The 71,427-nt window shown below is 43.6% G+C and overlaps 2 protein-coding genes, 2 long non-coding RNA genes and 2 other non-coding genes across 8 annotated transcripts in view; 2 read left to right on the top strand and 4 right to left on the bottom strand.

The window, feature by feature from the left end:
- LOC135519924 (P2R1A-PPP2R2A-interacting phosphatase regulator 1-like) overlaps window positions 1-6,010 on the bottom strand; it is an 11,701-nt gene extending 5,691 nt beyond the window's left edge. The window contains exons 1-9 of one of the 2 annotated variants that reach the window (XM_064945143.1): window positions 5,805-6,010; window positions 5,047-5,300; window positions 4,542-4,620; window positions 4,372-4,425; window positions 3,527-3,570; window positions 3,254-3,332; window positions 728-829; window positions 526-611; window positions 337-401 (exon numbers count right to left, since the gene is read on the bottom strand). In XM_064945143.1, coding sequence (XP_064801215.1) covers window positions 337-401; window positions 526-611; window positions 728-829; window positions 3,254-3,332; window positions 3,527-3,570; window positions 4,372-4,425; window positions 4,542-4,620; window positions 5,047-5,156 — 619 coding nt within the window. In that variant the 5' untranslated portion in view covers window positions 5,157-5,300; window positions 5,805-6,010. The remainder of the gene's footprint in view (window positions 1-336; window positions 402-525; window positions 612-727; window positions 830-3,253; window positions 3,333-3,526; window positions 3,571-4,371; window positions 4,426-4,541; window positions 4,621-5,046; window positions 5,301-5,804) is intronic. The other variant, XM_064945144.1, reaches the window with a different exon arrangement.
- Window positions 6,011-7,624: 1,614 nt separating this feature from the next.
- Window positions 7,625-11,451, bottom strand: LOC135521206 (uncharacterized). Its single transcript, XR_010452508.1, has 3 exons — window positions 10,501-11,451; window positions 10,106-10,261; window positions 7,625-10,009 (listed from the first exon to the last, which is right to left on the bottom strand). It is a non-coding gene; the product is annotated as an uncharacterized LOC135521206 (long non-coding RNA).
- Window positions 11,452-18,565: 7,114 nt separating this feature from the next.
- On the top strand, window positions 18,566-30,687 carry LOC135519923 (ER membrane protein complex subunit 5-like). Of its 2 annotated transcripts, XM_064945142.1 has the most exons (5): window positions 18,591-18,622; window positions 18,724-18,888; window positions 23,621-23,673; window positions 23,807-23,910; window positions 25,635-30,687. In XM_064945142.1, exons 2-5 carry the CDS (start codon window positions 18,810-18,812, stop codon window positions 25,789-25,791), a joined length of 393 nt encoding a protein of 130 aa, XP_064801214.1. In that variant the 5' UTR covers window positions 18,591-18,622; window positions 18,724-18,809; the 3' UTR covers window positions 25,792-30,687. The 2 variants fall into 2 exon arrangements, with proteins under 2 accessions (XP_064801213.1, XP_064801214.1); XM_064945141.1 differs by having other exon boundaries at window positions 18,566-18,888.
- A 3,422-nt stretch (window positions 30,688-34,109) lies between these two features.
- trnas-gcu (transfer RNA serine (anticodon GCU)) lies at window positions 34,110-34,191 on the bottom strand. The gene has a single exon. It is a non-coding gene; the product is annotated as a tRNA-Ser (tRNA).
- A 1,533-nt stretch (window positions 34,192-35,724) lies between these two features.
- On the bottom strand, window positions 35,725-35,807 carry trnas-gcu (transfer RNA serine (anticodon GCU)). Its single transcript has one exon. It is a non-coding gene; the product is annotated as a tRNA-Ser (tRNA).
- Window positions 35,808-45,066: 9,259 nt separating this feature from the next.
- Window positions 45,067-47,078, top strand: LOC135521205 (uncharacterized). Its single transcript, XR_010452507.1, has 8 exons — window positions 45,067-45,690; window positions 45,797-45,849; window positions 45,933-46,013; window positions 46,137-46,282; window positions 46,372-46,452; window positions 46,574-46,720; window positions 46,838-46,887; window positions 47,008-47,078. It is a non-coding gene; the product is annotated as an uncharacterized LOC135521205 (long non-coding RNA).
- The last annotated feature ends 24,349 nt before the right edge of the window (window positions 47,079-71,427 follow it).

The following is a 71,427-nucleotide window of genomic DNA, read 5'->3' as shown; positions in this document are numbered from 1 at the left end:
GATTTTACAGCGTTACAGTTCATATAAGGAAAATTGGTCAATTTAGCTTTTTAAAATGATAAACTTGGATTAGCTAACAACGTGCCATTGGAACACAGGAGTGATGGTTGCTGATAATGGTCCTCTGTACACCTATGTAGATATTCCATAAAATCAGCCATTTCTAGCTACAATAGTAATTCACAACATGAACAATGTCTACACTGTATTTGTGATCAATGATGTTATTTTAATGGACAAAAAAAAAAGCTTTTCTTTCAAAAACAAGGTCATTTCTAAGTGACTCAACTTTTGAACGGTAGTGTATATCTATATAAAAAAATAATACAGACCCACCTTTACGTTTGATGGGCCCCAGGATGCTGGGCCTGATGCAGTTAATGGGGCTTTGGCTACGCCGGCTAGAGAAAAGAGAAAACCGACAAAGCAACATTTATAGCAGTTACCAACTAAGCATTCTGATCATCAGTTGTAGGACTATGAATGGGAGTTGTCAGTGATCAGAGCTTCCCTTAGAGCACTCACCTGAAGCGTCGCGTTGGGCTAGGTATAGGGCTGGGGGATAGGCCATTGCTGCTCACCAGAATTTGCAATGAAGGGGAGAAGCACTGCTGCTCATTGGAGGAAGGAAATATATAATTATGAGCCAGGACTCTGCCAGAAAAACATTTGTGGTCCTAACTGCCAGGCATCCATACAAATTACAGTGGCTGCACAATGCACATACCTTCTTCCCTATCCCTCTTGTAGGGGATGGTGCTGGGGACACAGGCACAAAGTCGACGCGCTTTGGGGACGACGAAGCAGATTTCTCAAAGTCATTGTCACTCTATGGGGATTAGCACAAGCAAAACTGTAATCAGCATTAATCAAACTATTGTACCACCATTCATTCAATTGTAAAGTGGTGGTGAGCATACAAATCATACCAATGAGGTGTTTATTGCTAATATACTACTGAATAACTGTTATTTTAATATATAATTTATTTATTCAGGCGAGACAAACATAAACCATACTTTCTTCTCTCTATTCCCACCCACCCCATCAAGAGGTAGGCAGGCCAACGACCAATTTTCATTCATCAGTTCATAATGTGGCATATTGTTTTGATTATAGTTACCCCAATATTTCTATGTCATTAATTATATTCTCAGATCATTGTGTATCTAAGAACATGGATAACTAAGTAGCCCCACCTGCTGACAACTGCAGGAATGGAACCCATACCCAGTCAGAGTCAGTGCCCTTAAGGGATACTTCAGGAGTATGGCAATGAGACCCTTTATCTACTTACCAAGAGCCAGATGAACTCAATATATAATTTTTATGTCTGTGTCCCATATGAAGGAAGTTAAGAGGTAGTTTCACTAGCCAATGCTAACTACTGTTAGTGCAATGACTCGAAGTCTATGGGTATCTGTTAGCATGGTTGCGTTTAGATTTTTGTACAATATAAATACATTTATCAGAGCCTCCTGGGATGAGGAAATTGTTGGATTCTTCTGTGCTCCTGTAAACGTAGGGGTTAGGGCAGGGGTTTTCAAACGTTCCTTGCCCAGGGACGCCCGCACAGTCAAACCGGCGACCCCCCATCATATGTTAAGAAAAAAAATGAATCTACGTAATCAACATTTTAAAATAGATTTGGTAGACAGTTTCATTGTTTTAACTTCCTCTTGCCATTGAACTGTGGGGAAGTGAGAAAATATAAATACTAATTTTCTCCATATTAAAGGGATAGTTTGAGATTTTCTCAAAGAAGCCATTTATGCTAACTGTTCCTGTAAATGTCAAGTCATTGCACTAATACTAGTTAGCATTGGCTTGTAAAACTACCTCCAACTTCCTTCATCTGGGATGCAGAAACATAAAAACGGTATCCACAATGGTATTCTGTTGCAGCTGGCAATATAAAATACTTACCATAAAATCCCCCAAAACATTAAAAATAAAAACAATTATAAAACTGACCCCCTTAAGTACTTTGGGGCCACGGACTGCAGTTTGAAAATCCCTGGTATAAGGTTGTCTAAGGTGAAAGCTATGATCCTTTATTGATGTCACCTGTTAAATCCACTTCAATCAGTGTAGATGGAAGAGACAGGTTAAAAGGAGAATTTTTCAGCCTTCGAGACAATTAAGACATGGATTGTGTATGTGTGCTATTCAAAGGGTGAAAGGGCAAGATAAAATATTTGAAGTGCAACACTGCTGGGTTTTTCACACTCATCAGTGTCCCATGTGTAACAAGAATGGTCCACCACCCAAAGGACATCCAGCTAACTTGAATACTGTGGGAAGCATTGGAGTCAACATTGGCCAGCATCCCTGTGGAAAACTTTCAACGGCTTTTAGAGTCCATGCCCCAACGAATTGAGGCTCTTCTGAGGGCAACTCAATATTACGACGGTGTTCCTAATGTTTTGAACACTCTGTGTATATGCAGCGGCTCAGATTTTCTCCAGAGTCACTTGAAATGGAGCATCTTATTTTGTGGTAAAACTTATTCAGCTCATACTGTACTTGCCTCGAATAATCTTACTTATTGTGGTCCTATCTCTAGAGTGAGAAAAGCTTAGTTCCAATGTCTTAATATCGTTCACCAGGTTAAAAAATAAATAATCACCAATTATCAATTCTGGTATAAGTACCATGATGGGTCAAAAATATTAATAATAAATAAAGTATTCACATATCATTCAGCCTTAATTCATTGGCACAGATTTGGGGCAAAGGGCTGGATCTGTCAACGTCTGTCTGAAATCTGATTAAAGTCACCGCCAGGTATTATAGGGGCGTCACCACATCCCAGTAGTGTTTGTACTATTGCATGAAAGAACTCAGGATAGTCTGCATTTGGAGCATAAATATTGCACAATGTAACCGACACAAACTGTCCCCTCACCACAGCTGTACCCCTGATTCTGTTCTTGAGACTGGTGGCCCAGTATGGGCCACACTCCCTACAAGAGAGACAGGCTGTCACTGGCCGAAGGACACAAAATGCAATGTGGAGGCAGGCCATCAAACCAAATACAAACTGAAAAACTCTACCCCAAATAGCACCCCAATCTTTAGTTAGTGCAATACCTTAGTTTTGGGGTGATGGCTTGGTCATCTAACATACTAATGCACTGCCCAATTGCATGAATGCTGAAGTGGTAAGACAACTAAATATTGGAGTGCGTAAGCCTAGTATATTTTTTTTTTTTTTGGGGGGGGGGGAATTCAAATTCAGATTTATTGTTACCATGGGAGCATCATCATTTCTCACCAGACTCAGACTCTCCTCCCAGGACTGACTCATCTGCATGGCTGCTTGAACCTCCCTGTGATGATAACACAGACATCAATGAATATGCTTTTTTCCTAAAAGGGTTGATCCAATGATACTCAACCACGGTTATTGACATAGTATACCATCACAAGACGAGTGAGCGGTTAATAAATAAAATGCTTTCAAAGGCCAATAAACTGAATTTCATCATGCACCAACTTGTCCCAATCCATACACGTCTCTTACCGTTCATGGGCTGTCTCCCTGTTCATCACATCCACCCCTTCCTCCTGTAGTACCAAAAACAAGAAGCAAACTAACTAATTACAAGATACCTAATGTAAAACATACAGAGCCCGTAAAACATATATATGTTAAGAACTTTAGTGAAAGAGCAGTTTGAAAGATATGGCAAATAGAAATCAAACCAGATGGACATCAGAAAGAGATGGGTGAGGTTGATGGGTGAGGTCAACAGGAGTAAAAACAAATAAAATAGAACTATTGTAAAATAAACTGTCCATAAAATGTATATAGTATGAATAAGCTGGAAATAAAGGCCTAAGCGTTGTTGTTCACTAGTTTACTCCAATTGGGGGAGGGGTGATAGGGTTGGAGGGTAATAAAGGGAAATTAATATTTTTAAAGAGAGATCGATATGCATGTTCATCACATGTATATATAATGTTTTTTTGCAAATATAATGGGGTATTGGAAGTGAAGCAGACCATTACATTTATGGAAGCTACAATCTATCTGCAATATTGAAGCTGATCTAATCCCCCCACCCAGAAATAAACAAGAAGCATAGACATTCAGTTGGTGAGTGATATTACAGTATCTCACCTATGGATCAAACGGGCTGACAGTCAAGAGTGAATGTTGTTGGAGAGTACTACCAATTGGTCTGCTCTGGGAAACCGTGAGCTCTGTGTACTATATCGGAAATAGGGTGCCATTTGAGAGGCAGTCTATGGCTCTGGCACGTCTGCCAGTCACTGACACACCCTATGGATGAAGGCCTGAAATGCAAAGCAGCTAAAATCATCGCTTGGTTCCATGACAAGTGTGTGCACTGCAGTGGTACTTACCCGCTTGATCTGATGAAGCCTTGTGCTGGGGACACGAATGGGCGATGAAGGGACCTGCATGTGTGTGTGTGAAGGTGAGCAAGATGAATTAAATGAATCCCCCAGTCTATAAGATATTTCTTAGTAAGAGTAGTATGCATACTATTTTGATTATACTCCAATTTCCATACCATATTAGGGCGGTTGACAACAGTGGTGCTGTTTCTCCTGCTGCGTAGAATCTCTCTGTGGAAAACCTGGGAATTGTCACTAAAAATGGACAGAAAGATTAACACCACCACTTTGGAGTCTCAAATGGCACCCTATTCCCAATATAGTACACTTCTTTTCACCAGGTCACATTAATCTACTACTATGCTCTGAATGTCAGCATTATCCTACCAACAGCCTGATCTTGAGAAACTGGTGGCCTTGTTAACGCCGTCGATGGTCTGCTGTGGCATTACTTAATTGTACACACTCCTGACATCAGAGAAGGTGTGTAATTATTACAGACCCCCCCCCCCCATTAGCTACTGCAGAGGTCCAGCGAAATGAAGGCACTTCAAAAAAAATATATATACACTTCATGCAGTTTGACTAGATCAACATCTCAAGTCAGAAATACTGTGAGGAGCAGTGACCAAATTGACATTTAAAGTGATACAAGTGAGGTGAAAGACATTTTCTGAAAACCTTAGGCCATTAATCATTGGGGCGCTGTTGGATCGTCTCAGGTGTCCGTCGCTCTGAACAAGTGTTGATGGGATTACGAGGTCCAATTCCATCTTCTCTTGTTTGCTCATCCTGGTGTCCTTTCGTTTAGCTGGCTCGAGATGTCTTCAGAAACGCCTGCAACGTTCCAGGCCACCAGTATGTGAACCTACATGGTGATGCAAAGCAACGTTCTACGTAGGTAACGTTAGCTACTCCAATGCTGATTGATGGATCTGAAAAATATCGACATGTATAAAGTTAGTTTATATTGGCCCAAGTTCCAGCAAGTGACGCTCTTGAAGATTCTTTCTTGGTTATTTGTCTAAACCGACGTAGTTTTTTCTAATAGGCTAGCAAATCACAGCTCACTAAAGCCCTGGCCTGTGCTAGTTAGCCTAGCCACACAGGCACAATGCCTAGTCGCTAGCTAGCTACTTGCTAATTAAACTAGCTAGCAAGCGAGCTAACGTTACTGGTCTCGAGCAAGAAAGTGATGCGTAGTCAACTGTTAGGAAGACCAGTGCCTAATTAAAACATGTCGACAATTGAAATCACCAATCCAACAGAACGGTGTACTTTGTATAACGTAGTGTTAGCTTTTAGTATAGCAAAATATTATTAGTTCGCTACTAACTATTACGCGAGTTAGCTCGAATATTATGATTTCAAGCCAGCTGGCTAACGCCGTTATATCAAATATTGATGAAGTTGCTATGCTTGCTTGAAAGTTTCATTACCATGTTCAGACGATCATCAACCTACATAACTTGTACAGTTTTCCCTCAGCCATATATCGAGCATTTCCCTTCTTCACTATACGTTAACTCCGAGTAAAATGAATTCGTGTAGGTCGCTGAACTCAATGATCAATTGTGTTTATTAATCTGCTTCTGGATCCGTCGAAAAATCTCCAATACCAAACTTCCCGCCCCTTTTGATGCTTGCAGGGTGACCGACAGCAGACGGATCCAATTAAATTGCCTCAATTTGCCGGTGTACCCGTTTGAAAGGCAGACAAGTGGCCAATGGTTGCAGCGGTTGTGAGCTATTTCCTGGTGGCGTCATACAGTCAAAATGTCGGTCAACTTGATGCTGCTGCGAGGTAAAAGAGCTGAAGAAGGTCTGGAGGTGTTGCCATAAATAACACTTTCAAGATCAGTTGGTCGAAAATATGTTTGGTCAACGCTGAATCAATTTGGTATTTCATTCCCAACAATGTGTTTAATAAATTGGGAGGTCCTCAATTTTTACTGAAATGTAATTATATTCCTGAAAGATTACCCGCTAAATTGGCATATTGTAAACTGTGTTTTATGTGTTAGGCTATTAGTTGGTTGTGTTGTATTTACCAGTACCCAGTGTTCGTGGGGTCTGACATGCCAATCAAATTGCTATCTGCCGGGCATCCTGGTGGTTGGCAGAGTTGCGTGGAGGGGGGTTGGGCAGGCGGATAGAGCATTGGAAGTTAAGACCAGGTTTAGCCATTGTTCTCTCTCTTACATCTGACCTTCACAAGAGAAGGTCACGGTTGTTTTATAGGGTATCCTTCATTTATTTGGCGTGGGCTACGGCCAAACAGTAGCATGTGTGAAGTTGGGTTAATAAACCGTAAATTCGTAAACGCAAGCCTCTGTCTGGATAATTGTTCCTTTATGATCTAGTCAGGTCATTACAATATGAACAATTAACGTTGAATGAGTTTCCAATACCTTTTGAGTTTATTTCTGTGATCAAAGCCATTCCAAGTGGTCTAACACGATTGAAAACTTTTTCTGGACATGCTTATTCCTGACATTGTCTGTAAAAAAAGCTTGGTTAATGCCTTACGAATCTGTATACCAAACCAATTTAAGGAAGTGCACTTAAATATATCCATGTAATTATATGTTGTCCAAATTTGTGGCTTTTGATATCTGCATTTTCTGTGACAAAGGTAAAAATCTGACTCAATGTTAATTTGTGATAGAATTTTGGAAAAACCTTGCTGAATATTTACCATTTAACACTACCCATGTTTTTGATATGAAGGATATACGTTACTATTGCAATGATAACAAGACCACTGAAATTATTCATTTTTCTTCTTGTTGCCAAATACTTCATACACAAACACAAATTCCAGAATGCTATACCCAAATTAAATATTTTTGATTGATTTTAATCTTCTTAAGACGTTATTTCAGAGTGAATACAATTGCACTAGAATTTGTATTATTATTTATATATATTTTTTGTATGTAGTATTCTTGTTTTATACCTGTGTTTTGTTATACATGTTTGATGTAGCAATGTAGGGGCGGCAGGTAGCCTAATGGTTAGAGCGTTGGGCCAGTAACTGAAAGTTTGCTGGATTGAATGACAAGTCAAAAATCTGTCGTTCTTCCTCTGAACAAGGCAGGGGCAGAATGGTAGGCTGTCATTGTAAATAAGAATTTCTTCTTTACTGACTTGCCTAGTTATATGAAAATTGTAAGTCGTTGATAATTTTTTATTATGTATAAAAACAATGTAAATGCTGCTGCTAGGGAAAACTTTGGCCGGTGGTAAAAGGGAAGAGAGCATCTTTCAGCGGTTCTGGAAAGAAGCTTGATTGCCAGTACGTCAAGTGAATATTATGAGAGTACTGAATGTTTTGAAAACAGGTATATAGTATGGGGCCAATTTCACACAATATGTATTGAATTTCAAATAAAATAAATTGTAAACAAGAAAAAGTTGAAAATGTAAACAGGATATTTTCAAAAACAGTGAAATAATGGATGTTGAAATCAAAACCAAACAATTGAAAGCAAAATGTATAGAATTGTTTTTTGCCATCGTAAGGTTGCTCATCAACTGAGGATTTTATTTAAACTAGGCAAGTCAATTAATAACAAATTCTTATTTACAATGACGGCAAACCAAAAGGCCTACTGCGGGGACGGGGCCTGGGATTAATTTTTTTTTAATGCAATATAGATATAGGACAAAACACACAACAAGAGAGACACCTAAGACAACATAACAAGGCAGCAACACAATATGGTAGCAGCACAAAAACATGATACAAACTTTCACTGTAAAAACAATTTAAGTGCCCCTTTTACTTAAAACATTTTTTGGTAACTATTTGCATCAGCTTTTTAAGTAAATCCAACAAGGAGGATATTTTAAGTATAATACACTTCGCTTTAAGTGTATTACAAACTCAAATATATGAAGTGCAATCTACTAACTGGATCTCAAATTCCTTTCAACTTAATTTTATCAGGTTCAGAACATTTTTGTTGTTGTTGACCTTAAATCCTTCAAGTCCCAGAACTAATGTTATAAGTCTAATACACTTAATGTAATCAGTTACATAACTAATATTGTACTCAGTATCGTAATTGATATTCTATATTTTATCAATAAATGTATTTTGCTTAGTTACTTATGGTACTCAGGTTAGTAAAACGTATTTAAATAGGGTTCCTACTACTCAAATATATACTCACAACTATACTTAAAAAGCTGATGCAAATAGTTACCTCTATACTTAGGATAATTTACAAAAAAGTGTTATTTCTATATAAGGGAATATGCAAAAGAAACAAGTTTTCAACTTCAAACTTCCACACCTTTACTTTGAATAAAATAAATGTTATTTTATAATTTCTTCAAACTTCAATCTCAAATTGTCCCTTAAACCCTACTCTTTAGGCAATCATATTTTGTCATCTGTAAGCATTCTGTGTATAACTACACCGTGCCTCATTAGGTAAAGTTACATCCAGATAGCTTGCACCTGACTATAAATACTTTTAAATCTTCACAACTGCATAAAGTTTAGGTGATAGTTTGGGATTAGCACTTTGACCTCACATCTTGTACAGTTTAGCAAAAGATTTCTGGTGGTCTGTGTGCCCCTTAATAACAAATAAATATTTTAACAGAAACATAAATTAACAATTTGTCTTAGACTTTACACAAAGCACAATATGAACTTTAGCTCAAATACAACCTCATTCAAACGGTTTTAGATTAATCAAAACATGGGTTTTCAAAACATATATTGCACATATTGTTACAAAATATATGCCAAGTTCTCCCTTAAACCTGGCTCCATATGCACTAGTGAAGCTCATATGGACATTTGACAGGTCATTTGACATTTGGCATTCTGGGAATAACTCCACCATGCCTCCTTAGGTTAAGTTACATCCATATAGCTTGCACCTGACAAATAATCTCAGATATCCACTAGTGCATATGGACTAAGTTTTAAAACAAAGCAGTTTTTTTTAAACAGGAATTGACAATGTCTTTTATGACTTCACCTGACAAAGAGCATCATGTGAACTGTAGCTCCTATACCACCTAGCAACTAGCTTTTCAGCTTACTGAGTAGGGTTTAGACCACAGTTTGTGAGTGGCCCTTTGAGAGTTCTCAGGTATCTTTAGATATCTCTGAAAACAAGTAACTTCACCTTTAGAGCTTGGATGCGTGGGGAGGTCCTGAGAGCACAAGTTCCAAGAATAGTTTTTGGAACACCTCAAAGGTACACTTCAGTTCTTTGGGGTACTTTAGATTTAAGCCATAGATGAGGCCCATAAGCAAGGTACATTACTGTGTAAAACTGCGAATACCAGCCAGGACCTCTGCTCCTTCGATGCAGAACCCATGCTCTATATTCTGGTACAGATCCTTCACAGTGAACACCATCACATGCAGAACAAGTTTCTCTCGGATCATGGTGTCGTCAGCATCCGGAGTGAAAAAAATAAGAAATAACAGACTAGGTTACTAGATTAAATGTGCAACTTGAGAGGAGAGAGAGGGAAGATCTCATTTAGAGATAAATAAGGACACAAAAATAAAAACCTTTACCTTGTATTCTGTGATAAATTCTTCAACCCTCTCACCGAGGTATATGATCAGGCCACGGATTACACTGTCTCTTCTTTCCTGGCTGGTGTTGCACTGTAATTTGATGTTATACAAATAATTGCATTTAATATCGGCAAATAAATACACAGTACAACCTATATACTATTGTGAAAATGTTACTGTGCATACCCCATACAGAACTTCAAGGATTTTCTGCATGTCTTCCTTTACAGCACCTCCTTTTGTCTTAAACAAGTCCAATAGTTTTGGTGTATATTCATCCAGCTTATGGATAAAGGTGGACTCAAGAGCAATAGTTGTAATTCTTCTGAAGTCTTCCTTAATCTGAGAGAGAGGAGACAGGGGAGGAAACATCTTCTGATCAGATAAGGGCAAAGGATGATCAGAGAGCCAGAATGCTATTAGGAAACCCCTCCCAAAGCATGTGCAGAGTGAGAATGTTTAGACTAATCTTTAATACATATTTAATTGTAGATTAGAATATTAGGTCAAGACAACACAAAATATTTAAATCAATATACATTTACCTACATTGACTATTTTCATTCAGCTGTGTTTTGTACCTGAATGGGTTCAAACAAGGCTGGCCATCTATCTTTGAAGTCCTTTACAGGAAGGGCCTGAATGACATCTTGTCTTCGATATGAGAAGGTCTTTGCAATTTTGGCACTCACAATGTTGTGGTTGTCACGTATTTGTACTTCTCCCAGTAGCCCCACTCGCTCCCTCTCCAGGGTCTCATCTGTTTCTCCAGCAGGGTGGGGTGGGAGGTAATTTACCTCCGCCTTCTTTGTTTTGTTTATGTTCTTGGCAATGGACTTGTCCTCTAGTGATTTTCTCTTGACAGAGTTCACTTCCAGTTCTAGGCAACCAATTCCTCTCAGTTTCGATCTGTAATTGCCCATCTTGTACTTTACGCTGGTTTGCCATCCGTATAGGCCTGAGAAGGACCCAAGCTCTAAGACATGGGTACTTTTTTACCAAAGCTTCTGCAACCTGACACATTTGTAGACTTGACGGATAGGCTGTAAACTGGAAGATCCTTTCAGACAGTTTTTCCAGGATGTCTGATTTCACAGGCAGATTGTTGAGTAGTGTTCCATCCTTCATGTGTGCTTCATTAGCTGCCTCAAGAATGAGCTCTGTATCATAAGCAAAGCGAGGAACTTCAAACTCAGATGGCCACGGACTGGAGTGTTGGGACTGGAGTGTTGGTACTTTCTGGAGAGGACAATATCACGTGATCCAAGGCAGCACCTCTCATCTGATGTATCTGTGGAGATGTTATTGAGTTCTTGTACATTTTAAGTAATAAGAGGTGGGCCGTCAAGGTCAACCACTTTGATGGTGTCTTTATCCTTTAGTTCTTCAGTATCAAGCAAAGAAAATAACTGATCTCCATATGCACTCTCCATGTATTGTAGAACAATTTATTTATGAAGCTGAAATGTCTCTTGCACAATTGTGCAAGCTCAGCAGCAGGGATTCCAAAAGGCAATGTTAGCTTATGGATATCAGGGGCCCTCCAATAGGACCCGTAGCCTGACGTTTCTGTTCTGTTGTAGCGAAAGTGATCCTGTCAAGAAAAAATGAATAAAAGTTATCAAATGGGTATGATGTCAAACATTGATATTCCATTAAATCGATATCAAGTGCTGCTTACTAGATCTCATAATAATAAACATGCAAAACCAAGCATTTCTATTCTACACCAAATATTACATTCGGTATGAGCAATGCATTGTTTTTAAACCCATGTATAAATACACCACATTTAAAACAATCTTTTAAAATGGAATAGTTACCTAATATTGCAGGCAAATATGGTGCTTCAGGGTTACCATGCACTTTTGGCCAACAGCGTATGCTGTTAGTGGGTAGATGTCTGCCAATTCCTTTTGCTCAATGACCTTAAGCTTCTGTGTGGATTCCAGCTCAAACCCCCTAAGGTGCTCATTATAACAAGCATTCTGAACACTTGGCAATAAAAGCGAGTTCTCCATGAACAACGTTCATTATAAGTATTTCAACAAAGTCAGGTAGACCTCCGGTCGATCCGTAGGTTAGGATCATTCCAACCGAGTAGTTGGTACCATTGCAGGAAAGTGTGTTTGCCATCTGAACAAAAGTCTCATCTGGAAAAGAAAATTGTACCGCTTTCTTTATGTCATCCTTTAACACTTCCAAAGCAACAGTGGACAGCTTTGTGGCAGATAGGGCAGGCTTGACAAGATTGGTGCATTAGTTGATGCTTCACTGCAAGAGACAGCAAAATGTTTTGAAAGCTGTTGGTCTGTCGAACAATCCGCTTAAAAACTGTTTAGCCTCATAGCGCATAGTCCAAAAAGCTATAAGGGGTCCAAATGCCTTTATCAGCTGCGGGTAGGTAGTGTTCAATGAAATTACGTTTTGGGATAAGACTATCCCGAGGAAAAACCTCTAAGAATCTATGCCTGTGCTCTGATATCTTACTGTCAAGGTACCAAATTGATTATTCTGTGTGAATTGGCGAAACCACAAGTTCAACAATATCTTTGAGGTCCATAAGAATTTCCCATGATGGTTCACCGACAGGTATTTTAGTTCCTATAATGAATGGAAGCAGATGCAGTAGGGCACTAGTTTTCATGAGCATTTCCTCCAATACTTATTTTCCTTGGATTCATCAAGTCAAGAGGAATTGATTCTGGGCAGTCAGTTTTATTTATCCACTTACAGGGGAACTGTATACGAAGATTGTTGAGTTCCAACAGAGTAAAATATTTATTATTGATTAAAACCTTTAAGCACAATGTTAGTTCCAGAGGCAGTATTCCCTCAAAAAAAAAAAAAAAAATCATACAGCACATCTGGTGGATAGCCAGACAGTACATCACAATGTTTCAGTTTCTCAGCCAAAGCACACTGCTTTTTCACACCATAGCAATGTACTAAGGTTGGATTTTCTAAAACTGTCTGTATTTGTTCAGAATGTTGCCGCTTTGTTCTGGGTTGGAATGCCCCAGTTCTCACTTATTTTACCTGGATCACAGATAGCTCTGCCAAACAGAACCGGCAGACATGCGTTGCACTAAAACCATCTACAAATCCACCAATAGAGTGGGTTCCAAGATTATCTGCCACCACACAAAAAAACAGTGCCCTTCAGTATCTTTCCCAGCACAGGAATAAAAAGTCCTTCCTCTAATTGTGCAAGATCTTTTAAAAGTGGCTCTAGCACCTTCCCATATCCATATGTTTTAACATCAGCAGCCTTGCAGAGAACAGCTAAGTAAATAGACGAGTGTAGACCTAAACTGTAATGGGACATTTGCCAACACCCAATAGACTCCTGTAATTTTGTGATTTTTGTCGGATGATCCAAGGGGATTGCACACAGCAAAGTCATCAACATAGAGAAGTAAAGATAGGGTTAATTCATCTCCTGATAAACAGTAATTTTCTTTGAAATGTGTGCCATCATAAAATACTCGTATCGAGAAAAACTCCTTTTTAAAGCTTTCTCCTGAATGTCCTTGTTGCTCAATACTTGTAACAGTGACTGCAGAATAGGAACATAATGTAAACTTCTTCCTTTCTTTGCATCAAGTATATATTCTACCGGCTCCGTCACAGAAACATTTTCTTAAAAACTGCTTCCTCTTGTACGGTGTGGCGAGGGGTCTATCCGGCCCTAAAACTGTGCTCATGGGATTTGTCTCACAGACATCTTGAACCAAATCTGAGATTATGTAATTGTCAATTACACAGCCATGTTTCCTTAAACAGGAATTAACAATGTATTTTATGACTGGACCTGACACAGAGCACGATATGAACTGCAGTTCCTCTACTCCCTCATTGATACTTGTTTGACACATTGTAAATACTTTCCAATTTTAGCAAAAGGTGACATTTTTTTCTCAGTGTCATTTTGTAATTCTTGTTCTTCTATAGTTTCCTCTTCATGGACTTGTGTATTTGAATGGTCAATATGTTTTTGTATTATATTTCTAAAGTCGCCCAGAGAATGAGGATTGTTTTCGACTCCTATGAGATGCAAGCGTACCATATACATTTGTTCTGAATCCGCATTTGTCGTCAAATACATGCTTCTACACCGGGCATCTACACCTGCATTGCTTGCTGTTTGGGGTTTTAAGCTGGGTTTCTGTACAGCACTTTGTGACATCAGCTGATGTAAGAAGGGCTTTAGAAATACATTTGATTGATTGACAGTTTCGTGTTTCTTTAGATGGTTTCCAAGGTGTTCAAGAAAAAAAAAATTCTGTTGAAAAACTGCAAGCTCTGCAAATTTCACATTTTAAAGAAAAGACCTCTCCTGGCCTTACTGACTTGCCAGTTGCATGTTGCCTTGACAAAAGTACCTTAATAAGGGAACCCCATTTTTTGAAGGAACAGATGCAATCTGGGTGGAGGCAGGGCAGTGTTCGATTATGTCCATGCCTCAGTCTATAGTGCTTCAAAAGTTATGTTTATTTGAATGCAGCAAAACTGCAGATCATTGCATCTTACATTGCATGTGCCGCCTGATCCCTACGGAATTAAGATACAATCAATTATTTGTGTGTATATATAAGCTTAAAACATTATTACTAACACATCCCATATGCTCTCATTCTAAAATAAGGAAGACACATTGTCAATACCTGCCTGAGCGACAACGCAGTGTGTAAAACACTAATAGTGCCCTATGAAATACTTTTGCTGTTTTATTTTCTGAAATTCCGTGTTAACTTTGTTGCCTAACTTGTTCAATCCATTTGGTTTATTTAAAAATACAGTATATATCTAATACCTATTATTCACACTAATATTGGGAAACTGTAATAAAAATATCCTGCGTATCCTGTCCGAGGGGTACCGTGTATTCTTGTTTAAATTTCTGGATTCCGTCTGAGTTTTTCGTATTGCGGAAATCATAGGGCTTGTAAAAGCTCTAATGTGAGCTACAATCAAAAAACAGACATTTGAAGATATTTACATACCTTGTCAATGTATTCTGGAAAATATGGTCTGTCCATTACTCAGGAACATTTGAATATGTTACCTAAAAAAGAGGAGTTGTATTAAAATCTATGACAATGTCAGGAAAATAAAACTCGACTTCAGCTTTAGATAGCTAGCAGACACATCTCAAACCTAGCTGACTTGGAAGAGCTACTTGTTATCTATCTTACTAGCCAGCCCAGTTATTTCATTTAACTAGTTTGGCTGTTAGACTAAATGGCTTCTGCACAAGGTCAAGGTTTGCGCTGCTTCCTTGAACATGTTGTGAATATGTGAACAACAAGATTTCTGCAAGGACAGGTGTAGCTAGATACGTATTGTTCGTTCCTGTCTCTGCATGGCTAGCTTGCCCAGCAGGCAAACATTAAATTGCATTGGCACCATGTGTTCTGCACTGCTAATTTACGAGCTAAATTAGTAGCATGCCCACCACCAGCTAACTATAGACAATCACGGCCGTTAACTAGCTAGCTTATAAACGTGCAAATATAACATGCTCTGGCAATATAGCTAGCTAAAGGCTTTTCGTAATTTAATAATATTATCTAACGTTTTCCACAAATATTTTTGAAATTGTCGAAAATATGTGTAGACAGTTCCAAACTACATTCCAAGTTATAATTTGGTCCTTACTTGCCTCATGGCCATTCCAGAGGAGAAAGATCAAGACAAAGTCTGTTGAAATGTTCCAAGCACAACTGACATTCAGAACTAGATTTAGCATGTCAGTCCAACATAATAATGATACTTTGAATATCATATTTTTAAATTGTTGGTTGTTACTTAGAAATATTTGTTCTAATTTAGCAGCATATTATCTTGGATTTTTATTTGCAAATGACAGTCTTTCTCAACACAAATTAAGTATTATATTCCAAAATGTAAGGAAAACCAAAACCAAATTATTTTAAGATAAAAATCATTGATTTCTTTTGCAATATTTACTAAACCCGTGGGTCATTCTTTACAGTGTTATTGGGCAAAGTCAACAGCACAAAGGTCAAGAAGGTAGAGACAACAATACATCATACAAAGCAGCCACAACTGTCAGAGTGTCCATGATTAAGTCTTTAGATGAAGAGTGAGATAAAATTGTACAGTTTGAGTGTTTGCAGCTAGTGACAGGAACGAGCTGCAACAGCGAACTGAAAAGAGGAGCAACCCAGGGTGTGTGCTTTGGGGACCTTTAACAGAATGTGACTGGCATAACGAGTGTTGTATGTGGAGAATGAGGGCTGCAGTAGATATCTCAGATAGCGGGGAGTGAGGCCTTAAGAGGGTTTTATAAATAAGCATCAACCAGTGGGTCGTGCAACAGGTATACAGAGATGACCGGTTTACAGAGGAGTAGAGTGCAGTGATGTGTCCTATAAGGAGCATTGGTGGCAAATCTGATGGCCGAATGGTAAAGAACATCAAGCCCCCCGAGAGCACCCCTACCTGCCGATATATAAATTGTCTCCGTAATCTAGCATGGTTAGGATGGTCATCTGAATCAGGGATAGTTTGGCAACTGGGGTGAAAGGGGAGCAATTATGAGAGGAAACCAAGCCTAGATTTAAACTTAGCCTGCAGCTTTGATATGTGCTGAGAGAAGGACAGCACCATCTAGCCATACTCCCAAGTACTTGTATGAGGTGAGTACCTCAAGCTCAAAACCCGCAGAGGTAGTAATAACACCAGTGGGAAGAAGGGCCTTCTTACCAAACCACGTGACATTTGTTTTGGACGTGTTCAGAACAAGGTAAGGGTAGTGTCACTTTCGTTTAGAGATGGATTGGACCAAAGTGCAGCGTCGTAGGCGTACATTTTACTTTTATTTAAATGACACTGGGAAAAAAAACTAACGTAACACTACATGCAGTGCAGAAAGCAACTACACACAAACAAGATCCCACAAACTAAAGGTGGAAAAAAAGGCTGCCTAAGTATGATCCTCAATCAGAGACAACGATAGACAGCTGCTTCTGATTGGGAACCATACCCACCCAAATCACACCCTGACCTAACCAAATAGAGAAATAAAAAGGCTCTCTACGGTCAGAACGTGACCGGTAGAGAAAGCTTGTTGGACACTAAGAAAGCTTTGTTGTAGAGCATTTAACACACAATTTGGGGAGGGGCCAGCTGAGTATAAGTCTGTATCATCTGCATATAAATGGATGCGAGAGCTTCTTACTGCCTGAGCTATGTTGTTGATGTCAATTGAGAAAAGCGTGGGGCCTAGGGTTGAGACAGCAGATTTTCTGACTTTATACACTGCACTCTTTGAGAGAGGTAGTTAGCAAACCAGGCCAAAGACCCCTCAGAGACACCAATACTCCTTAGCCGGAACACAAGAATGGAATGGTCTACCATATCAAAAGCTTTGGCCAAGTCAATAAAAATAGCAGCACAATATTGCTTAGAATCAAGGGCATTGAGAACCTTCAAGGTTGCAGTGACACATCCATAACCTGAGTAGAAACCAGATTGCATTCCCGAGAGAATACTATAGACATCAAGAAAGCCAGTCAGTTGATTATTGACAAGTTTTTCCAACACTTTTGATAAACAGGGCAAACTAGAAATAGGCCTATAACAGTTAGGATCAGCTTGATCTCCGTCTTTAAATAAAGGACGAACTGTGGCTGCCTTCCAAGCAATGGGAACCTCCCCAGAAAGGAGAGACAGGCTTTGCGATGATAGGGGCAGCAACCTTAAAGAAGAAAGGGTCTAAAGTTTGGGGTCAAGTTTAAGGAGCTCCTTTAGCACCTCGGACTCAGTGACTGCCTGCAGGGTGAAACTTTGTAGCGGGGCAGGGGAAAAAGAGGGAGAAGCATCGGGGATAGTTGCATTCGAAGGGGTGGGAGATGAGGAAATGTTGGATGGGCAAGGAGGCATGGCTGAGTCAAATAGGTCAGTATTCAAAACACTCTTCCTTAACCACGTCACAGTAATGACCAACACATCTGGATTGGAGCTGTGAACCCACACTTTCAATTGATCCATTTTAGGTTATAAGCAGAAATCAGAAATCAGTGAAGCAGATATCAGAGCGCAAGTCAGAATTGGGGCTAGCAACAGTAGGTGGGCCAGGGTGAACATGCATATTTCTAGATATCATCAACAGTAATAGAATCAAGGCACGGCATAGTACAGGGAGAGCTCTGCAGTGCTGATTTATGACATCTGCATGTGCATCAGACGGCAACAAGATCATATTGTACAGCAATTTAATCCGGTAACATGAATACAAAGGACAGTGGGGCGGCAGGTAGCCGAGTAGTTAAGTGTTGGGCTAGTAACCGAAAGGTTGCTAGATTGAATCCCTGAGCTGACAAGGTAAAAATCTGTTGTTCTGTCCCTGAACAAGGCAGTTAACCCACTGTTCCTAGGCCATCATTGAAAATAAGAATGTATTAAATTGCCTAGTTAAATAAAGGTTAAATAAAAACAAAGAATATTGAAATGCTACATGTTAAAAAGGTGGACTTTGTATTTTTATTGATATGGTAAAAAATTTGTACAGCACAAGAGGAGAAGTAGAAGAAAATTGAATGCTGCTGAACGTTTTTTGGGTGTTGTGATTTCACAGCCGAGCCAGTGCAGGAAATCCTGTCAGTGAATGTTCCGCCATCACAGGCCCCTGAGCTTGTGTATGGATGTATTTAGCAGTGGACTGTGATTGAAGAGGTGGGATGGTTTTTCTTAGTTGACGTGTTTAATTTTGTATTATGTCGTTTTTCCCCATTTCCCGTAATATTTTTTTTTGTCTTATTCAATACCCCGTCCAGCTGGTGGTGGTAATGCAACATTAACATTGGATGCCAACCGCCCTTAAACCCCATTGAAGAAGAAAAATTGATCACTTCTTTTGAACATGGTTTCGTCTTTTTGGAGAGATGTCGTAGGGGTTGGTCTATTTGCCTTGGCTCATGCTGCTTTCTCAGCGGCACAACGTAAGTGCGATACAATAAGATACACATATCTGGCCTTTTATTTAGCTGTTTAGATCAAAATACACAGTCAGATATCAACCATGCAGTATACTGCGGCCTGTTATAACTAGCGCGTGCTAGCTAACTTTCGTTAAACATAAACCAAACCAGTTTATCAAGCGATTAAGAATTATCCTTAAACCAGATGGCTAACTACTAGGTAACGATTTAGCATGTCATATTATTGGCATAGTATGCAGCTAGCTGGTACCGTCGGGACAGAACATGTTTTAGTTCACAGACACGTCGATGTGTCCCAAAGCTACTGACGTTACAGTAGCTAGCTAGCTAGCTAACAATGTCTTGCTGCCAACGCGGTCTGTTAGCTGTACGTGACTTTATATTAACACGTATTCAATTGAAAACAAGGAATCAAATCAAGGTTTAATGGTCGCGTACACAATTTAGCAGGTTTTATAGCGGGTGCAGCGAAATCGTTATCCTAACAATACATTTGAATTGTCTGACATTTTACTGCAAGGGGAAAAAAGACTGGGAATCAAGAAGTGCGGGATGAATCTGAATAACACAAATAGCACCGAGGCAGTAATCCAATGCAATCTACGTATGTACTATGTGAGAATTTATACAAGATCAGCTAGAATTGAATGTAAAAAAGTTCATACACTACCGTTCAGAAGCTTAGAAATGTCCTTGTTTTTTTTTAAAGAAAAGCGCATTTTTTTGTCCATTAAAATAACATCAACTTGATCAGAAATACATTGTCAATGTTGTAAATGACTATCGTAGCTGGAAACGGCACATTAAAAATAAATCATTTTTAAAAATCTATTTTTATGGAATATCTACATAGGCCCATTATCAGCAATCATCAATGGCACGTTGTGTTAGCTAATTCAAGTTTATACTTTTAAAAGGCTAATTGATCATTATAACCTTTCTGCAATTGTTCGCACAGCTGAAAACTGCTGTTTTGATTAAAGAAGCAATAAAACTGGTCTTCTTTAGACTGAGTATCTGGAGCATCAGCACTTGCTGGTTCGATTACAGGCTCAAAATGGCCAGAAACAAAGACCTTTCTTCTGAAACTCGTCAGTCTATTATTGTTCTGAGAAATGATGGCTATTCCATGTGAGAAATTGCAAAGAAACTGAAGATCTTGTACAATGCTGTGAACTACTCCATTCACAGAACAGCGATAACTCTCTAACCAGAATAGAAAGTGGAGTGGGAGGTCCCGGTGCACAACTGAGCAAGAGGACAAGCACATTACAGTGTCTAGTTTGAAAAACGGATGCCTCACAAGTCCGCTACTGGCAGCTTCATTAAATAGTACCTACAAAACACCAGTCTCAACGGCAACAGTGAAGAGACTATGCTGGCCTTCCGGGATGCTGGCCTTCCGGGATGCTGGCCTTCTAGGCACTGTTTGTCAATAATCAAGTGTAAATAAAATACACAGTAGAAATATTATGAGCTATGTCGGGGATACAGTATTTAAATACTGTGTGAAATGGGAAATGACGAGTGGTTTAATATCTATAGCGTGGGACAGCATTGGCTTTGTGTTTGTGAGTATGTAGTGTGTGTGATAGCTTGTGTGTTTTGTGTGAGTAAGCATCACCTGGTAGACGGCTAGCGATTGCTGTTCAACAGTGATGGCCTGGTAATACAAGCTGTTTTTTAACCTCTCGGTCTGAGCGAAGATGCAGCTGTCCTGTCTCTGTTGGGCGATAGCTGAGTGAACAGTCAGTGGCTCGGGACAGTCGGGTGGCTGATGTTCTTAATGATCTTCTTGGCCTTCCTTTGACACCATGTGCTGTAGATGTCCAGGAGGGCAGGCAGCATTGTGATGCGTTGGGTTGCCTGCACCACCCTCTAGAGTGCTGTGTGGTTGAGGGCAGATCAGTTTCCGTACCAGGCGGTGATGCAGCCTGACAGAATGCTCTAATGGTGCAGCTGTAGAGTTTGTGAGGGTCTTAGTGGCAGTGTTGTGTTCGAGACCACCTAAACAGACTGATTCAAGTCAGAACCGGGAGACCGGCTAGGGGTCTGAGACTTCCCCCAGTCACCACTTATTAATAGTGAGCATGCAACTTTTAAACAATGTACCCCACTCTTCCCTACCAGCGAGTCAAGGAAAGTCTGATGAACTTGCGGGTATTTTTCAACGAAAATAAAGAACAGTAATGTTACAAGTAAAGTAGGAAGCCCAGGTTTCAATAGACAATAAGATATTGTGTCGTGAAGGAGTGTGACTACATTAGCCTGGTGAAGTGGTTTTATGGGCTGGCTGAATGGGAGCTGATAATTATTAGTTTTCACTCCACTGGTCTCGGTAAGAAATGACTAGTTGTCATTTTCCGAGACTTAAGTCAAGACAGGGTAAAAATGTATCCAACACCGAGACAAAACCGAGACCGGTCTCGAGTACTACACCACTGGTGAGGGGCCATGGCTATTTTTTTTTAGCTGCCTGAGGTTGTAGAGGCACTTTTGTGCCTTCACCACGATGTCGGTGTGGCGAGACAATTTCAAGTCCTCAGTGATGTGCGCTCTGAGGAACTTAAAGCTTTTGAATAGAGGTCGACCGTTTTTTTATTTTTTTATTTATTTTTATTTTTTTCAATGCTGATACCGATTATTGGAAGACAACAAAAAAGGGCTGATACCGATTAATCAGTCAATTTTTTAAAATGTGTGTATGTGTATATATATACACATTTTTGTAATAATGACAATTGCTACAATACTTAATGAACAATGACCACTTTTATTTGAACTTAATTTAATACATATGGGCTTTTGGATGGGTGTTCTTAAGGTGATTCCACAGGTTGGTGGTATTTCTTCATTTAGCCGTTGCTGACCCCATGCTTGTCTTTATCACAAACAAGACACCTTGCTTTCCCTGGTGCCAATTCCATGTAATAGTCCCACACTGGTCCTCTGCTTTTCTCTGCCATCTGTAAAACACGCACACAGCTCGGAAGTGACAAGGATACTGGAGAGTCTGCTTAGGAGACAAATACTCAACTGTTTGAATAAAAATAAAGTGTAAGTTGCCTGTGATGAATGTTGAAAACAAAAACTGTAATTTCTATATGCAGGAAATCCTATTTTAATAATGGACATGGTAAGAATTGACTACCAAAGTGCGAGTCATAATTCCCATGACACCTAGCAAAATCTGAAAAGCGGTTCCTTCATTCATTTATTCCATAGGATATTTTTTAGATTAACTTAAAATAAGGTCTGTGTTTTGTGTATGCTTATACCACCTTGCCAATTTTATAACTGTGTAGATGTCCATAGGACAAGGTAACTCTGATCAATATTGGCTAAATATAAGTGAAGATCTTTTTTTTTTTTTTTGTAGAGTAGATTTATGAAAATATTTTGACCAACGTTACCTTATCCTAGTGAGATTTACACGGGTATCAAAACGCCTAGGCGGTTTAATAAATATAATAAACATATAATAAACACACAGAAATACGAGCCTTAGATCAAATCCGGAACCTTATCACCTCAAACAAAACGTTTGTTCCTTTCTGTAATTTATCTAACGGGGGGCATCCATGCATCTAAATATTCCTGTTACATTGCACAATCTTGAATGTTATGTAAAATTCTGGCAAATTAGTTCGCAAAGAGCCAGGCAGCCCAAACTTGCATAAACCCTGACTCTGTGTGCAATGAACGCAAGAGAAGTGACACAATTTCACCTGGTTAATATTGCCTGCTAACCTGGATTTATTTTGGTTAAAAATGCAGGTTTAAAAATATATAATTGTGTATTGATTTTAAGAAAGGCATTGATATTTATGGTTAAGTACACATTGGAGCAACGACAGTTGCTAAGATAAGATAAGTTTAATGCTAAGTTTGCAACTTACCTTAGCTTACTGCATTCACTTTTAACAGGCAGTCAGTCTCCTCGTGAGGCAGGTGGTTAGAGCGAAGGACTAGTTAACTGTAAGGTTGCAAGATTGTATCCCCGAGCTGACAAGGTAAAAATCTGTCGTTCTGCCTCGTTCCTAGGCCGTCATTGGAAATAAGAATGTGTTGTTTAACTGACTTGCCTAGTTAAATAAAGGTGTAAAAAAAAATATAAAAAAATAATCGGCGTCCAAAAATACCGATTTCCGATTGTTATGAAAACTTGAAATCGGCCCAAATTAATCGGCCATTCCGATTAATCGTCCGACCTCCACTTTTGACCCTATCCACTGCGGCCCCGAGGATCGGGTGTGATTTCTCTTCTGTTTCCTGTAGTCCAGGATAAGCACATTCGATTTGTTAAGAGAGAGGTTATTTTCCTGGCTCTGACCTACTCCCTGTAGTCTCTCGTTGTTAGTATTCAGGCCTATGACTCTTTTGTAGTCAACAAACTTGATTGAGTGATAGTCGTGCATGGCCACACAGTCATGGGTGAATAGAGAGTACAGGAGGGGGCTAAGCACATCCGTGGAGGAAGGGGTGGCTCTGTGTTGAGGATCAGTGTAAGGAGTCATTTCCTACCCTCACCACCTGGTGTAATCCCGTCAGGAAATCCAGGATCCAGTTGGAAGCTATGCTCCAAAAGCCAAAGTTCTAACAGTTATGCAAATTAGCTTGCCGCTTGCAACATCTGCTATGGATGCAATGAGACTAGCTACCCACTTGATTTTGTCTCAGCTGTAGCCACATTGATTCCAGTGTGATAAATATTGTTCTTTTCCACCACCAGATCGATCCTACATGCGTCTGGCAGAAAAAGAAAATGAAACCCTACCAATAGATGTAAGTTATTTAATACTAAAGAGCAAGTAAGTTATTCCATTCTTTGATGTAGATCCATTCTATTAATTGTACCGTTTTGACTAAACATATTTCAAAAGAAAAATATATCTATTGTTTTAATTTTGTTTTGCAGATTGTTTTACAGACTTTGTTAGCTTTTGTTCTGACCATTTATGGTATTGTCCACATCTCTGGAGAGTTTAAAGATATGGATGCATCCTCAGAGCTGAAAAACAAGTAAGCCTTCATTTCAGTAATTATATTCATTATGGATCCCCATTAGCTCAGCAGGTACTCTTCCTGGGGTCCAGCAGAATTGAGACAGTTATACAATTTTAAAAACATTACAATACATTTCACAAAAGATTTCACAACACATTAAGTGTGTGCCCTCAGGCCACGCCACTACTCTACTACCACATATCTACAACTCAAAATCCATGTGTGTGTGTATGCGTGTGTCTCTTCACAGTCCCAACTGTTGCATGTGGTGTATTTGTATCTTTTTTTTTTATCTGACTCTACTGCTGTATCAGTTACTTGATTTTGAATGTAGTCATGGCTTTATGTAGTACTGTGTGCCTCCCATAGTCTGTTCTGGACTTGGGGACTGTGAAGAGACCTCTGGTGGCATGTCTTGTGGGGGTTTGCATTGGTATCCGAGCTGTGTGCCAGTAGTTTAGACAGACAGCTCGACACATTCAACATGTCAATACTTCTCACAAATACAAGTAGTAATGAAGTCAATCTCTCCTCTACTTTAGGGCCATGAGATTAACATGCCTATTATTAATGTTAACTCTCCGTGTACATTTAAGGGCCAGCTGTCCTGTTCTGTGCCAATTGTAATTTTCCGAGGTCCCTTTATGTGGCACCTGACCACACAAATGAACAGTAGTCCAGGTGCGACAAAACTTGGTCCTGTAGAGCCTGCCTTAGTGTTATTAAGAAGGCAGAGCAGCACTTTATCATGGACAGACTTCTCGCCATCTTAGCTTCTGTTGTAGATGCACTACAGTTGAAAAGTTTGGGGTCACTTAGAAATGTCCTTGTTTTTGAAAGTAAGGCAAAACATTTTTGTACATTAAAATAACATCTAATCGATCAGAAATATAGTTTAGACATTGTTAATGTTGTAAATGACGATTGTAGCTGGAAACGGCCAACTAAAAAATAAATAATAATAAAATACAATTATGGAATATCTACATAGGCGTACAAGAGGCCCATTATCAGCAACCATCACTCCTGTGGTCCAATGGCACGTTGTGTTAGCTAATCCAAGTTTATCATTTTAAAAGGCTAATTGATCATTAGAAAACCATTTTGCAATTATGTTGGCACAGCTGAAACTGTTGTTCTGATTAAAGAAGCAATAAAACTGTCCTTTAGACTAGTTGAGTATCTGGAGCATCAGCATTTGTGGGTTCAATTACAGGCTCAAAATGGTCAGAAACAATGACCTTCTGAAACTCGTCAGTCTGTTCTTGTTCTGAGAAATGCAAGAAATTGCCAAGAAAATGAAGATCTCGTACAATGCTGTGTACTACTCCATTCACAGAACACAGTGAACTGGCTCTCACCAGAATAGAAAGAGTGAGAGGCCCCGGTGCACAACTGAGCAAGAGGACAAGTACAGTACAGTGTCTAGTTTGAGAAACAGACTCCTCACAAGTCCTCAACTGGCAGCATCATTAAATAGTACCTGCAAAACACCAGTCTCAACATCAACAGTGAAGAGGTGACTCCAGGATGCTGGCCTTCTGGCCACCCCATTCTGAAACCGACTGCAGCTCTAAGTGTTGCAGGGATTTCACTTGTTGTTGTAGTTGGCATGTATAGTGTTGCAAATCAGCATAATAATTGACTTGCCTATATGAGTAGCCCTATTGTTATTGACCTATCGCACTGAAAACATAATCATAGTTCAAACTACTCACTGCCCTCTTCTCATTTTTTAGGACGTTAGACACATTGAGGAACCACCCGTCTTTCTACATGTTCAATCATCGTGGTAGGGTGCTCTTCTGCTCTCCCAACCGAGAGGTCTCCAACATCCCAAACGCAGAGGCCCTGCGAAACCCCCTGCGGCTACGCAAGCTGAAGCATTTGCACTGAGACTTGCCTTCCCCACCCACATGTCTTTATTTCTGTGCACAGATAAGCTTTTTGGTTAGAACCCACAAAGTAATTTCTTCTACTTTAATTTGCCTCAGTACATATATTAATATGCAGTACAAATGTGCATCTCCTCCCATGAACGTGGTTACCATATTTAACTCCTGACTGTCAACCAACCCTACAGTTTTTCAGGCAGATTTGTTTGTATATAATTGTAATTGCTTAGAAGTAAACGGATTTGACACATCTTCCCCTTAGGGTAAGCTGTATGTCAAATCCTTTAAGACTTCTTAAGCAAGTGTTCCCCTTTTTTGGACAAGGGGCATGATGTTTTGTTTGCCACAATACAGCTGTCTGGAACTATTTTTACATTTTTTTTATCTGCAGATATGAGATTTTGTTTTATCTAGTCAAAAGTCTACACTTCTGTTGAGATAATTCATGACCTGACCTCCTGGAGTTTAAAATTAGGCTTTGGTGCTTATTCTGTATGCAATAAAGTTACCACGGTCATTGAAGTCACAAAGGTCAAGCCTGAAGGTTGCAGCATGGAAAGCAGAGTAAGTCAGTGTTAAAGCAATGCTAATGATACTGTGAACACCAAGTATAGACTAATGGTACATTTGTTTGGGCAGTGTTTTTTTTTATCTGGCCTTTGAAGATTCAACAATGTTTTAACTTAAAATCTATGATGTTGTCAGTGTGTTAGATGCATTTCTGCATTTATTGGTCGAAGATAACCAAATGCATTTAATGTCTTGCAGATATACGCTACATGACCAAAAATATATGGACACCTGCTCGTCGATCTCATTTCAAAATCATGGGTATTAATATGGATTAATTTGCTGCTAAGACAGCCTCTACTCTTCTGGGAAGACTTTGCACTAGATGTTGGAACATTGCTGCGGGGACTTGCTTCCATTCAGCCACAAGTGCATTTTTGAGGTCGGACAAATGTTGGGTGATTAGGCCTGGCTCGCAGTCGGTGTTCTAATTCATCCCAAAGGTGTTCAATGGAGTTGAGGTCAGGGCTCTGTGCAAGCCAGTTGAGTTCTTCCACACCGACTGCTACAAACTATTTCTGTATGGACTTTGCTTTGTGCATGGGGGCATTTTCATGCTGAGACAAGTAATGCCCTTTCTCAAACTTCCCACAAAGTTGTTAGAACAGAATTGTCTAGAATGTCATTGTATGCTGTAGCGTTAAGATTTTCCTTCACTGGAACTAAGGGGGACCTAGCCCATTATTCCTCCTCAACCAAACTTTACAGTTGGCACTATGCATTGGGGCAGGTAGCACTCTCCTGGCATACGCCAAATCCCGATTTGTCCGTCGGACTGCCGGATGGTGAAGTGTGATTCATCACCCCAGAGAACGAATTTCCACTGCTCCAGAGTCCAAATGGCAGCAAGCTTTACACAACTACAGTCGACGCTTGGCATTGCACATAGTGGTCTTAGGCTTGTGTGCGGCTGCTCGGTCATGGAAACCCATTTCATGAAGACCCTGAACAGTTTTTGTGCTGATATTGCTTTCAGAGGCAGTTTGGAACTTGGTATTGAGTGTTGCAACCGAGTACAGATTTTTTTTACGCGCTTCAGCACGTGGCAGTCCTGTTCTGTTCGCTTGTGTGGCCTACCACTTCGCAGCTGAGCTGTTGTTGCTCCTAAACATTTCCACGTCACAATAACAGCACTTATAGTTCACCAGGGCAGATTTAGCAGGGCAGACATTTTATGAACTGACTTGTTGGAATGGTGGGGTCCTATGACGGTGCCACATTGAAAGTCACTGCGTTCTTCAGTAAGGCAATTCAATGTCGCTCTATGGAGATTGCATGGCTGTGCTCGTTTTTATACACCTGCCAGCAATAGGTGTGGCTGAAATGGCTAAATCCACAAATTTGAAGGGGTGTCCACATACTTTTGTCGATATATATAGTGTATCTGTGGGTTAGGATGCATTAGTTAGATTTTATAGATTGTGCATATTTTAGGGCTCCCAGTGAGCTTAGTCCCAAATGGCACCCTATCCCTATATAGTGCAATACATTTGCCATTTGGCACGCACATAATGGCTACATCAAAAGCTTGTCTTTACAAGCTTGTTGGATGCATTTGCCCAATATGAACTGAATGGTGAATAATGTCCTTTACAATTTGAGTCTATTTTATTGTAAGAATAGATGTTTCTGATCACTTCTATATCCATGTGGAGGCTACCATGATTATGGATAATCATGAATGAATTGTGGATAATTTTGTTTGAGAATGTTACAGAGACACAGACCACCCCCCAAAAAAAAAAATGCTAGCCTCCCCTGTTATTTGTAGGGGTCCTGAGTGGTGCAGCGCCTTAAGGCACTGCGTCTCTGTGCTAGAGGCGTCACTACAGACACCCTGGTTCAAATCCAGGCTGTATCACAACCGGCCGTGATTGGGAGTCCCATGTGGGTGGCCCGGTGTCGGCCGTCATTGTCAATAAGAATTTGTTCTTAACTGACTTGCCTAGTTTAAATAAAGGTAACATTTACAGTGGGGCAAAAAAGTATTTAGTCAGTGACCAATTGTGCAAGTTCTCCCACTTAAAAAGATGAGAGGCCTGTAATTTTCATTTTCTCATTTTCAAAATGAGAAAAAAAATCCAGAAAATCACATTGTAGGATTTTTAATGAATTTATTTGCAAATTATGGTGGAAAATAAGTATTTGGTCACCTACAAACAAGCAAGATTTCTGGTTCTCACAGACCAGTAACTTCTTCTTTAAGATGCTCCTCTGTCCTCCTCTGTCCACTCGTTACCTGTATTAATGGCACCTGTTTGAACTTATCAGTATAAAAGACACCTGTCCACAACCTCAAACAGTCACACTCCAAACTCCACTATGGCCAAGACCAAAGAGCTGTCAAAGGACACCAGAAACAAAATTGTAGATCTGCACCAGGCCGGTGAAGACTGAATCTGCAATAGGTAAGCAGCTTGGTTTGAAGAAATCAACTGTGGGAGCAATTATTAGGAAATGGAAGACATACAAGACCACTGATAATCTCCCTCGAACTGGGGCTCCACGCAAGATCTCACCCCGTGGGGTCAAAATGATCACAGGAACGGTGAGCAAAAATCCCAGAACCACATGGGGGGACCCTAGTGAATGACCTGCAGAGAGCTGGGACCAAAGTAACAAAGCCTACCATCAGTAACACACTACGCCGCCAGGAACTAAAATCCTGCAGTGCCAGATGTGTCCAGGCCCGTCTGAAGTTTGCTAGAGAGCATTTGGATGATCCAGAAGAAGATTGGGAGAATGTCATATGGTCAGATGAAACCAAAATATAACTTTTTGGTAAAAACTCAACTTGTTGTGTTTGGAGGACAAAGAATGCTGAGTTGCAGCTAAAGAGCACCATACCTGTTGTGAAGCATGGGGGTGGAAACATCATGCTTTGGGGCTGTTTTTCTGCAAAGGGACCAGGACGACTGATCCGTGTAAAGGAAAGAATGAATGGTGCCATGTATCGTGAGATTTTGAGTGAAATCCTCCTTCCATCAGCAAGGGCATTGAAGATGAAACGTGGCTGGGTCTTTCAGCATGACAATGATCCCAAACCCACCGCCCGGGCAACGAAGGAGTGGCTTCGTAAGAAGCATTTCAAGGTCCCGGAGTGTCCTAGCCAGTTTCCAGATCTCAACCCCATAGCAAATCTTTGGAGGGAGTTGAAAGTCCGTGGTGCCCAGCAACAGCCCCAAAACATCACTGCTCTAGAGGAGATCTGCGTGGAGGAATGGGCCAAAATACCAGCAACAGTGTGTGTGAACCTTGTGAAGACTTACAGAAAACGTTTGACCTCTGTCAACAAAGGGTATATAACAAAGTATTGAGAAACTTTTGTTATTGACCAAATACTTATTTTCCACCATAATTTGCAAAAAAAATCCTACAATGTGATTTTCTGTTTTTTTTTTCTCTCCATTTTGTCTGTTATAGTTGAAGTGTTCCTATGATGAAAATTACAGGCCTGGGAGAAGTGGGAGAACTTGCACAATTGGTGGCTGACGAGATACTTTTTTTTGCCCCACTTGTAAATTGGTAATGGTGAGAGGTTAGCATGTTTGGTTGTAGCCTCTGAACTGCATCTCACTCAACATTATTTTTATTTTTTTCTTAATCATGTCATAAGGATTAATTGAAGTGTTCAGAAACAGGAGTCATTTAAGAAAATGACTCAAGTCCTCATTCACCATTCAGTTACTATTGGGGGTAAAACGCAACCCAAACAAACTGTAAATGCATCCAATGACTTTAGTCACAAGCTTGATGTTGCCAATGCATGCAAGGAATATGGGACCAAAAACTAATATACTTTTGACTACTTTAATACACTTTAAGTGTATATGTCAAACTAGTTATGACTTCTTCACATGGGGGGGACTAGATACCTAGTGGTTTCATTTCTAAACGGTAAAATGTTTATGAAAATCCCTCAAATAAAAGGTGACCTACTCTCAAATCCAAAATGTGGGAGTATAGAAACAAATATAAAATCTTACCTTCACTGTTCAAATACAGTACATGTGTGTGTGGGGGTGTACTTGTAGTATTGATATGGGCTACAGTAAAAATCTCATTTGGAATTTTAAGCAATTAGACATGACAAACTTTGTCCGTGCACAACATTTAACAAAGCACTTAGAACCTTTTGAATTCTGTTGTTTTTGTTTCCTAAAAAAAGCATACAATTTTAAAATTGACTTTATATAAGTTTACAGTTTAATAGGCTTTATACAACTTTCACTTTCAAAATATATATTTGTTATGTTCTGGTTTGAACACCATCCACTTTTTTTTTACGCTTTCATTTAAAAAATAAACTGGGTAAGAAAATGGGTAACTTGTGTATATTCTCTGAAAAATTGTTCAACTGTGCCAGTCAATATGACTGACGAAGGGGGAGCAGAGATTTTGGTTGACCACACAGTTCTTCCAGGAGATAGTCAATGGGGACACCCAAATGCCACCCTATATACAGTACTGCACTACTAGAGAGGGGGGGGGAGTTGGCCAAGTTCCAGTTCAAGACCTCAAGATGGGATCCCAACAGCTGGCATCCTCAGTCACTGCGCCAATGTTTGGTTGCAAGCCCACGGTTGTTTCTTAATCTAGTGGTTGCCTGGCTGACCGGTGTATTTTTCCACTCAAAGTAGTCGCTTGGTGGTTGCCCACTTGTAGAAATGCCCGTTGGTTGGCCTTAAAACCGTCCGTACGTAGGTTTAAGGGATGGTTAGGGTTGAGGTTAGGGTTAGGTTGAGAATGGTTATGGTTAGGTTTTAGAATGTTTAGGGTTAGAGTGGTTAGGGTTGGGGTTTCGAATGGGTAGGGTTAGGTAGGTCTTTCAAGGTCTGTTTGTCAATGGAAGTGAAAAGCATAGTTCAACCTTGGCGTTACTCCCCATCTGATCCTTCTTTTTATCTCCATGTTGTCTATGTATTTACTCCGTGTCCGTCTGTCTGTAGTCCTGGATGTTTTCAATCATAAGTAGAATTAAGAGTTATTCCCTTCCAGGATCCTAACTCTGAATTGACCCATGTCTAGTCAAATCCAGCTGGTTTGTTTTGGTTAAACTCGACGTAGGATCAGGCAAAAGCCCTCGAGTTGCGTACCTTGTGCAGGTCCGGCCCTCAGTTGGTTGCCATGTGTCCCTGTCGAGTGGTACAGCCATTGGTTGACAAAGTCCGCATGGCAACGGATGTGGAAGGCATAGTGTAACCTAGAAGTTACTCCCCATCGGATCCTTCTTTTTTGGCTCCACGTTGTCCTAGTATTTACTTCCGTGTCCGTCAAGTCTTTTTGTCCTGGATGTTTTCCATCATGAGTATAATTAGGAGTTATTCCCTTCCAGGATCCTAACTCTGAATTTATCCATGTCTAGTCAAATCCAGCGGGTCTGTTTGGGTATACTCAACGCAGGATCAGGCAAAAGCCCTTGTTGTGTACCTTATGCAGGTCCGGCCCTCAGTTGGTTGCCATGTGTCCCTGTCGAGTGGTATAGTCATTGAACTTCCATTGGTTTGAGCAGACAAAAACCCAGAAGGTAAGCCCTCTCTACGGTTGTCATGCATCCGCCCTTGGAGTTCCGTCCAGCGTCCTTGTAGATACATTGCGGGTTGAGGGTCAGGCAAACTTCTCGAGTCTCGTACCGTATGAGGGTCCGGTGTCTCAGTTGATTGCCATGTGTCCCAACCCGCCGTGTCAGTCTGTCCCACTTGCGAGTTTCGGCAGACAAAAAAAACAAAAGGGAGGAGACCTATACGGCTGTCATGCATCCGGCCCAAGTGTAGTCCTAGGTAATCCAGTGGTTTGGATGGCAGTGACCCATGGGGCTACTCCCTTACAGGATCGTAGCGTTCCAGTGTTATGTCATCCCTAGACAGGGAATTATTTTTGTAGTCAAAAGGTCAAAAAGTGAAAGAAAGTTGCTCTGTGGGATCCAATGCTCCTCCAGACATCATATGAGCACACCAGGGATCTCCCGGCCCGGGGATAATTCCAGCGGCAGCGCCTCCCCCAAAGCACTTTTTTTTTTACATTTATTTAAAAAAAACTCCCACCCACACAGAGAAAACACGCGCGACTGGACATACTGCCAATCCAATTCTAAACTGGGGTAGGTAGTCGTCCAGCGCGGTATGTGAGTCTTCATTAGACGTTGGCCGATTGGTGTATCGTGTAACCAGTAAAATTCTATACTTTATTATGGCACTGGAAGATTTTGACTTTCACAAACACTGGTAAGGTGGCCGACTGCCACCGCGAGAACACAGGACTTGTTATCTGAGTGGTGAAGGCGATGAACTACATGTGTGAATTATAACACCAACTTATTCTCTTACATGGCCCCACATTAATATAGAATCCCTGCACAATCCTAGAGTAACTGATAAGATTCAGGTATTGAAGAATAGCATTAGCAACCTCAACCTCAATGGTAGGATTTGAACCGACACCTCAACACACTCATTCAAGCACTTGAGGCCACTCGGCCTGACAACACATTTGGCAAATGTCTCGATGGGATCGACTCATGGCCCTGCCATTGCTCTGCCTAACTTTCATTGATTTCAATCAAGGGTTTACATAGGCAACTAAGGTTTTTTAAGGTCATTTGCCACATGGATATTATGGGATGAGGTGGCTGAGTGGTTAAGTCGATGAACTGCTAATCCGTTGTGCTCTGCATGCATGGGTTCGAATCCCATCCTCCTCTTGTAAAATTCTGTACTTTATTTTATGGCACTGGAAGATTTTGACTTTCACAAACACTGGTAAGATGGCCGACTGCCACCGCGAGAGCACAGCACTTGTTATCTGAGTGGTGAAGGTGATGAACGACATGTCTGGATTATAACACCAACCTCTTCACGAAACATTTGTTATTTCCTCTCTCGCATGGCCCCACATGAATATAGAATCCCTGTGCAATCCTAGAGCATCTGATAAGATTCAGGTATTGAAGAATAGTTGAGCAAAGGCAACCTCAATGGTGGTATATGAACCGACACCTCAACACACGTAATTCAGGTATGGAAGAATAGCTTTACCAAGGGCAACCTCAATGGTGGGATATGAACAGACACCTCAACACACTTCGTCAAGCACTTGAGACCACTCGGCTTGACAACACATTTGTTAAATGTCTCGAAGTCAAAATCTTCCAGTGCCATAATAACGTACATAATTTTGCTGGTTACATGATGAGGATGGGATTTAAGATCATGCATGCAGAGCACACTGGATAAGCAGTCCGCAACGCCTTAACCACTCGGCCACCTCATCCTTTAATTTCGACATTGCAAATGACCTTAAAAAACTGTAGTTGCTGTATGTAAACCGTTCATTGAAATCAATGAAAGTTAGCCAGAGCAATGGCAGGGCCATGTGTCGATCCCATCGAGACATTTAACAAATGTGTTGTCAGGCCGAGTGGTCTCAAGTGCTTGACTAAGTGTGTTGAGTTGTCGGTTCATATCAAACAATAGAGGTTGCCCTTGGTAAAGCTATTCTTCAATACCTGAATCTTATCAGTCGCTCTAGGATTGCGCAGGGATTCTATATTCATGTGGGGCCATGTGAGAGAGGAAATAACAAATGTTTTGTGAAGAGGTTGGTGTTATAATCCAGACATGTTGTTCATCGCCTTCACCACTCAGATAACAAATCCTGTGCTCTCGCGGTGGCAGTCGGCCATCTTACCAGTGTTTGTGAAAGTCAAAATCTTCCAGTGCTATAATAAAGTACAGAATTTTACTGGTTACACAATGAGGATGGGATTCAAACACATGCATGTAGCACACAATGGATTAGCAGTCCATCGCCTTAACCACTCGGCCACCTCATCCTATAATATCCACGTGGCAAATGACCCTAATGAACTGTAGTTGCTGTATGTAAACCCTTGATTGAAATCAATGAAAGTAAGGCAGAGCAATGGCAGGGCCATGTGTCGATCCCATCGAGACATTTAACAAGTGTGTTGTCGGGCCGAGTGGTCTCAAGTGCTTGATTAATTTAACTTCTTGATGCTACCCATCCCTGTCGCGGGATCATTTTGTCAGCAACCGCTGAATAGCATAGCGCCACAGTGAAATAATATAACTAAAAAATATTCATATTCATGAAGTCACAAGTGCAATATTGCAAAACACAGCTTAGCCTTTTGTTAATCCACCTGTCATCTCAGATTTTGAAATGATGTTTTCCAGCGAAAGCAATCCAAGCGTTTGTGTAAATTTATCGATAGCCTAGCATAGCATTATGTACACTTAGCATCAGGAAGCTTGGACATGAAAATGAGAAAAACAATAAAATTAACCGTTTACCTTTGATGATCTTCGTATGTTTTCACTCATGAGACTCCCACTTACACAACAAATGTTCCTTTTGTCCCATAAAGATTATTTGTATTCCCAAAATACCTATTTTTGTTTGTCGCGTTATCTTCAGAAATCCACAGGAAAGAGCGGTCACGACAACCCAGACGGAAATTCCAAATAGTCTCCATAATGTCAACAGAAACATGTCAAATGTTTTTTATAATCATTCCTCAGGTTGTTTTTAAAATATATATTCGATAATATCAACCGAGTGTGTAGGTTTTTCAATATCACCGGGTGGAACAATGGCCGCTTTACTCTGTAGCGCAAAACTCACTCTGAGAGCCCCCACCGATCCTCTTACGCAATGTGATCTTTCACGCTCATTTTTCTAAATAAGAGCCTGAAACTATGTCTAAAGACTGTTGACACCTTAGGGAAGCCATAGAAAAAAAATGAATCTGGTTGATATCCCTTTAAATGAAGGATAGGCATGCATAGGAACAGAAGGGTTTCAAAATAAGAGGCACTTCCTGATTGGATTTTCCTCTGGTTTTTGCCTGCAATATCAGTTCTGTTATACTCACAGACAATATTTTTACAGTTTTGGAAACTTTAGAGTGTTTTCTATGCTATTCTGAAAAGTATTTGCATATTCTAGTTTCTGGGCTGAGAAATAGGCAGTTTCAAATGGGTACATTTATTAGCCAAAAACAAAAATACTGCCCCCTACACGCAAAAGGTTAACTGTGTTGAGGTGTCGGTTGAAATCCCACCATTGAGGTTGCCCTTGATATAGCTATTCTTCAATACCTGAATCTTATTAGTCGCTCCAGGATTGCACAGGGATTCTATATTCATGTGGGGCCATGTAAGAGAGGAAATAACACATGTTTTGTGAAGAGGTTGGTGTTATAATCCACACATGTCTTTCATCGCCTTCACCACTCAGATACCAAGTCCTGTGCTCTCTCTTTGGCAGTCGGCCATCTTACCAGTGTTTGTGAAAGTCAAAATCTTCCAGTGCCGTAATAACATACAGAATCTTACTGCTTACACGATGAGAATGGGATTCTAACCCATGTATGCAGAGCACAATGGATTAGCAGTCCATCGCCTTAACCACTCAGCCACCTCAACCTGTAATATCCACGTGGCAAATGACCTTAAAAAACTGTAGTTGCTGTATGTAAACCCTTGATTGAATCAATGAAAGTTAGGCAGAGCCATGGCAGGGCCATGTGTCGATCCCATCGATACATTTAACAAGTGTGTTGTCAGGCCGAGTGGTCTCAATTGCTTGATTAAAAACTTGTTATGGCTAGCGTTCCCCTAGGGGAACCTCCCCATTCAGCTGAAAAAAATATTCTTTTGAAATATTTAACTTTCACACATTAACAAGTCCAATACAGCAAATGAAAGATAAACATCTTGTTAATCTACCCATCGTGTCCGATTTAAAAAAAATGTTTTACAGCGAAAACACAACATATATTTATGTAGATCACCACCAAATTCAAAAACACACACAGACATTTTTCACAGCCAAGGATAGAGTCGCAAAAGCAGAAATATAGATAGAAATGAATGAAAATATCCCTCAGATGACAGTCATAGGACATCATGTTATACATGTATTGTGTGTTTTGTTCGATAGTGTGCATATATATATATATTAAAAAAATTGCAGTTTACATTGGCGCATTACCTGAAAGTAAACATCCGGTGATTTTGCAGAAATACTCACAATAAACATTGATAAAAGATGCAAGTGTTATTCACAGAATTAAAGATAAATGTATCCTTTATGTAACTGCTGTGTCAGAAAAAACTTTACGGAAAAAGAATAATCTGAGAACGGCGCTTAGAACCCAAAGAAATAGCCTCCATTTTGGCGTCAACAGAAGCTACAAAAAACACTAAACACTATAAATATTCACTTACCTTTGAATATCTTCATCAGAAGGCAGTTCCAGGAATCCCAGTTCAACAAAAAATGATTGATTTGTTCCATAAAGTTCCATAAAGCCCACCATTTAGCCACTTGTTGTTAGCTTGTTCAGCCCAGCATTCAATCCTCAAAAAACTCCGTTACAGGTCGTGGAAACAAGTCAAATGATGTATGCAATCCATATTTAGGATGTTTTAAACATTAATCAGCAATAAGGTTCCAACCGGAGAATTTCATTGTCTAAAGAAACGCATTGGAACGGAAGAACACTCTCTCGTGACCGCTCGCAATGAGACCGAGGCTTTCTGCCAGACCACCTACTCAAATAGCTATTATGAGCCCCTCCTTTATAGTAGAATCATACAACCAGAATCTAAAGACGGTGACATCTTGTGGAAGCCCTAAGAAGTGCATAAACATCCATATCTAAACTGGACTTTAAATGGCACTGTTTTCAAAATCGAGGTCTCTCTTCCTGTTTGGATTTCTTCTCAGGTTTTTGTCTGACATATGAGTTCTGTTATACTCACAGACATAATTCAAACAGTTTTAGAAACTTCAGCGTGTTTCCCTATCCACCAGTAATAATAATGTGCCATATTCCCATCTGGGAAAGAGTAGGAGGCAGTTTACTCTGGGCACGCCTTTCATCCAAAAATTAAAATGATGCCCCCTAGCCCCAACAGGTTTTAAACCACATGTATTCTAAAGCAATATTCACCTGCTTTCATAGAGTAAGGATTCACTCCTTTGTGGATACTGCCAGTGTTCTCCTGATATCCATATGTCCCCATCGGTGGAGGCGGTGGTACACACATGTTCTGTAAAACACATCAACACATTTTCCAAATTGTTAGTAATATTATCACAGTTGAAATACAATGGTTGTTCACTGTTTTTAATTTCATTGAAGTGTGTACCTCAGCCTTGGGCTCAGTTTTGTTAACTGATCTGTGTAGAGTTGTATCCCAGACAATCTGAGGAAGAAGATCTTAGCAATGTGAAGCAAGCCACCATTTAAAATGTTTTAATCCACTCAATTGTCTCTACATAGAATATAGTGTTAACTTCTTGAAACTCCCCATCCCGGATCCGGGATTGTGACTAAAGCCTCAGGCTCATTAGCATAACGCAACGTTAACGATTTCTGAAAATCGCAAATAAAATGAAAATAATGCGTTTGCTCTCAAGCTTAGCCTTTTCTTAACAACACTGTCATCTCAGATTTTCAAAATATGCTTTTGAACCATAGAAATTGACTAATTTGTGTAAGAGTATGCAAAGCTAGCATAGCATTTTGTGTAGCATGTAGCACGCAACATTTTCACAAAAGCCAGATAACCAAATAAATAAAATCATTAACTTTGAAGAGCTTCGGATGTTTTCAATGAGGAGACTCTCAGTTACATAGCAAATGTGCAGTTTTTCAAAAAAATATTATTTGTGTAGGACAAATCACTCCGTTTTGTTCACGTTTGGCTATGAAAAAACCCTGTATACAGTTATAGCCTGAAGCTCATTAGCATAATGTAACGTTAACGATTTCTGAAAATCGCAAATAAAATGAAAATAATGCATCTGCTCTCAAGCTTAGCCTTTTCTTAACAACACTGTCATCTCAGATTTTCAAAATATGTTTTTGAACCATAGAATATGGACTAATTTGTGTAAGAGTATGCAAAGCTAGCAATGCATTTTGAATAACATGTAGCACGCAACATTTTCACAAAAACCAGATAACCAAATAAATAAAATAATTTACCTTTGAAGAGCTTCTGATGTTTTCAATGAGGAGACTCTCAGTTACACACCAAATGCGCAGTGTTTCCTGAAAGCTTCTGTGTGTAGGAGAAATCGTTCCGTTTTCTACATTGCGCCTGGCTACTGAAACGAACCGAAAATGCAGTCACCTACAACGTAAAACTTTTTCCGGATTAACTACATAATATCGACCGAAACATGGCAAACGTTGTTTGGAATCAGTCCTCAAGGTGTTTTTTCACATATCTCTTCATTGACATGCAGTTCGTGGAAGCTTGCTTTACTCTGTGTATTGTTTGGAAAAATACTGGCAGGTGACTTTTGCGCACCAATTTCGGCGCAGGACACCGGGCGGACACGTGGTAAATGTGGTTTCTTATGGTCAATCTTCCAATGATCTGCCTACAAATACGTCACAATGCTGCAGACACCTTGGGGAAACGACAGAAAGGGCAGACTCATTCCTCTTGCGTTCACAGCCATATAAGGAGATCATGACAAACAGAGCCTCAAAAATCCTTGTCATTTCCTGGATGCCATGTCATCTTGGTTTTGCCTGAAGCTCACGTTAAAGGGCACGCACAGAGAAGATATTTGTATTTCTGGACACGTCAGAGTGTTTTCTTTCGAACAGTAGCAATTATATGCATAGTCGAGCATCTTTTTGTGACAAAATATCTTGTTTAAAACGGGAACGTTTTTCATCCAAAAATGAAATTGCGCCCCTAGAGTTCAAAGAGGTTAATAACCAGTTCCTTACAGATCTGTCTCTGTCCTCAGGTAGATGAACCTCCTTCTTATTAACTGAACACCATAGCAGGATGCTCATCTGTAATAAGTGGGAGAAATCAGGCCACTCAGCTCATGTCACCATACAGAACAATTACTAGCTGACAGGTAGGAACGTCTCGCTCTGATACTCTGTTACAACCCAATCTTAACCTACACGCAGTCACAGGGATTACTGGGAGGTTACTCCAGGACTCTGCCATCGCATTGTTTTGGTTGCAAAATCAACAATTCCCTGCATATTATGTGAGGGCTTACAAATGTGACCAATCACCAAACTATTTCTGCATAAAATAGTCACATCATCACAATATTATCACATAGAACTGACCCATTACCATAGTACAAAATAAGGGCTCGCAATTTCAACCAATCACTGCACATTTACTGCATAATATGTTTCAATCAAGCCACACAACAACACAGTTTTTCCCTTGTCAGTGCATTTTTGCAACAAATTTGACAAAACAATTGCATATTGCCATGCAAAATGTCATAATTGTCGCTGCAAAATCTATCATAATTATCAGCTTTTATAAAGAAAATGCGAAATCCTGGAGAGATGAAAATGTATACACAAATGTAAGTCGCTCTGGATATGAGTGTCTGCTAAATGATTAAAATGTCAAAGTAAAATGGAGCTAAACCTGTTTTATGTAGAAAATGCATGAAAGTAATACAGCTATACACTCACATGAGCCATAGATTTGATCTATCAGAACTAATTCTCACGCGATCACAATGGTAATTTCTTTACTAATTAGGTAAGGCTAAGTGACCTCTTCTCTTGGAATAGAAATTTACAAGGGAAGTACACGCTCCACCATCCCATTTCCACAATGGTGCCACCGTGGGAATGATGGGAGGTGGTTGTGGATGATTGGTTCCATTCTTCACAGGGACACTGGCTGTTAGGAGGATCTCCTCTCTGCGCGCAGGGACGCTGGCCGTTGGGACGAATCCCTCCTTCTTCACAGTGACACTGTCCATCAGGAGGATCAACTCCCTCTGTGATAGAAATTTGGGATTTCTGTGTTTTGCCTGGTATGGTTCTCAATCAGAGGCAGCTGTCAATTGTTGTCCCTGATTGAGAACCATACTTAGGTACCCTGTTTTCACCCTTGAGTTGTGGGTGATTATTTTCTGTTCTGTGTTTTGTGTCTGCGCCAGACAGAACTGTTTCGGTTGTTCTTTTGTTTACTTTGTGTTTCAGTGTTCAGTTATCGAATAAATCTAACATGGACACTTACCACGCTGCATCTTGGTCCTCTCCTTCCAACAACCGTTACTTGGCTGGGTTGTGTTTTGGAGGACACACGGCTCTCGACCTTCGCCTCTCCTGAGTCCATACGGGAGTTGCAGCGCTGAGACAAGACTGTAACTACAAATTAGATACCACGAAAAAGGCGTAAAAGTAACGAACAATTGTTTATTTTTTTATAATAATTTATAAAAACAAATGATAGTCCCACTAAGCCCAAACCAGATGGGATGACATATAGCTGCAAAATGCTGTTGTAGCCATGCTGGTTAAGTGTGAATTCTAAATAAATCACAGACTGTGTCAACAGCAAAGCACCCCCACACCATAACACCTCCTCCTCCATGCTTTATGGTAGGAAATACACATGCAGAGATCATCTGTTTATCCACACCGCATTTCACAAAGACATGGCAGTTGGAAACAAAAATCTCAAATTTGGACTCCAGACCAAAGGACAAATTCATCATGTTTCTTGGCCCAAGTAAGTCTCTTCTTATTATTGGTGTCCTTTAATAGTGGTTTCTTTGCAGCAATTCAACCATGAAGGCCTGATTCACACAGTTTCCTCTGAACAGTTGATGTTGAGATGTGTCAGTTACTTGAACTCTGAAGCATTTATTTGGGCAGCAATATCTGAGGCTGTTAACTCTAATGAACTTATCCTCTGCAGCAGAGTTAACTCTGGGTCTTCCATTGCTGTTTTGGTCCTCATGAGAGCCAGTCATCATAGAGCTTGATTGTTTTTGCAACTACACTTGAAATATTCCATATTGACTGACCTTCATGTCATGAAGTAATGATGGACTGTTGTTTCTCTTTGCTTATTTGAGCTGTTCTTGCCACAATATGGACTTTTTATTTTACCAGGGCTATCTTCTGTATACCCCCTACCTTGTCACAACACAATTGATTGGGTCAAACGCATTAAAATGAAAGAAATTCCACAAATTCACTTTTAAGAAGGCACACCTGTTAATTGAAATGCATTCCAGGTGGCTTTCTCATGAAGCTTGTTAGAGAATGCCAAGAGTGTGCAAAGCTGTCATCAAGGCAAAGGGTGGCTACTTTGAAGAATCTAAAATATATTTGGATTTGTTTAACACTTTTTTTTGGCTACGACATGATTCCATATGTGTTCTTTCATCGTTTTGATGTCTTCACTATTTTTCTTCAATGTAGAAAATAGTCAAAATAAAGAAAAACCCTTGAATGAGTAGGTGTTCCAAAACTTTTGACCGGTAGTGTAGAGCCTTCATTGCTTTTTTCCCGTGGGCTGTGGCCTCCCTTGTCTGAATTTGGTCAATATGTCCTCCAAAAGACTTTATAGCCCACTGTGGCAAAGACTATACTTTCAGGAGGTAAACAACACAATAAAAAAAAAATCCCCTTGTTTTTCTCATTCTTCCAACCGAGCTAGTGACTTTATAAAACACAATATTTGGTATTTTTATTTTATATTATACCAATGATATAGGAAAGCATCTGCTGGTAAAATAGCCAAAAACATAAAATTATGAATTCATTCAAGGTTTACAAATATGCCAAATCAATAGAACATTATGTGAAACAATAATGTCTCTACCATATATGGTTGAAAAGTTACCGACGATTTACTCTGAGAATTTAGCCTCACAACACCAAATATGGAGCAATTACAACCAAGTGCTGTGCAGTCTAAACTAGTAATGGTCACAGCAAGTGATCGTTATTATTTCATCAACACTGTCAAGTACAAGTATATGAATGTTATAATATTGTAGAGAACAAGCTAATGATTCATTCTATGTAATTTCTAATGACATCAGGCAAAGAAAACAACGTTTGGACATGAATTTCTGGACTCCCTCTTGAATTGACCCTTTTTCTCTCTACATTGTATAGCAAGTAAGTGAATATATAAAATGAATATATGTCATTCATCAGACTCTTTTATCCAAAAGCAACTTACAACAAAACCTGCTGCCGTTTATGTATGGGTGGTGAGGGGAATCGAACCCACTACCCTGGCATTGCAAGCGTCATGCTCTATCATGGTCATGGGTGTACCTCAGCCACGCTCAAGGTTCTATACGATATCTTAACCGCCATCGATAAGAAACAATTCTGTGCAGCCGTATTCATTGACCTGGCCAAGACTTTCGACTCTGTCAATCACCACATCCTTATCGACAGACTCAACAGCCTTGGTTTCTCAAATGATTGCCTCACCTGGTTCACCAACTACTTCTACGATAGAGTTCAGTGTGTAAAATCGTCTTCCTGTAGTCCGGGCCTCTGGCAGTCTCTATGGGGGTGCCACAGGGTTCATTTCACGGGCCGACTCTCTTCTCTGTATACATCAATGTATACTTCTGGCCCTTCTTTGGACACTGTGTTAACTACCCTCCAGACAAGCATCTCTGGACCTTGGCACCGGTTCACCACTGCTACCGATTGGCTATAGTGGCTAACACCACTGCCACGAAGCTAGCACCAGTTAGCCGTGAGCCAAGAACATCTCCCGGCTAGCAAACTAAATTCTACAATACCTCTTTCGCCATCTGGCTTGGATTCTCTGTTGACACGGCCCCCTGCTGCACCAACACGACTGGTCTGCCGATGAATTACTCCATCCGCTGTGCCTTCAACCGGCCTCCGTCGGAGGGCTACTAACTTTAAACGCCCGAGTGCTAGCGTAGTGGCGGCTCCCCTGTTCCATCTACTGCTGCCCTCTGGACACTATGATCACTTGGCTACATAGCTGATGCCTGCTGACGCCTGCTGACTGTCCATTAATCACGGTACTCCATTCTGTTTATTCATTTTTTATCTGTCGGCCCCAGCCTCGAACTCAGGCTCTGTGTGTAATTAATCCGACCCTCTCTGCCTAGTCATCGCCATTTTTACTTGCTGTTGTTGTGTTAGCTGATTAGCTGTTGTTGTCTTCTCACCTGTTGTTTTAGCAAGCTCTCCCAATCAAGACCTGCAATTACTTTATGCAGCGCTGTATGTCTCTCTCAAATGTCAATATGCCTTGAATACTGTTGTTCAGGTTAGTTATCATTGTTTTAGTTTACAATGGAGCCCCTAGTTCCACTCTTCATACCTCTGATACCTTCTTTGTACCACCTCCCACACATGCGGTGACCTCACCTATTACAGCTAGCATGTCCAGAGATACAACCTCTGTTATCATCACCCAGTGCCTGGGCTTACCTCCGCTGTACCCGCACCCCACCATACCACTGTCTGCGCATTATGCCCTAAATATATTCTACCATGCCCAGAAATCTCCTTTTATTCTTTGTCCCCAACGCTCTAGGCGACCAGTTTTGATAGTCTTTAGCCGCACCCTCATACTACTCCTCCTTTGTTCCGGAGGTGATGTGGATTGCACAGCGGAGAAGGTACGGTGGGATTCGAGACAGTTCTGACTTAGAATATGTGGACAACTACAAATACCTAGGTGTCTGGTTAGACTGTAAAATCTCTTTCCAGACTCACATCAAACATCTCCAATCTAAAGTTAAATCTAGAATTGGCTTCCTATTTCGCAACAAAGCATCCTTCACTCATGCTGCCAAACATACCCTCGTAAAACTGACCATCCTACCGATCCTCGACTTTCGTGATGTCATTTACAAAATAGCCTCCAACACCCTACTCAACAAATTGGATGCAGTCTATCACAGTGCCATCCGTTTTGTCACCAAAGCCCCATATACTATCCACCACTGCGACCTGTACGCTCTCGTTGGCTGGCCCTCGCTTCATACTCGTCGACAAACCCACTGGCTCCAGGTCATCTACAAGACCCTGCTAGGTAAAGTCCCGCCTTATCTCAGCTCGCTGGTCACAATAGCAGCACTCACCCGTAGCACCCGCTCCAGCAGCTATATCTCACTGGTCACCCCCAAAGCCAATCCTTCCAGTTTTCTGCTGCCAATGACTGGAACTACAAAAATCTCTGAAACTGGAGACACTTATCTCCCACACTAGCTTTAAGCACCAGCTGTCAGAGCAGATCACTGCACCTGTACATAGCTCATCTATAAACAGCCCAAACAACTATCTCATCCCCTACTGTATTTTTTTTTATTTATCTTGCTCCTTTGCACCCCAGTATTTCTACTTTGCACATTCATCGACTGCACATTCATCTACTGCAAATCTACCATTCCAGTGTTTTTAATTGCTATATTGTATTTACTTCGCCACCATGGTCTATTTATTGCCCTACCTCCCTTATCTCACCTACTTTGCTCACATTGTATATAGACTTTTTTCCTACTGTATTATTGAATGTATGTTTGTTTACTCCATGTGTAACTCTGTGTTGTTGTATTTGTCAAACTGCTTTGCTTTATCTTAGCCAGGTCGCAGTTGTAAATGAGAACTTGTTCTCAACTTGCCTACCTGGTTAAATAAAGGTGAAGTAAAAATAAATATATATATCAACTGAGCTACGAAGGAGCACGTCGACATCACTAGAATGATGACAAGCAATTTTAACAGATTCTAAAGGAATCATAGAATTCCAAACTCATTTCTATGGCAACACAGTTGTCAATTTTGTAAACAATCAATTTCAAACGTGTGTTGCCAAGACACATCTAACCGACATTCTATGGAACATTTTGTGTGCGAAAACAACAACTTCAGTTTGCTGCTGACAACAAACTTGATTGATTTTTGAGACCTGAGATAGAACAATCGACTGGAAAATGCCTGGGTACTTTTCAGGACTGGCGGAGAGAGTGCGTGGACGTCGGTGTCCTACTGCATCGGCAGGTTGTTCAAATTCATTTGTGGCTTGTTTTTCTTGTCTTTTTCTGTTTTGCAGGGTTCATGGTCGTCGACAGGTGGACAGCGATTTCGAAGATGAGTTTAAAACTCTTATTTTACTACATTTAACAAAGTCATTATAATTTGCGCAATGTTGTGTATTTCTATCATTCAGACATGGCAAAAATGCTTGTGCTCGAGATGTTGTAGCTAGCGAGCTTGCTAGCTAACATTAATGTTAGTAACTGTTGCAAAGCGATTGACTTTTGCTACCTAGCTAGCTAGTATTAGCAATCTTGCTACGTTTTATGTCCTAACAATAGTTTATTTTATATTCCAATGTTCCTCATTTTAGAAACAACTGTCCTGGATGAGGTCCAGTTGGATGTGCCATTGGATGATGTGCCAGATGTTCCACAGCTGCCAGTCCTCCTTGATGTCCAGAATGCTGCTATCATTCTTGAGGATGTGCCAGATGTGCAGACTATCCTTGTGGTACAATATTCTGAAAGTTTGGGGATTTATGTTATAAAAATATCCCAGATATTCAAGTTGTGTCCCTTTGACATGAAACAAATCTCTTGTCTGCTTTCTGCTTTAGGAGGCCACTGGCAATTGGCTGTTGATTCCAACTATGGGCCTGTTGTGATCAGGGTAAGAGACCCCCCCACACACACACAGTGACATCACGGTTACAATGTTTACTGTTTCCAACATGAATGTATTGAAATGTGCAGAACAATGCTGGTCTGGTGGTTAAAGCTTGGAGAACTTTCCAGTTCATCAGCCTCATCACCTACATCTGTGGGGGATCCCAGGTATATGTCTTTGTAACTACCTAATCCTAATCTACATTGTCAGTCATTTGATCTTGATGGAAATGTGTCACAGCAATTGCTGAAGTGGTTTTGTTGATGTTGTCTTGTTGTTTATCTCAACAGCAGGTGGTGGTGAGGATGCACCACGTGAGTAGGGTGGGAGGCCTGGAGACTCAAATGATGTGGGCCATCTCTAAGGAGACAGCCAGGCTTAGTTCGGAGGGCATCCTCTACTGTGCCACCAAAGTGCAGTCATCACTTGGATCCAGGTAACACATAAATACTACTGAAATAGTGTTAGATTAGGCTTTTCTTCACTTATTCCATTTGGCCTTAACATGTATTCTCTCTCTGTCAGTGTGTGGCTGGCAGGGTGACCCACTATGCTTCTCACTTCCCACACGAGACATCTGTGGACATGACACTTGGCTGCTACCAGGTAAATAAACTTTTTCCTATGTATATGGACTAGATATTACTGGGCATTTTTGCATTAGATTTGGTGTGTTTTCTAATAACGTGTGTGTGGTAAACAGGTGTGTTGTGTGTGTTTTGAGCAGCTGACTGATGTCTCAGTGGTGTACGCCACTCTCCACATGGGGCTGGACGGGCTTCTCTCTTCAGCGTGGTCGGAGGCTGCCTCTTTCTCTACGCCTACCACTCAGCAGTTCACTGACCCAGAGCCAGAGGGCCACAACTGCTATGAGGTCAGACGTTACACACACATATTATTGACTAGGAGCATTAAGATCCTTCCATTGATCGATTGTGTGTTATGTCATTGCACTGGTCACTGATTTTGAATGCTTGTTTTGTTGTCATAGGGCTAGGAGGAGGACCTGCTGTCTGAGGAGAGGGAGGTTCCTCTGCTAAAGTGAGTTCCTCTAAATGTCATTGTAGTCTGGGCTTGTCAGATGCTGAAGGATAGTGGGCATAATGCTCTTATCCCCATTGACTCTAATGGTTGACATGCTCCATTCCCTCCCTTTCACAGCCTCTACCTTACTACCAGGAGAATGGAGGACATCGCCCTGAGGCTCGTCTCCCTGCGTCAGGCCTTCCCTGTGAGTGGACCCACTTTTCTTTTTCTCTCTGTGACTTCTTGTTTTGTCTCCTAGAGGAAGATGTCTCACCCTAACTCTTTCCTAGACCCTGCTTGGTTCCACTCTGAGCAGGAACCATCTGTTTGTGGCGGGAAAGGTCGTCCTGGGCACACTGGTTCAGGCCAACCACATGGTAACTCACTAACTGCCACGCCCTGGTCTTAGTATTCTGTGTTCTCTTTATTAGTTTGGTTAGGCCAGGGTGTGACATGGGTGATTTATGTGATTTGTTTTGTCTAGGGGTTTTTGTAGTTTATGGGATTGTGTTTAGTTAAGTATTATAGGTAAGTCTATGGTTGCCTGGAGTGGTTCTCAATCAGAGGCAGGTGGTTATCGTTGTCTCTGATTGGGAACCATATTTAGGCAGCCATATTCTTTACGTCTCTTGTGGGTGATTGTTCCTGTCTCTGTGTTTTGCACCAGTTAGGACTGTTTTCGGTTTTCCACGTTTTCTTATTTTGTATTATACATTGTTCAAGTTATCATCTTCATTAAAGATGTTTATAAATAACCACGGTGCGTTTTGATCCGTCTCTCCTTCACCAGAAGAAAACCGTAACAGAATCACCCACCACAACAGGACCAAGCGGCGTGGTGACAGGCAGCGGCAGCAGGAGCAGCGAAGTCAGGACTATACGACTTGGGAGGAAATAGACAGGTGAGCGGTCGACCCAGGGAGAGTGCCGGAGCCCGCCTGGGATTCGCTGGAGCAGTGCGAGGAGGGTTATAGGAGAATGGAGTTGGAGAGACGAGCACGGCGGCGTTGATGGAAGCCCGAGAGTCAGCCCCAAATATTTCCTGGGGTGGCACACAGGGAGTATGGCGAAGCCAGCTAGGAGACCTGCGCCAACTTCCTGTGCTTACCGGGGGGCTAGAGAGACCGGGCAGGCACCGTGTTATGCTGTGGAGCACGGGTGCATAGCCCGGTGCGGTACATACCAGCTCCGCGTATTGGCCGGGCTAGAGTAGGCATCGAGCCAAGTCTCATGAAGCCGGCTCTACGCATCTGGTCTACTTGGGCCGGCTTACATGGCACCAGCCTTACGCATGGTGTCCCCGGTTCGCCTGCAAGAGCTCCAGCGCGCCTGCACGGTCCGGTCTATCCAGTACCACCTCCACGCACCAGCCCTCCGGTGGCAGCTCCCCGCACCAGGCTTCCTGTGCGTGTCCTCGGCCCTGTACCACCAGCACCACGCACAAGGCCTACAGTGCGCTTCGCCTGTCCAGCGCTGCCAGAGGCTTTCTCCTCTGCAGCGCTGCCGGAGTCTCCCGCCTGCCCGGCGCTGCCGGAGTCTCCCGCCTGCCCGGCGCTGCCGGAGTCTCCCGCCTGCCCGGCGCTGCCGGAGTCTCCCGCCTGCCCGGCGCTGCCGGAGCCTCCCTCCTCCCCGGCGCTGCCGGAGTCTCCCGCCTGCCCAGCGCCATCGGAGCCGCCAGTCTGCAAGAAGCCGCCAGAGCCGCCAGTCTGCAAGGAGCCGCCAGTCTGCAAGGAGCACGCCAGTGCCGCCAGTCTGCAAGGAGACCGTCAGTGCCGCCAGTCTGCAAGGAGCCCGCCAGTGCCGCCAGTCTGCAAGGAGCCCGCCAGTGCCGCCAGTCTGCAAGGAGCCGCCAGTGCCGCCAGTCTGCAAGGAGCCGCCAGTGCCGACAGTCTGCAAGGAGCCGCCAGTCTGCAAGGAGCCGCCAGTCTGCAAGGAGCCCGCCAGTGCCGCCAGTCTGCAAGGAGCCGCCAGTGCCGCCAGTCTGCAAGGAGCCGCCAGTGCCGCCAGTCTGCAAGGAGCCGCCAGTGCCGCCAGTCTGCAAGGAGCCGCCAGTGCCGCCAGTCTGCAAGGAGCCGCCAGTGCCGCCAGTCTGCAAGGAGCCCGCCAGTGCCGCCAGTCTGCAAGGAGCCCGCCAGTGCCGCCAGTCTGCAAGGAGCCCGCCAGTGCCGCCAGTCTGCAAGGAGCCCGCCAGTGCCGCCAGTCTGCAAGGAGCAAGCCAGTGCCGCCAGTCTGCAAGGAGCCCGCCAGTCTGCAAGGAGCCCGCCAGTGCCGCCAGTCTGCAAGGAGCCCGCCAGTGCCGCCAGTCTGCAAGGAGCCCTCCAGTGCCGCAAGTCTGCAAGGAGCCCGCCAGTCTGCAAGGAGCCCGCCAGTGCCGCCAGTCTGCAAGGAGCCCGCCAGTGCCGCCAGTCTGCAAGGAGCGCGCCAGTGCCGCCAGTCTGCAAGGAGCCGCCAGTGCCGCCAGTCTGCAAGGAGCCGCCAGTCTGCAAGGAGCCGCCAGTCTGCAAGGAGCCGCCAGTCTGCAAGGACCCGCCAGTGCCGCCAGTCTGCAAGGAGCCCGCCAGTGCCGCCAGTCTGCAAGGAGCCCGCCAGTGCCGCCAGTCTGCAAGGAGCCCGCCAGTGCCGCCAGTCTGCAAGGAGCCGCCAGTGCCGCCAGTCTGCAAGGAGCCCGCCAGTGCCGCCAGTCTGCAAGGAGCCGCCAGTGCCGCCAGTCTGCAAGGAGCCGCCAGTGCCGCCAGTCTGCAAGGAGCCGCCAGTGCCGCCAGTCTGCAAGGAGCCGCCAGTGCCGCCAGTCTGCAAGGAGCCGCCAGTGCCGCCAGCCTGCAAGGAGCCCGCCAGTGCCGCCAGCCTGCAAGGAGCCCGCCAGTGCCGCCAGCCTGCAAGGAGCCCGCCAGTGCCGCCAGCCTGCAAGGAACCCGCCAGTGCCGCCAGCCTGCAAGGAGCCCGCCAGTCTGCAAGGAGCCCGCCAGTGCCGCCAGTCTGCAAGGAGCCCGCCAGTGCCGCCAGTCTGCAAGGAGCCCGCCAGTGCCGCCAGTCTGCAAGGAGCCCGCCAGTGCCGCCAGTCTGCAAGGAGCCCGCCAGTGCCGCCAGTCTGCAAGGAGCCCGCCAGTGCCGCCAGTCTGCAAGGAGCAAGCCAGTGCCGCCAGTCTGCAAGGAGCCGCCAGTCTGCAAGGAGCCCGCCAGTGCCGCCAGTCTGCAAGGAGCCCGCCAGTGCCGCCAGTCTGCAAGGAGCCCGCCAGTGCCGCCAGTCTGCAAGGAGCCCTCCAGTGCCGCAAGTCTGCAAGGAGCCCGCCAGTCTGCAAGGAGCCCGCCAGTGCCGCCAGTCTGCAAGGAGCCCGCCAGTGCCGCCAGTCTGCAAGGAGCCCGCCAGTGCCGCCAGTCTGCAAGGAGCCGCCAGTGCCGCCAGTCTGCAAGGAGCCGCCAGTCTGCAAGGAGCCGCCAGTCTGCAAGGAGCCGCCAGTGCCGCCAGTCTGCAAGGAGCCGCCAGTCTGCAAGGAGCCGCCAGTCTGCAAGGAGCCGCCAGTGCCGCCAGTCTGCAAGGAGCCGCCAGTGCCGCCAGTCTGCAAGGAGCCGCCAGTGCCGCCAGTCTGCAAGGAGCCCGCCAGTGCCGCCAGTCTGCAAGGAGCCCGCCAGTGCCGCCAGTCTGCAAGGAGCCCGCCAGTGCCGCCAGTCTGCAAGGAGCCGCCAGTGCCGCCAGTCTGCAAGGAGCCGCCAGTCTGCAAGGTGCCGCCAGTCTGCAAGGTGCCGCCAGTCTGCAAGGAGCCGCCAGTCTGCAAGGAGCCGCCAGTGCCGCCAGTCTGCAAGGAGCCACCAGTGCCGCCAGTCTGCAAGTAGCCGCCAGTCTGCAGGAGCCGCCAGTGCCGCCAGAAGCCGCCAGTGCCGCCAGTCTGCCAAGGAGCCGCCAGTGCCGCCAGTCTGCCAGGAGCCCGCCAGTGCCGCCAGGATCTGCCAGTCAGCCCGCCAGTGCCGCCAGTCTGCAAGGAGCCCGCCAGTGCCGCCAGTCTGCAAGGAGCCGCCAGTGCCGCCAGTCTGCAAGGAGCCGCCAGTGCCGCCAGTCTGCAAGGAGCCGCCAGTCTGCAAGGGCCGCCAGTGCCGCCAGTCTGCAAGGAGCCGACAGTGCCGCCAGTCTGCAAGGAGCCGCCAGTGCCGCCAGTCTGCAAGGAGCCGCCAGTGCCGCCAGCCTGCAAGGAGCCGCCAGTCAGCCAGGAGCCGCCAGTGCCGCCAGCCAGGAGCCGCCAGTCAGCCAGGAGCCGCCAGCCAGCCAGGAGCCGCCAGTCTGCAAGGAGCCGCCAGTGCCGCCAGTCAGCCAGGAGCCGCCAGTCAGCAAGGAGCCCGCCAGTGCCGCCAGCCTGCAAGGAGCCGCCAGTGCCGCCAGGGATCCGCAAGGAGCCGCCAGTGCCGCCAGATCCGCCAGTCAGCCAGGATCCGCCAGTCTGCCAGGAGCCCGCCAGTGCCGCCAGTCTGCAAGGAGCCGCCAGTCTGCATGGAGCCGCCAGTGCCGCCAGTCTGCTAGGAGCCGCCAGTGCCGCCAGTCTGCAAGGAGCCGCCAGTGCCGCCAGTCTGCAAGGAGCCGCCAGTGCCGCCAGTCTGCAAGGAGCCGCCAGTGCCGCCAGTCTGCAGCCGCCAGTGCCGGAGTCTGCAAGGAGCCGCCAGTGCCGCCAGTCTGCAAGGAGCCCGCCAGTGCCGCCAGCCTGCAAGGAGCCCGCCAGTGCCGCCAGCCTGCCAGGAGCCACCCGCCAGAGCCGCCAGTCTGCAAGGAGCCGCCGCCAGTGCCGCCAGTCTGCAAGAGCCGCCAGCCCGCCAGTGCCGCCAGTCTGCCAGGAGCCCGCCAGTGCCGCCAGTCTGCCGGAGCCCGCCAGTGCCGCCAGTCAGCCAGGATCCGCCAGTCAGCCAGGATCCGAGTGCCGCCAGTCTGCAAGGATGGCCAGAGCCGCCAGTCAGCCAGGAGCCGCCAGTGCCGCCAGTCAGCCAGGAGCCGCCAGTGCCGCCAGTCTGCAAGGAGCCGCCAGTGCCGCCAGTCTGCAAGGAGCCGCCAGCCAGTCTGCAAGGAGCCGCCAGCCGCCAGTGCCGCCAGTCTGCAAGGAGCCGCCAGTGCCGCCAGTCTGCAAGGAGCCGCCAGTGCCGCCAGTCTGCAAGGAGCCCGCCAGTGCCGCCAGTCTGCCAGGAGCCGCCAGCCGCAAGGAGCCCGCCAGTGCCGCCAGCCTGCCAGTCAGCCAGTGCCGCCAGCCAGCCAGAAGCCGCCAGTGCCGCCAGCCTGCCAGGAGCCCGCCAGTGCCGCCAGCCTGCAAGGAGCCCGCCAGTGCCGCCAGTCTGCCAGGAGCCCGCCAGTGCCGCCAGCCTGATCGGCCAGTGCCGCCAGCCAGCCAGGAGCCCGCCAGTGCCGCCAGTCTGCCAGGAGCCGCCAGTGCCGCCAGCCAAGGAGCCCGCCAGTGCCGCCAGTCTGCAAGGAGCCCGCCAGTGCCGCCAGTCTGCAAGGAGCCAGGCCAGTGCCGCCAGTCTGCAAGGAGGATCCGCCAGTGCCGCCAGTCTGCAAGGAGCCCGCCAGTGCCGCCAGTGCCGCCAGTGCCGCCAGCCAGGAGCCCGCCAGTGCCGCCAGTGCCGCCAGTGCCGCCAGTCCAGGAGCCGCCAGTCAGTCCAAGGAGCCCGCCAGTGCCGCCAGTCTGCAAGGAGCCCGCCAGTGCCGCCAGTCTGCAAGGAGCCCGCCAGTGCCGCCAGTGCCGCCAGTCTGCAAGGAGCCCGAGCCGCCAGTCTGCAAGGAGCCGCCAGTGCCGCCAGTCTGCAAGGAGCCCGCCAGTGCCGCCAGTCTGCAGGAGCCGCCAGTCAGCCAGGAGCCCGCCAGTCTGCAAGGAGCCCGCCAGTGCCGCCAGTGCAAGGAGCCCGCCAGCCAGGAGCCCGCCAGTGCCGCCAGTCTGCCAGGAGCCGCCAGTGCCGCCAGTCTGCAAGGAGCCGCCAGTGGAGTCTGCAAGGGAGCCGCCAGTGCCGCCAGTCTGCAAGGAGCCTCCAGTGCCGCCAGTCTGCAAGGAGCCCGCCAGTGCCGCCAGTCCAGGAGCCCGCCAGTGCCCAGTCTGCAGCCCGCCAGTGCCTCCAGTCTGCAAGGAGCCGCCAGTCAGCCAGCAAGCCAGTGCCGCCAGTCTGCAAGGAGCAAGCCAGTGCCGCCAGTCTGCAAGGAGCCCGCCAGTCTGCCAGGAGCCGCCAGTGCCGCCAGTCTGCCAGGAGCCGCCAGTGACGCCAGTCTGCCAGGAGCCCGCCTTTGCCGCCAGTCTGCCAGGATCCGCCAGTGCCGCCAGTCTGCAAGGATCCGCCAGGAGCCGCCAGTCTGCCAGGATCCGCCAGCCGCCGCTGCAAGGAGCCGCCAGTCTCAGCCAGGAGTCTGCCGCCATTGCCGCCAGTCTGCAAGGAACCCGCCAGTGCCGCCAGGAGCCGCCAGTCAGCCAGGATCCGCCAGTGCCGCCAGGATCCGCCAGTGCCGGATCCGCCAGTGCCGCCAGTCAGCCCGCCAGTGCCGGCCATCAGCCAGGAGCCGCCAGTCCGCAAGGAGCCGCCAGTCGCCAGCCCAGGAGTGCCGCCAGCCTGCAAGGAGCCCGCCAGTGCCGCCAGCCTGCAAGGAGCCCGCCAGCCAGCCTGCAAGGAGCCCGCCAGTGCCGCCAGCCTGCAAGCCAGTGCCGCCAGTCTGCAAGGAGCCCGCCAGTGCCGCCAGAGCCGCCAGTCAGCCAGGAGTGCCGCCAGTCTGCACGGAGCAGGCCAGTGCCGCCAGTCTGCAGGAGCCCGCCAGTCTGCAAGGAGCCCGCCAGTGCCGCCAGTCAGCCAGGAGCCCGCTGTGACGCCAGTCCTTTCAGTCCAAGGAGCCAGTGCCGCCAGTCTCAGCCAGTCTGCAAGGAGCCCGCCAGTGCCGCCAGTCTGCAAGGAGCCCGCCAGTGCCGCCAGTCTGCAAGGAGCCCGCCAGTGCCGCCAGTCTGCAAGGAGCCCGCCAGTCAGTCTGCAAGGAGCAAGCCAGTGCCGCCAGTCTGCAAGGAGCCCGCCAGTCAGGTGCCCGCCAGTGCCGCCAGTCTGCAAGGAGCCCGCCAGTGACGCCAGTCTGCAAGGGCCCGCCTTTGCCGCCAGTCTGCAACCCGCCAGTCAAGGAGCCGCCAGTGCCGCCAGTCTGCAAGGAGCCGCCAGGTGGACCGCCAAGAGCCGCCTGCCGCCAGTCTGCAAGGAGGCCAGTCTGAGCCGCCAGTCTGCCAGTGCCGCCAGCAAGGAGCCCGCCAGTGCCGCCAGCCTGCAAGGAGCCCGCCAGTGCCGCCAGCCTGCAAGGAGCCCGCCAGTGCCGCCAGCCTCCGCCAGTGCCGCCAGTCTGCAAGGAGCCCGCCAGTGCCGCCAGTCTGCGGCCAGGAGTCCGCCAGTGCCGCCAGTCTGCAAGGAGCCCGCCAGTGCCGCCAGTCTGCAAGGAGCCCGCCAGTGCCGCCAGTCTGCAAGGAGCAAGCCAGTGCCGCCAGTATTGCAAGGAGCCGCCAGTGCCGTGTTGCAAGGAGCCCGCCTCTTTATTATTCTGCAAGGAACCCGCCAGTGCCGCCAGTCTGCAAGGAGCCGCCAGTGCCGCCAGTCTGCAAGGAGCCGCCAGTCTGCAAGGAAACGCCAGTCTGATGCCGCCAGTGCAAGGAGCCGCCAGTTTGTTTTGTCTAGGGCCGTTTTTGTAGTTATGGGATTGTGCCACCAGCCAGTCTGCAAGGAGGCGCCAGTGCCGCCAGTCTGCAAGGAGCCGCCAGGTCTGCAAGTCTGCAAGGAGCCCGCCAGTGCCGCCAGCCTGAGCCCGCCAGTGGTTCTCAGCCTCAGGAGGCAGTGCCGCCAGTTGCAAGGAGCCCGCCAGTCAGTCTGCAAGGAGCCCGCCAGTCAGTCTGATGCCGGGAAGCCCGCCAGTATCTGCAAGGAGCCGCCAGTCTGCAAGGAGCCCGCCAGCCACCAGTCTCAGTGCCGCCAGTCTGCAAGGAGGTGCCTCTTCTGCAAGGAGCCCGGTGAGTCTGTCCAGTCGCTGTTTCTGCCCGCCAGTGCCGCCAGTCTGCAAGGAGCCCGCCAGTCTGCAAGGAGCCCGCCAGTGCCGCCAGCCAGTGCCGCCAGTCTGCAAGGAGCCGCCAGTGCCGCCAGTCTTCTGCAAGGAGCCGCCAGTGCCGCCAGTCTGCAAGGAGCCGCCAGTCTGCAAGGAGCCGCCAGTGCCGCCAGTCTTGGATCCAGTGCCGCCAGTTGCAAAGCCCGCCAGTAGTCTCATGCTTCAGTCTGCAAAGAGTGCCGTTTGCATAAGGAGCCCGCCAACGCAAGTCTGCATTTTGGTGCCGCCAGTCTGCAAGGAGCCGCCAGTGCCCCAGGAAGGAGCCGCCAGTGCCGCCAGTCTGCAAGGAGCCCGCCAGTGCCGCCAGTCTGCAAGGAGCCGCCAGTTCTCTTCAAGGAGCCGAGTCTGCAAGGAGCCGCCAGTCTGCAAGGAGCCGCCTGCCGCCAGCCTGCAAGGAGCACGCCAGTGCCGCCAGTGCCAGTGCCGCCAGCCTGCAAGGAGCCCGCCAGTGCCGCCAGCCTGCAAGGAGCCGCCAGTGCCGCCAGCCTGCAAGGAGCCCGCCAGTGCCGCCAGCCTGCAAGGAGCCCGCCAGTGCCGCCAGCCTGCAAGGAGCCCGCCAGTGCCAGTCTGCAAGGAGCCCGCCAGTGCCGCCAGTCTGCAAGGAGCCCGCCAGTGCCGCCAGTCTCCCGCCAGTGCCGCCAGTCTGCAAGGAGCAAGCCAGTATAGGGAGTGCCGCCAGGCCAAGTTCATCAGAGGCCAGGTGACTTTGTGGACCTTTGCCGCCAGTCTGAGTGAACCCTTCCAAGCGGAATGACATTGAAAGGGAGCCGCCAGTCTGAGGCAAGTGCCGCCAGTCTGCAAGGTTCATGCAAGGAGCGCCAGTTGCAAGGACAGTCCTCAGTCTGCCGCCATTGCCGCCAGTTCCAGCCAGTGCCAGTCTGCAAGGAGCCCATAGTGCCGCCAGTCATCACAGTAGCTGCCATCAGTATGCCGCCAGTCTGCAAATCAGTTTATATTTTCTCCAAAGCCGTGTTTTCTGTCCTAGATCCATCAGCCTGTGAAGTGCCGCCAGCATGATAGTGCCGATGAGCCCGCCAGTGCCGCCAGCCTGAGGAGCCCGCCAGTGCCGCCAGCCTGCAAGGGCCCGCCAGTGCCGCCAGTCTGCAAGGGCCAGTGCCGCCAGTCTGCAAGGAGCCCGCCAGCTGCCGCAGTCTGCAAGGAGCCCGCCAGTGCCGCCAGTCTCAAGGAGCAAGCCAGTCCCTGATGGTGGTAAGCCGCCAGTGACGCATCTTTGCCACAGTGGTACATGTCTTTTGAAAGTCTCTCAGTCTGCAAGGAGCCCGCCAGTCTAGCCGCAGTTTCCACTTAAATTGCGCCTTAAATTGCTCTATTCTCGCCAGTGCCTTTTGCAAGGAGCCCGCCAGTCCCAGTCTGTGCCGCCAGTCTGCAAGGAGCCGCCAGTGCCGCCAGTCTTAGCAGCCGCCTGGTGCCGCCAATCTGTGGAGCGCCAGTCTGCAACGCCAGTCTCCTGCCATCAGTGCCGCCAGTCTGCCTTCCTGCCCCAGTCTGGTGCTGCATGGAGCCATGCCGAGCCAGAGCCAGCTGACATAGTACAGGAGCCGCTGATCAATGTAAGAGTCAAGAGCCGGTTAGCCTTCCAGTTTACTCAGCCATATTCTTAGTCGGCCAGTAGCCTAAGAGCTTTTATTTATTCATGGTTAACCAGTGGCCTTCCAGCCAGGAGCCGCCAGTTTTAGGGGAGTATTCCTAATTCAGTCAGGAGCCTCCTCTTGATAAGCTAGTAACTCAGAGACATTTTCTATGTGTTGTCAGCCAGGAGCCGCCAGTGCCGTGTTCTCTTCAGGAGCCAGAGCCACCAGTCAGCAGGATGATGGCTCAGGATGCAGTAGATGACATGTTTGGCCAGCAGCTGGCCAATGCCACTTTAACGCCAGTCTCCAGGATCCGCCTTGAGCCGCCAGTCAGCCAGGATCCGCGAGAGCCGCCTCAGCCAGATCCGCCAGGATCCGCCAGTCAGCCAGGATCCGCCAGGATCAGTGATTGTGATCCGCCAGTCCTCTGCCAGGATCAGGGCCAGGATCACTCCTTTCTCCTCAGCCAGGATCCGCCAGTCTTCCGAAGCCAGTCTGAGGACTTGAGCCCCAGTCTTTGGATGAATCCACCAGTCAGCCAGGATTGCCAGAGCCATCATCCTTTACAGTCCCCATTAATTTAATGTATTCTCTGACCCTTGTTTTCTCTCCCACAGGATTCTTGCTAAGGAGGTGACTGCGGGAGTGGGGTCCACGTCCACCCAAGAGGGATCGAGACACCAATGCACTACATTACTGTGTCATTATTAACAAATGTTTGGTTGTTGTGTTTATCCTGTTGTAAGCGCCTTGAGTGGTCAATCCCCTCTGATGAACCATTATTCCATATATTTCTGAGCTGTTTCTGTTTTGACACAATGAACACTTATTTTGTAAAGATGTTCAGTTAAAAATAAGAGTATTTTGTCCGCTCTCCCTAGGATGACGTAAATAAATCTTATGACTTGGATTGTATGCATAAGTGTAGTAAAAAGTTCATCGCTCAGCGTGGGGACTTCTGGAATGTTAGGAAAGTATCCGTTATAAGTCTCCATGGCACGCATATTTTATACATCACTTCATTGTCTTGTTGGTAATAGTGAAAATGCATGACAGTCCTGATGGTGGTAAGTAGCATTGTAATGGTCTAATAGATGCTCTATTCTTCCTCTTTTTCCTTTGTTTCCTTTTGGTTCTCATAGATGTTCCTGTACTCCTTCCTGCCCACTGCTGCCAACATGGAGCCAGAGGCTGACATTAAACAGACAATTGAGAACGGAATTGCTTACACTTGTACCTTTTATTGACGCACAGACACACTAAAGCTGTACAGTGAGTTATAAAGTCAGTTTCAATTATACATATACATATATATATATATACAATCTTGGCTATTTGCATATGTATGACCGTCCAAACTTGACCCCACACACATACACACACATTAATGCTAATCTCTCACACACAACAAGACACTGAATGAGCATTTTATTCCAAGTGAGTTTGAATTAAGACCCGAAGAATGAAATCAATGTGTGGATGTTGATTGGACAATGTATATGTGCTTTGCAGAAGCCATTTTTTTGCATTCCCTGTCGCGTGTATTTTACTGGAGTATGATCAGATTGCTTTGTTTATACCAGAATGAAGATTTGAACTGAGAAACTATGCCGATTATAGCTATTTTTTTTATTCAAATAAGGCAATGTTTATATGACCCCCTTTCAAAGAGTCGCTCATTTATCACTTTCTTGCAGATATACAATGCCTTCAGAAAGTACCCCTTAACTTATTCCTCATTTTGTTTTCTTACAGCCTGAATTTCAAATGGGTTAAATTATAGTTTCATCATCTCACCCAGCTACAGACAATACCCCATAATGACAAAGTGAAAATATATTTTTATTTTATTTTTCTCAAATGTATTAAATTAAATACAGAAATATCTAATTGACATAAGTATTCACAATACAATTAAAGCTATGAGTCTTTCTGGGTAAGAGCTTTGCACCCCTGGATTGTACCATATTTGCAATATCACAATATATACAGTACCAGTCAAAAGTCTGGACACCTACTCATTTATAGGTTTTTCTTTATTTTTACAATTTTTTTACATTTTAGAATAATAGTGAAGAGATCAAACTATGAAATAGCACAATTGGAATCATGCCGTAAGCAAAAAAGTGTCAAACAAATCAAAATATATTTGAGATTCTTTGAAGTTTACCATCCTTTTCCTTGATGACCGCTTTGCACACTCTTGGCATTCTCTCAAACCTTTTCATTAGGTCGTCACCTGGAATGCATTTCAATTAATAACCTCTTTGGGATAGGCGGCACGCAAATGTCTCAACTGGCCAATTGCCAGGGAAAATGCAGAGCGCCAGATTCAAATAAAATTCAAACTTTCATTAAATCACACATGTAAGATACCCAATTAAAGTTACACTCGTTGTGAATCCAGCCAACATATCAGATAGCACCAGCAGTAAACAAAGGGGTTAGCATATTTCAACCTGCAGGCGCTACACAAAACGCTGAAATAAAATATAAAACATGCGTTACCTTTGACGAGCTTCTTTTGTTGGCACTCCAATATGTCCCATAAACATCACAATTGGTCCTTTAGTTCGATTAATTCCGTCCATATATATCCAAAATGTCCATTTATAAAGCGTGTTTGATCCAGAAAAAAACAGCTTACAAAGAACGCAACGTCACTACAAAATATTTCAAAAGTTGCCTATAAACTTTGCCATTTTCCAGCCAAGGAGAGGTGTCACAAAAGTCGGAAATAGCGTTAAAAGTAATCACTTACCTTTGATGATCTTCATCTGATGGCACTCCCAGGTCTCCATGTTAGACAATAAATGTTTGTTTTGTTTGATAAAGTTAATCTTTATGTCCAAAAACCTCCTTTTTGTTCGCGTTTAGTCCAGTAATCCAAATGCACAATTGGCGGGCACAAAGTCTAGACGAAAAGTCAAAAAGTTCCATTTGAGTTCGTAGAAACATGTCAAACGATGTTTCTAATCAGTCCTTAGGGTGTTTTTATCATAAATATTCACCAATGTTTCAACCGGACAGCAGCATTCCCCAAGGGAGGATGACTTTCACTTCAGCAGTAATAAATTCATGAACTTTTTGAGGAAGAAATCTTGATCATTAGAAAGCAAATTACGGACTCCTCTTTAAATCTGCGTATTCCTCCAAAGCTCAGTTGTCCTGAGTCTGCACAACTCTGCCATGACCTAGGATAAAGGGAGACACTCAAGTGTTTTAGTACTATATCTCTTAACACAATGATGAAAATAATCATGGCTTCTAAACCCTCAAGCTGCATACTGGACCCTATCCCTACTAAACTACTGAAAGAGCTGCTTCCTGTGCTTGCCCCTCCTATGTTGAACATAATAAACAGCTCTCTATCCACCGGACGTGTACCAAACTCACTAAAAGTGGCAGTAATAAAGCCTCTCTTGAAAAAGCCAAACCTTGACCCAGAAAATATTTTAAAAACTATCGGCCTATATCTAATCTCCCGTTCCTCACAACATTTTTTATAAAAAGTTGTTGTGCTGCAACTCACTGCCTTCCTGAAGACAAAAAATGATTCAGTCTGGTTTTAGACCCCATCATAGCACTGAGACTGCACTTGTGAAGGTGGTAAATGACCTTTTAATGGCGTCAGACCGAGGCTCTGCATCTGTCCTCATGCTCCTTGACCTTAGTGCTGCTTTTGATACCATCGATCACCACATTCTTTTGGAGAGATTGGAAACCCAAATAGGTCTACACTGACACGTTCTGGCCTGGTTTAGATTGTATCTGTCGGAAAGATATCAGTTTGTCTCTTTGAATGGTTTGTCTTCTGACAAATCAACTGTACATTTCGGTGTTCCTCAAGGTTCCGTTTTAGGACCACTATTGTTTTCACTATATATTTTTTACCTCTTGGGGATGTCATTAGAAAACATAATGTTAACTTTCACTGCTATGCAGATGACACACAGCTGTACATTTCAAGGAAACATGGTGAAGCCCCAAAATTGCCCTTGCTGGAAGCATGTGTTACAGACATAAGGAAGTGGATGGCTGTAAACTTTCTACTTTTAAACTTGGACAAAACAGAGATGCTTGTTCAAGGTCCCAAGAAACAAAGATATCTTCTGTTGAATCTGACAATTAATATTGATGGTTGTACAGTCGTCTCAAATAAAACTGTGAAGGAACTTGGCGTTACTCTGGACCCTGATCTCTCTTTTGACGAACATATCAAGATTGTTTCAAGGACAGCTTTGTTCCATCTGCGTAACAATGCAAATATCAGACATTTTCTGTCCAAAATTGATGCAGAAAAATGAATCCATGCTTTTGTTACTTCTAGGTTAGACTACTGCAATGCTCTACTTTCCGGCTACCCGGATAAAGCACTAAATAAAGTTCAGTTAGTGCTAAATACGGCTGCTAGAATCCTGACTAGATCCCCAAAAATGGATCATATTTCTCCAGTGCTAGCCTCCCACACTGGCTTCCATTCTGAAGGTCATGACTAAATACTCAGTGACCTCTAGGGGTGTTAAAGGCAGTTTTCCACTCATCTCCCTCCCTGATTCTCACCAGATTTTAAGTGTTGCAGAGGTCCAGTTTGGTGAAGAGTTGGGCTCCTATGGCCAACTCCAAGGCGGCGGACATCGGGTAGGGGTAACGATTCTTGATCCTAATTAGAGGTCGACCGAGTTTTCATAACAATCGGAAATCTGCATTTTTGACAACGATTTGTCCTATATATATATATATATATGTATATATGTATATATGTATATATATATATGTGTATATATATGTATATGTCTATATGTGTATATATGTGTATATATATGTATATGTATATGTATATATATGTATATGTGTATATATATATGTATATGTATATGTATATGTATATATATATATATATATATATATATATATATATATATATATATATATATATATATATATATATATATATATATATATATATATATATATATATATATACACATATACATATGTATATATATACACATATACATATGTATATGTGTATATATATGTATATGTATATATATATATGTGTGTGTGTGTGTATGTATATATATATATATATATACATATACATATATATACACATATACATATACATATACATATGTATATATGTGTATATATATGTATATATATGTATATGTATATGTATATATATATATATGTATATATATATGTATGTGTGTGTGTGTGTGTGTGTATGTATATGTGTGTATATATATATATATATATATATATGTGTATGTATGTATCTATACTGTTACCTGGCAATAGTAAAGTGCCTATAAGAACATCCAATAGTCAAAGGTATATGAAATACAAATGGTAGAGAGAGAAATAGTCCTATAATTTCTATAATAACTTCAACCTAAAACGTCTTACCTGGGAATATTTTGACGACTTGTGTTAAAAGGAACCACCAGCTTTCATATGTTCTCATGTTCTGAGCAAGGAACTTAAACGTTAGCTTTTTTACATGGCACATATTGCACTTTTACTTTCTTCTCCAACACTTTGCTTTTGCATTATTTAAACCAAATTGAACATGTTTCATTATTTATTTGAGGCTAAATGGATTTTATTGATATTAAGTTAAAATAAAAGTGTTCATTCAGTATTGTTGTAATTGTCTTTTGTTTAATTTTATCGGCCGATTCAACGGTGTCTGCTTTTTTTGGTCCTGCAATAATCGGTATCTGCGTTGAAAAATCATAATCGGTCGACCTCGACAAGGTGCCATTGAACAACACAAACCTTTTGCTTTTCGACTGAACGAAACTCCATCTTTTCCCTGTATGAAGAGTATTTTGTATATTCACCACCAGGGCTGGGGTCAATTCAGTGAATCTTTTAATTCAAATCTGCCATCATTTATTATGAAGACTTTTCATTTTACTGAACTAACTGAATTAAAGTCAACCCTGATCACCATAACAGCTGTACAGTGGTAATTTGACAGGATTGTGAGAGAAAGCAAAACATACATGTAAATTAGATAGTAACAACAATAAATCCAGTACTGTATAGCTATTGCTGTATAAAAACTACATCTATGCCTTATAAATCCCAATGTTGTGCAACTGACTGGCTGTGGAAACGTTGCAAAATATTTTTACATTGTTTCCACCTTTCTCAGGTAATTAACCTACCCGTTCTACCTCTATAATGTTTTGACAGTGTATCTCCGATAGTTTCTCCGATTTTTCAGCTCAACTCAGCTTCCTTGCATGACATCATCATACACGATGGAATCTCTTCAAACAATATCCCGTTTGCTTTAGAGATCACATACACTTTAATTTTAAAGTGCTGTACACGGAATCCCTCATTGTATTCATGCTATTCCATATCATAACGCTCGGCCCATTCTCATTGCAAGCCATGCTAGGCAGTGTTGCCCTCTAGTGATTGTTTGGAGATACAGCATGTATTATTTTATCATTAGTCATCATGGGTTGTGGTTAATTCCATTTCAATGCCAGTCAATTCAGAAACTAAACCAGATTCAAATTACACATGTTCCTCATTGAAAAACATTGTAAATAATTGGAATTTCAAGGTACTTTCCTGAATTGACTGGAATTTAAATGGAATTGACCTCAAACCTGAGGTTCATCAACCAAAGGTTTACTCAGCTGGAAAGAGAAACTGAGACTGAGGAATATATATTTATTTTTTTAACACACAATGGGAAGTAAATGTTATTGTCACTTTTCCTAATTAAAATATAATTCATGTGTGAGTATGTGTGTATACACAATATATATAATTCACTGAACATAAATATAAACGCAACATGCAACCATTTCTAAGATTTTACTGAGTTACAGTTTATATGAGCAAACCAGTCAATTGAAATAAATTCATTAGGCCCTAATCTATGGATTTCACATGACTGGGAATACAGATATGCATCTGTTGGTCACAGATACTTTCAAAGGGGTAGTGGCATGGATCAGGACACCAGTCAGTATCTGGTGTGACCACCATTTGCCTCATGCAGTGCGACACATCTCCTTCACATAGAGTTAATCAGGCGGTCGATTGTGGAATGTTGTCCCACCCTCTTCAATGGTTGCGTGAAGTTGCTGGATATTGCCGAGAACTGGAATGCGCTGTCGTTAATGTCAATCCAGAGCATCCCTAACATGCTCAATGGGTAACATGTTTTGTTAGTATGCAGGCCATGGAAGAACTGGGAAATTTTCAGCTTCTAGGAAATGTGTACAGATCCAATAACATGGGGCCATGCATCACATGAGGTGATGGCGGTGGATGAATGGCACAACAATGGGCCTCAGGGTCTCGTCATGGTATCTCTGTGCATTCAAATTGCCAAAGATAAAATGCAATTGTGTTTGTTGTCTGTAGCTTATGCCTGCCCATACCATAACCCCACCAGCACCATGGGGCACTCGCTGTTTACAGCGATGACATCACTAAACCGCTCGCTGTTTACAGCGATGACATCACTAAACCGCTCGCTGTCTGCCATCTGCCCAGTACAGTTGAAATCGGGATTCATCCGTGATGAGCAAACATCTCCAGCGTGCCAGCGGCAATCGAAGGTGAGCATTTTCCCACTTTAGTCGGTTACGACCCAAAATGCAGTCAGGTCAAGACCATGGTGAGGACGACGAGTTTGCAGATGAGTTTCCTTGAGATGGTTTCTGACAGTTTGTGCAGAAATTCTTCAGTTGTGCAAATCCACAGTATCATCAGCTGTCTGGGTGGCTGGTCTCAGATGATCCCGCTGGTGAAGAAACTGGATGTCGAGGTCCTGGGCTGGCGTGGTAACACGTGGTCTGCGGTTGTGAGGCTTAATTGGACGTACTGCCAAATTCTCTAAAACAACGTTGGAGGCGGTTTATGGTAGAGAAATTAACATTCTATTCTCTGGCAACAGCTTTGGTAGACACTCCAGCAGCCGCATGGCAAATTGCCCGCTCCCCCTTAAAACTTGAAAGATCTGTAGCATTGTGTTGTGTGACAAAACTGCACATTTTAGAGTGGCCTTTATTTGTCCCCAGCACAAGGTGCACCTGTGTAAGGATCATGGTGTTTAAATCAGCTTCATGATATATTTTCAACCACTCCAGAAATGTCTTGTTAACAAACTATAGTTTTGGCAAGTTGGTTAGGACATCCACTTTGTACATGACACAAGTAATTTTTCCAACAATTGTTTACAGACAGATTATTTCACTTATAATTCACTGTATTACAATTCCAGTGGGTCAGAAGTTTACATACACTAAGTTGACTGTGCCTTTAAACAGGTTGGAAAATTCCAGAAAATTATGTCATGGCTTTAGAAGCTTCAGATAGGCTAATTGACATTTGAGTCAATTGGAGGTGTACCTGTGGATGTATTTCAAGGCCTAACTTCAAACTCAGTGCCTTTTTGCTTGACATCATGGGAAAATCAAATAAAAGCAGCCAAGACCTCAGAAAAAAATTGTAGACCTCCACAAGCCTGGTTCATCCTTTGAGTGTAATTGAGTGTATGTAAACTTCTGACCCACTGGGAATGTGATGAAAGAAATACAAGCTGAAATAAATACATCTCTCTACTATTATTCTGACATTTCACATTCTTAAAATAAAGTGGTGATCCTAACTGACCTAAGACAGGGGATTTTTACTAGGATTAAATTTCAGCAATTGTGAAAAACTGAGTTTAAATGTATTTGGCGAAGGTGTATGTAAATTTCCGACTTCAACTGTGTATATATGTATATATGTGTATATATGTATATATGTATATATATGTATGTATATATATATATATATATATATATATATATATATATATATATATACATACATACATACATACATACATACATACATACATACATACATACATACATACATACATACATACATACATACATACATACATACATACATACATACATACATACATACATACATACAGTGCCTTGCGAAAGTGTTCGGCCCCCTTGAACTTTGCGACCTTTTGCCACATTTCAGGCTTCAAACATAAAGATATAAAACTGTATTTTTTTGTGAAGAATCAACAACAAGTGGGACACAATCATGAAGTGGAACGACATTTATTGGATATTTCAAACTTTTTTAACAAATCAAAAACTGAAAAATTGGGCGTGCAAAATGATTCAGCCCCTTTACTTTCAATGCAGCAAACTCTCTCCAGAAGTTCAGTGAGGATCTCTGAATGATCCAACGTTGACCTAAATGACTAATGATGATAAATACAATCCACCTGTGTGTAATCAAGTCTCCGTATAAATGCACCTGCACTGTGATAGTCTCAGAGGTTCGTTAAAAGCGCAGAGAGCATCATGAAGAACAAGGAACACACCAGGCAGGTCCGAGATACTGTTGTGAAGAAGTTTAAAGCCGGATTTGGATACAAAAAGATTTCCCAAGCTTTAAACATCCCAAGGAGCACTGTGCAAGCGATAATATTGAAATGGAAGGAGTATCAGACCACTGCAAATCTACCAAGACCTGGCCGTCCCTCTAAACTTTCAGCTCATATAAGGAGAAGACTGATCAGAGATGCAGCCAAGAGGCCCATGATCACTCTGGATGAACTGCAGAGATCTACAGCTAAGGTGGGAGACTCTGTCCATAGGACAACAATCAGTCGTATATTGCACAAATCTGGCCTTTATGGAAGAGTGGCAAGAAGAAAGCCATTTCTTAAAGATATCCATAAAAAGTGTTGTTTAAAGTTTGCCACAAGCCACCTGGGAGACACACCAAACATGTGGAAGAAGGTGCTCTGGTCAGATGAAACCAAAATTGAACTTTTTGGCAACAATGCAAAACGTTATGTTTGGCGTAAAATCAACACAGCTCATCACGCTGAACACACCATCCCCACTGTTAAACATGGTGGTGGCAGCATCATGGTTTGGGCCTGCTTTTCTTCAGCAGGGACAGGGAAGATGGTTAACATTGATGGGAAGATGGATGGAGCCAAATACAGGACCATTCTGGAAGAAAACCTGATGGAGTCTGCAAAAGACCTGAGACTGGGACGGAGATTTGTCTTCCAACAAGACAATGATCCAAAACATAAAGCAAAATCTACAATGGAATGGTTCAAAAATAAACATATCCAGGTGTTAGAATGGCCAAGTCAAAGTCCAGACCTGAATCCAATCGAGAATCTGTGGAAAGAACTGAAAACTGCTGTTCACAAATGCTCTCCATCCAACCTCACTGAGCTCGAGCTGTTTTGCAAGGAGGAATGGAAAAAATTCAGTCTCTCAATGTGCAAAACTGATAGAGACATACCCCAAGCGACTTACAGCTGTAATCGCAGCAAAAGGTGGCGCCACAAAGCATTAACTTAAGGGGGCTGAATAATTTTGCACGCCCAATTTTTCAGTTTTTGATTTGTTAAAAAAGTTTGAAATATCCAATAAATGTCGTTCCACTTCATGATTGTGTCCCACTTGTTGTTGATTCTTCACAAAAAATACAGTTTTATATCTTTATGTTTGAAGCCTGAAATGTGGCAAAAGGTCGCAAAGTTCAAGGGGGCCAAATACTTTCGCAAAGCACTGTATATATAAACTCAGCAAAAAAAGAAATGTCCTCTCATTGTCAACTGCGTTTATTTTCAGCAAAATTAACATGTGTAAATATTTGTATGAATATAACAAGATTCAACAACTGAGACATAACCTGAACCAGTTCCACAGAAATTTGACTAACAGAAATGGAATAATCAAAATCAATAGTCCAAATCAAAGGAACAGTCAGTATCTGGTGTGGCCACCAATTGCATTAAGTACTGCAGTGCATCTCCTCCTCATGGACTGTACCAGATGTGCTAGTTCTTGCTGTGAGATGTTACCCCACTCTTGCACCAAGGCACCTGCAAGTTCCCAGACATTTCTGGGGGGAATGGTCCTAACTCTCACCCTCCGATCCAACAGGTCCCAGATGTGATCAATGGGATTGTGATCCGGGCACTTCGCTGACCATGGCAGAACACTGACATTCCTGTCTTGCAGGAAATCACGCACAGAAAGAGCAGTATGGCTGGTGGCATTGTCATGCTGGAGGGTCATGTCAGGATGAGTCTGCAGGAAGGGTACCACATGAGGGAGGAGAATGTCTTCCCTGTAACGTACAGGGTTGAGATTGCCTGCAATGACAACAAGCTCAGTCCGATTGTGCTGTGACACACCGCCCAGACCATGAAGGACCCTCCACCTCCAAATTGATCTCGCTCCAGAGTACAGGACTCGGTGTAATGCTCATTCCTTTGACAATGAACGTGAATCTGACCATCACCCCTGGTGAGACAATTCCGCGACTCGTCAGTGAAGAGCACTTTTTGCCAGTCCTGTCTGGTCCGGCGACGGTGGGTTAGTGCCCATAGGCGACATTGTTGCCGGTGATGTCGGATGAGGACAGGCCCTCAGTCCAGCCTCTCTCAGCCTATTGCAGTCAGTCTGAGGGATTGTGTGTTCTTGGTGTAACCCGGGCAGTTGTTGTTGCCATCCTGTACCTGTCCCGCAGGTGTGATGTTCGGATGTACCGATCCTGTGCAGGTGTTGTTACACGTGGTCTACCACTGCGAGGACAATTAGCTGTCCATTTTGTCTCCCTGTAGTACTGTCTTAGGCACCCCACAGTATGGACATGGCAATTTATTGCCCTGGCCACATCTGCAGTCCTCATGCCTCCTTGCAGCATGTTCACGCAGATGAGCAGGGACCCTGGGCATCTTTCTTTTGGTGTTTTTCAGAGTCAGTAGAAAGGCCTCTTTTAGTGTACTCTAAGTTTTCATAACTGTGACCGTAATTTTTTTTATTTTACCGTTATTTTACCAGGTAAGTTGACTGAGGACACATTCTCATTTACAGCAACGTCCTGGGGAATAGCTTCAGGGGAAAGGAGGGGGATGAATGAGCCAATTGTAAACTTGCCTACCGTCTGTAAGCTGTTAGTGTCTTAACGACAGTTCCACAGGTGCATGATCATTAATTGTTTATGGTTCATTGAGCAAGCATGGAAAACCGTGTATAAACCCTTTACAATGAAGATCTTTGAAGTTATTTGGATTTTTACGAAGAATCTTTGAAAGACAGGGTCCTGAAAAAAGGCCTTTTATTTTTTTGCTGAGTTTTCATTTCTCCGAACGTCAAATTTTGAAGTGTTTTTTAAATCCCTGGGTTGACTTCTCCAAAAGTAACATTTTGATTTTAATGGTTAAGGTTTTGGATAGGGTTAAAATATTACATTTCTGCATTCATTCTGAATGGTTAAATTAAGGGTTAAGATTTAGGATAACAGTTAAAACCAAAAAAGAAAAACTGGGTGTCTACAACTAAGATTGAACATTGGACATTCAGATCTGGAGTCATGGGATTACACCTATCTGCCACCCCAATCCACAGTGTTTTTTTTAACAAAACCCAGGTCTACATGATGGTAATAGAGCTCACTGTTACCACTAGTGACTGGTTTTGAAGGCATTTCCCATCATCCTCGGGTAATGGACATGAAAACATGCAAAATAATCAAACTAATTACTTTATCTAACCTGTTATACTCAATTTTATAGACTCAATTTGTGTAAGAAAAACATACGGTTTCAATAAGTAACCAGGCTGACATGACAATCAGATTCTAGCTGCTTGTCTTAAGGACCTGTATACCTAATACTGTAGATGGCTGTCTGGGTGTAATCATATTTAACTGCTGTGTTGTTAAGTTGCTATGGAGAAGAATCTCTATGTCGGGGCCAAGAAAACAAACAACTGCTGTGTGATTTGTGCTGCTGATGGAAATATCTTCATCAAAGAGCACATAGAACTCTACTGTGTATAATAGGTCTTTAAAGAAATAAGGAGAGGGAAGGACAGAGCAAGATAAAGAGGGAGACCAAACAAACAGATAACTGCCCACCTGTATTATACAAGGTTGTGAATTGGCTTTTCATGGTCGGTGGTATTGACAGCGCCTCTGGAATATGTCTTATTGTGCAGAGGTTACTGGACTTTGTGTCCCAGGTTGGGAAGAAAGAGACAGAAGCCACTCTGTTGTGTGCAGAAACGCATGTCTCCCCTTACACAACTAAGCAACAAATTAGATGGGAAACATTTTACTGCGCATAATTCATTCATGAGGGGTCCTTCAGCAGTGTAATGCTGCGGTGGGGGGATAATTAATTGGCCCTGGTGGGTGTCCTAGACTTCTAATAAGAAATGTAAATGTTTGCTTCCTGTTGTAAAAATGTTCCTTGGCGTGCCCAAATGTTTAGCTGTGGAGGAGAATCTCAAGGGATATCCCTCATCTTTTTGACATGTTCACTGAGCATCTACAAAGTGACCTGGTGAAACTTCTGACATGACAATGTCATATCACTAGTATTTTATGTTATACATCCACTATTTAAATTATACATCTGATACACACTTGTGGTTGACTTTTGTATTTCTAATGCTCAAGTATATTTTCACTTTCATGATATTTTAAAGTAACTTTTATGCCATGCCAGTGAACTGAAGTTGTTTTAAACAGCGCCAATGGAAATAAGTCTGTTGACTTCGTGTTTTGAATGTGTGTATTGTTGTATTCGGCTGAGACAACTCTCTGTATTTTAAATTAGTCAAATAAATAAATGTATTCATATTTGGCTCTGGTTTGTCAGATTTTCATCTAATGAACAGTACAAACCCAAGTTCCACTTTTGACAGGCGGAGGTGCTGTGCTGTAAAAGTCCATTCATGACAGCTCGTTTCTGAGCCTTTAATGAAACGTTTTAGCAATGTCTACATTCAGAAATCAGAGCATCACCCATTTACCATTTCGGTAAAACTTTCTATGAAGCCTATATGCATAATACATTATACATGTACTCATAATGCACTTTGATAGAGTAATAATGCAGTAAAAGCAGAGCTATAAAGACGCACGTAAAGACTTATAATTATGCATACAAATCATAATCACTTATAATATACAGCAACATAGTGCTTCATAATATCTGGCATTATGCATATGGCCTTCATAGAAAGTGTTTCCATAAATGCACCACTTCACCACAATTCTTTTATTTTCAAATAATGCCATGTGTTTTGGCCAGATATTGCCCCTTAATTAGAAGCCTAAAGCAGTAAAGATAAGTTTAAAATCAAGATTTGATCTGTGATTTATGACATCAATATCTCCCTGGGAGGCTTTTGTAAATTGGCTTTGTTTACTGGGGAGTGTTGGTGCAATGTTAGTTTCCAGGTAACTGTTACTAAGGGTATTAATTGTTGCTCTTCAGTAGCAAACTACATGAAAACGATGCAGTCTTGTTTTGATTTATAAGAGTGAGTGTAAAAATGGGTCAGTAACAATAACTTCAAAGTGAACATTCTGAAAAATCCAATTTTGGTGATGAAAGATGTTATGACCTTAAACTGGTAATATCTTGGCCTTGCTGGCAGTCCACTTGCTGCATACTTGCACGACACAGAAAAGCCAAGCAGAAATTGGTTGAATAATATATATAATATATACATCTCCAATATTTGAAATACTTGAGTATTAATGCAGTTTTTGCACTATTCCATTGGTTCCATTGTACCTGATAAGCAAAGTCAAGCGCACTTCAAGTATTTCAAACGATAGATATGTTGGCTTTTCAGGTCTGAATCCAAGGTCATAACACTAAAAAGGACCGTGTCTATATTAGGGAGAAATATAGATAGACCAATATGCATTTCTGCCCACAGATAGAATAGGATTTTTATACTTTCTGTATTATATCATAACCATTTAATAGAAGATTTCCAATTAAGATTTTTTTTAAAACATTTTTGTGGAGAATCACTTCTCAAGGCTCAA

This window comes from Oncorhynchus masou, chromosome 29, assembly GCF_036934945.1.
Source record: "Oncorhynchus masou masou isolate Uvic2021 chromosome 29, UVic_Omas_1.1, whole genome shotgun sequence".
Classification (NCBI taxonomy): domain Eukaryota; kingdom Metazoa; phylum Chordata; class Actinopteri; order Salmoniformes; family Salmonidae; genus Oncorhynchus; species Oncorhynchus masou.
This window is presented reverse-complemented; position numbering and strand designations above follow the sequence as displayed.

Coding starts and splice junctions, on each gene's coding strand:
- LOC135519923 (XM_064945141.1), top strand. CDS start 18,810: ATGGTTTCGTCTTTTTGGAGAGATGTCGTAGGGGTTGGTCTATTTGCC. Junction 23,674..23,806: donor ATGAAACCCTACCAATAGAT/GTAAGTTATTTA, acceptor TTTGTTTTGCAG/ATTGTTTTACAGACTTTGTT. Junction 23,911..25,634: donor TCCTCAGAGCTGAAAAACAA/GTAAGCCTTCAT, acceptor CTCATTTTTTAG/GACGTTAGACACATTGAGGA.